The 58,313-nt window shown below is 35.7% G+C and overlaps 1 protein-coding gene across 1 annotated transcript; it reads right to left on the reverse strand.

The window, feature by feature from the left end:
• Nucleotides 1-2,201: 2,201 nt before the first annotated feature.
• Nucleotides 2,202-58,077, reverse strand: LOC136027310 (RAD50-interacting protein 1-like). The gene is made up of 12 exons (XM_065704429.1): nt 57,932-58,077; nt 46,636-46,868; nt 45,113-45,286; nt 41,637-41,777; nt 38,587-38,836; nt 30,970-31,186; nt 27,095-27,269; nt 17,123-17,288; nt 15,045-15,298; nt 8,793-8,958; nt 4,709-4,842; nt 2,202-2,590 (listed from the first exon to the last, which is right to left on the reverse strand). Exons 1-12 carry the CDS (start codon nt 58,037-58,039, stop codon nt 2,377-2,379), a joined length of 2,232 nt encoding a protein of 743 aa, XP_065560501.1. The 5' UTR covers nt 58,040-58,077; the 3' UTR covers nt 2,202-2,376.
• Between the last annotated feature and the right edge of the window lie 236 nt (nt 58,078-58,313).

Below are 58,313 nucleotides of genomic sequence, written 5' to 3' on the forward strand. Positions count from 1 at the left end.
AATTCTGTTTATTTCAAGTGTAAATTATCATACGACTTTATTTCTGGTCATTTAGAATTTTTTGACAAACAAACTTTTTGGAAGCATTCTACAAATTAAAATAATGAAAACAAGACAAACAATCATGATTATATTACCCACCAGCACCAAAAATCAAACATCTAAACAAATTCACAAGATTTAATATTCAGATTATCCACTAAGGGTTCATTCCTAATTACCATTACATAGGAAACAGACCTAAATGCAATTTTTTTAAACACTCTTAAATAGAAAATATCACCCATGATTCTATATATGGTTAAAATGGTTCCAGCCTTTGAGTCAAGTATGAAGTAGAAAAAATATTGTCAGGAGTAATAACCATTGGACAGGGTGCTGATCATGGTTAGAGCAATAGCTGCAACAAAGTAATGAGCGAAACAGGGGCTAAAGTTGCCTTAATCAAAAAAAGTCCTAAGGAGCCTGTCTCGTGATAAATATTTTCTATTCAATTTGATCTTGGTGATAGTAATTTTCATTCAAATCCAACAGAAGAATAGTTTGTAAATATGAAAAGAAACTTTTGAGAATTTCAAAAGAGCCTGAAACCCCTCAAAATGACGAAGTTCAAACAACAGTAGATTATTGAAATCACCCTTGTCGAAAACCCCATACTGGAAAATTACAAACCCCCTAATTGAACAGCAAAGAAAATCATTTTTTATATAAGCTATACTGTGTGTTGTGTATATACAACAAAATATATTTAAAACATCTTCTCGTTTGATTATAACTTTGAACCATAAATAAATTACCAAGACTTCTAGGGATAAGTATCATTAAGTATTACACAATCGGTCTACTTTTGTTAGTTCTTTCCTGTAATGTTAATTAATATAATTATTTTCGTTTTGTTTTTCATTGTCTCGATGTTATGGCAATTAAGAACAGATGACACACAAAAATGTACAAATAGCAAATTCAAACACTAGAAAATTTAGAAAAGTGCATATGGACCAAAAAAAAAAGTATTATGCTAGAACAAAAATCCCTACATGAAGAATATGACAAAGGAGAGAAAAATAGGAAATCACAAAAGAAAACACATCATCAGGGAGATTCACTCTAAAAACTAGTGGGTCACTATGTACAAAAAACATTGGTAGCAAATTAATTTTCCACTTAAACGGAAAAGAAGAAGAAAAATTACACACATTTTCCATAAATCACATGATTTCAATTCTTTTTGGTGAAATTCTTTTTAGATTATAAACTTATTAAAATTTGGAAGTTCTTTTTGAGCAAATAAAATTATTTATTTTAGTAGTAATATCTTGTTTTTATATTATTGTAATTTTGAAGTATTTTAAATATCTAAAAATTAGAAAAGTTGTGGTTGGTTGATAAGAATGCCGTCACGCTCTACCTGAGAGGGCACATGTACAACTAGTTTACGAGTAATATGATTCCTTTAGTGGAGTTTGACTTAATCCGATTCAAGCAGAGATGACACCTCGAGTGGAGGATGTTTTGTAGGCAGTAGTGGAGACAGACGATACTTTCGACAAAAATGCCAAACTATCCCTAGCTCAAAGACAAACTTATGCACTCTATAAAAGCCAAAAGCCAAATTTTTAATTTTAAAAGAACTTCTTAAGTTGTTGAGCAGTATCTGTTACTATGAAAAGCTTCAAAACCTTGTGACAATGTTTTGTTATAAGAACACAATCTAATTGAATCACAAATTCTTTTAAAAGCCTAGTTGAAGAAAAGACAGTGAATGGTCTCTACCATTGAAAATAAAATCCAACATTTTTGAGGCAAGGTCATATCTAGGGGGGGGGGGGAGACAAGAGGTTTGACCCCCCCCCCCCAAAAAAAAAAATGTTTTTCTGACTCGTAAAAACTTAACAAAACCGAATACAAACAAATTTTTCATGCGTATTTAAAGTTTTTATACCCCCCCCCCCCCAAAAAAAAAAAAATCAATTTGTATACCCCCCCCTAAAAAAAAAAACATCCTGGATACGGCCCTGACTCCAGGGACTCAAGAGAGCTGTCTTCCTTTTTTGATGAAGTTGGACAAAGATCTAAAATTTTCCGAAGTTGAAAGAGCTAAAGGTAGTCCAGAACCTCGGATCTCTCTTCGTCTACACTAATTAGACGACTAAAATAATGCGTTAAACAAACCTCTTTTGTCTACAAATAAATAGACAAAATCAAAGAGAAAATTTCGTTTTAATTCCATAAAAGCGGTCGATTACTTTAATCAATAAAAAAAGAATCTATAAACCAGGCAGTTCACGTTGTGAGAGCGTAAAGCTAATAAAATATAGCCTTTTGAATCCCTCAACAAGTAGCCCTAGAACTGAGTACAATATGCAGACAAAAAAATCAGAGTGACGTAGTCAACCTTCTGTCAAAGACAAACAGAGCATCCTGAACAGAGAGATTATAAATTCCGTGCTCCCTCAAGGCTTTCATCTTCTCACTTGTCTCCGCGTAGCTAAGACGGAAAGAAACTCCAGCATCATCACGTGTAAGGAGTTCTTTCAACAAAAATGCATCGCCAACAGGCATCTTTAGGATAAGACACGATTCTTGTATTCTGAAAAAAAAGAAAAAGTGAACAGATTTTAAACCCACTTGCCTTATGACACGGAAAAGGAGGAAAATTCAAAAATAAATACTCTAAAAGAGTAGAGAGCTTATTTACACCTATCATATATAAAAATAAAAGTAAGTTACAGAAGCAGTTATCATATAAAGAAGCAGCAAGTTGTTGGATTTTAAATTATTTACGTTTTTGTTTAGCGGTTTTTTGATTCCAAAGTCAGAATGTCAATTTATTGTTCAATTTTGTCACTATTTGTTACACACTCTACGTTTTCTTTAAGAAGTCAAAATCGTAACAAACCCCATGGGTACACGTTTTCAGATGATTGCACAGCGAGAATAAATCTTTTTTTGCTACTATTACCTTAGCATATTTTCCTTACAGACATAGGCGAACAGGGCCATGTGTCAATGTAGTTATTTTACCCCCTTAAAGAGGTTGATGATAAAGAAAATGCTCCTCAGAAGGAGCTAGGTTAGCGCAGTCCAGCACTAGCACAGGACCAGCGTTAATATTTAACCTAAGAAACATTACAGAAGTAATCTCTAGCTAAATGTGTTTTGCAATAAAATAAATTTAGACATTATTTTTTGTTGTAGTTGGTGTTTTTCAAACATTTGCAATAGTAACAAGAATATTAGATTTGTAGTCCAAGGCGTTTGTATTTATATTTTTCGTGGGATATGATGCTTAAAACTATGCTGGTTTTTGACTAACAGGTAATCTGCAAGAAGAATAAAGAGGAAAAAGAGATTTCATTTTTTTAAATGAGTAGTAATTATTAAGGAGAGTAAATATTATTATATACACGAAAGAAAAAAAAAACAATCAAGAAGAGAAAGACTAAACAAATTTTGAGACCAACTCCGTACACCGTAAACAAAAGGATTCAAACCGCAAACAAAGTTTGCAAATGAACACAGCCATAAGGTTTAGATGTTCGGTTTCCATTTAGTAAAAATTCGGTAAGTTCGTTAAATTTCTTTATCGTGCATCGAATGGAAGGCAGTATGATTAGTAACTATGTAAACTGTGACTTTAAGAAAACAGAGTTCGCAAGGGTATCATACTGGGTATCATCAATTGGAGTATGATATAATAAGGATTCCAATAGTTGTCTCTTTTTATCAATCATTATTATAATAACATATCTGTGATCACTTTCTACGGAACTTAGCAACTTCAAACTGAGATTTCCCAGTGATTTGTTTTGGTGTTTGCATCGAATATGTTTTAATTTTGTACCGCTGGACTTTGAGCATACAAAAGAAAACATCCACATAAAAAATAGCTATTTTTAATATAAATCGCTTGCTTGTATTAAAACTAATAATACAATTATCAGGTTTCCAAATTCGTAGCCATTTTGAAGTGAAATGAATAGACCTTAAAAATATGATTGGACCCAGTGAATAACTCCTGAAATTAAATAAACAGTAGAAAATAAATAATGTTTACCTTCAGGGGGTCCAGATATACACTTTGAAAATATTTGTTTATCACCCAACATTCAAAACCTTCCCAGGATGTAGGGGCGGGAGGGTAAACGACCCTTAAAAAAAATTAAAAAAAAATTATGTCCCATTATCATGTGTGCTTATTTGTATAAAAAGCTACTAGTAAAACTGATAAACAATTCTATTTAGAAATTAGTAGGATTGAACAATTCGTTTTCTTATAATGTGTCTTAGGCCAAACAAAGATTACTTGAAACACAAAGCGTGAAATAGTATTCCTTCTAATGCAGTCAACCTCTACTTGTCTTTGGGGATACGTAATTCTCCCCCTCCCCCTCCTGGTTGATGCTAGTTAAGAAATAGGCTGACCATGCCCTGCGTGCTTCTTGTTATATTCCGCTAAATTGTTCACTAACATCTTGTATGTGTTATAATGCATATATTGATTAATATATAAACAATATATTTCGTTTTCTTAAAGAGTAAAAGATGTTTTTATTTCATCTTTCCACAAAAGAGAAATAAGAACGACAAAGTGTAAATACACTGCAAAAGAGATGACAATACAGTGAAAAGAATTCAAAGAAGCTAAGAAAGAACATGGCACTTTAGACCCAATTCCATTACCCAGAGATAATAATCAGAGACTTACTTTGAAAATATTAAAGATGAACGAATTGAATATTGTCCAAATATTGGTAACAGTCCATTTTTTATGTCATATTCTAGCTGCTCAGCACCTCCCTCATTAAATCTATTTTCTAAGATGATTTCTTCGAAGAAAAACTATAAATAATATAATAAAAAATGAAGGTAAAACTGGGGTCAGGTTATTGACCAGATCATACAGCTAAATGAAAATAAAATATTACATAACTTCAAATGAAATCACCCATTTTTTCGTTTCGAGGTCTTCGGCTTAACTGCCTTAATTCGCCATTCAGGTTTAAAAAACAAACAGTCAAACTAATAAGAAAATACAGTTTATCAGTTACTTCTGCGGTCTTCACATAAAGAGCGCAAAATCCAGGAACATTTTCAGAAATTTCTCAGCCTATCTTAGCAACAGCCACGGATATGGTGTTTATTGAATTTATTATCAATCAGTTCATTACACTTTACTAGTTAAAAAAAACTATAAGCAGAGAGTGCTTGTCGTTACAAAAAACAATTGTACACACGAACAACGGCACTAAAATAAAAGAAACATAAGGGATGCTTCAACAAATCTAGTAAAATGCATCAAAGTACTAAACTAAACACACTAGTGCATCTACAATACATCTCTTAAGAGAGAGCAGACTTTAAGCACGAAACAGGTCACCTGGCAAGAGATTCCACAACTGGTGAGTCTCATTGAAAAACATTAAAAACTCATGCTCGTATTTATAACTTTGGCGGGTAAATTTTATACATTGAAAACTTACACCTTATGCCTTGAAAACTAAAAAAAGTTGAATTTGGGTTTACATCGGCAATACTACTACTACTAATAACTCACTGCAGCAACAAGCCGCCTGAGGCCAACACAGCTACGCACGCTCCTGCTCCAACCTAATCTATTCAAGGCCTCCCTCCTTACACCCTTTCAGGAAGTTACCATTTCCTTTAAATCTTTATTTATGACATCATTCCAACCCAGACAAGAACGACCTATTTCCCGTGTAGCCCCAGACGGTTGGCCAAAAAGGACAATCTTCGGCAATCTGTCATCCTTCATCCGCAGAACGTGGCCTAGCTATCTCAACCTTTCTTTCATTATCGTCCTAGAAAGCGGGATTGAACCACACTTTTCGTACAACCTACTGTTCGAAATACGGTCAGTCAGCCGGGTACCCAGAACATTCCGTAGGCAATTTCTAAGGAAAATATTTAGTAAATTTTCATCTGCTTTTCGGAGCGCCCATGCTTCAGAGCCATATTTGATCACTGTCATCACTATAACTTCCAATATTCTAATTGTGGTTTGTAGACTTATCTTTCTATTCTTCCAAACTTTTTTTAACTGTGAAAAAAACACCCTGAGCCTTAGCTATTCTACTTTTAACATCTTCACTGCTCCCACCGTCCATATTAATAATACTAAAAAGGTAAGTGAAGCTGCCAATCTGATCAATCTTTTCGTTAGCCAACGTCACCTTTTCATCTTCACTTATTCCTAGCCTTAGTGACTTTCATCTAATGAAATGAATCTAAAGAGGGATAGAACACAACACTGCTTAACTCCTGATTTAATACAAAAACCAGTTGCTAACCTCATTTCCTGCCTTAATCGCAGCAGTATTATTCTCGTACATAACACAAATCACTTTAATATATTTTCCTGGTGTACCATATAAGGATAAGACCTTTGCTAACGCTCTTCTATCAACAGAATCGAAAGCTTGCTCATAATCGATAAAACTGAGGATAAAATTGACGATCGTCAATACCATCGATAATATGGTAATAAGAATGTCAGACCTACTCTTTCTCAATACAAAGCTTGGAATCTCTAGTGCCTCAATCTGTCTGTGATATAATAAATGATTAAGGTAAGGGAAAAATTTAGCTGAGCCGTCTTTGAACTTTTTCATCCAGGAATCATTTTGACTTATTTAACAGGTACGACTCTGAGAAATGTTGCTCTACCAATGATCCGACCAAAATCTTGCACGTCCTCTTGAAATTTCCAAAATTGACTTTCTTAAACGTTCTTTTTACTCTGCATAGTTGTTGATTTGCATTTCTAGATAAAAATCGGTGAATGCTTCATAGAATTTTATTAGCTTATAAAAATAAACTTTTAAATCTTGAGCAATGTCAAACGAAAGTATTTCTGAATCTTCAATGTAGAATGAGTAACACAAGTTTTATCAACATTCAAACACATAGAGTTCTCACATGACCACTGCAAGACTGCATCAACATCATAATGTAGAAGCCATCGATTCGAATCACTTTCAGCTTTTGCACAAAGTTTCACTTCGCCCACAAAAAAGCTAATAATCGAGGAAAGGGGCAAAATAAAATACCGAGGCAACTACCAAGCAGAGCACCACTGAGTGCCTCAACCTTCGAGATGGTAGGTGAACAAACAAAAACAGGTGAAACATTTTTTTCAAATAATATGTTATCCGAAACACAAATCGTGGTCTGAGCTTGGCACCCAGGAATTCATAAATATACAGTTATTTTGTCAAAAGCTTTGGAATAATTTAAAATAGTCACAATCAAATAAGACCAAGCAATCTGCCGTTTTTTGGGAAATCAACTACAACTTCCGTAAGCTACATAATAAAAAAATGTTCTTTTACGAGCATCGTGTTGGGGGAAGGGAAGGGCGAAGAAAATTAGATTAAAAATAATCCTGTGTGCGTGAGACCAACTTGCGAACGATTGAACTGTTAGAAATCGTTTGATAATTAACCATATCTGATGCAGATTCGTTATTACGAGGGGGTTCTACAATTGATTCTCTCTACACAACCAGGCATTTACCGTCCTTTAAGCAGCAATTGTAAAGTTTACAATTGACGCACGAGAACATAATATTGGAAAACCAAGAACATCACGGTTTCATTTAAATCTAAATTCCGCAAAAACTCGTATATATGCTCTACAGCCACATCTCCACCATCAAATTCCAGATCCCGATAAACATCGAAGACAAGCAGGGGTTTATTGTACAGAGTAGGGGGCACAAATACAGAAGCATGAACAACGTTAAAAACATCTACTTTCTCTTTGACATCGTGAAAACCTCTGCCAGTTATACTGAAGCTGTAATTTGCTGACACAATTTACTAGCATACTTCCAACATCTTTTTGAATAGTACGGACTAAAGAATAATTGATGTCTCAGTATTTTTATAGATTATTTGAAACAGCTTATTGGCTTCGTTACGGGTCTATTAAGTACTTTAAAATCTTCTTCCGTGGAGTAACTATAGAAACGAGAACACGTCACAAACAAACTTATATTGCCAAATTAAAAAAAAATTATGAATCAAATATAACTCAGAGTATAATTTTGTAGTTACAGCTCACTTTTGTTAGCGGAGAAGTATAATACTAATAATAATATTTGAAAAGCTATTAAGCCACATGAAAACTTTGTGACAACACAGAACTAATGCTGAATAAAATAACACACAAAAAAAAACAAAGAGATGAATAACACATAACAAAATATAGTGAATTTTGAATGAAATGAAATCATTTGTTAATTAAAAAAAAAATTAAGTTACCACAGCTGACTATATACTTTGGATACGTGGAAGTTAAGACATATGGGAGTATATAACCATTACCGCTGTTTGTATGAACTTCACTTATATTTGAGAGGGGGAGGGCTATCCCTTAAATATTTAGTTACATACACACATATTTTGATATTTAGGTCATTTGAGCAAACCATAAATAGAGTCACAAAAAGGAAACGGTTCTTCTATGATTATAATTTCCTTATGATTGCCTCAGTTTTGTTTCATATTTTATTTTCTATTTTATTTTCAGACTGACGATTCGATCCAAAAATATTCACATCAACGTTTGTTAAGTAATGAAGAAAATAAGTCGATTCTTTTCTAATCAAAATCAAAGCCCCTTCACACCACTTTATACGCTTTCTGATTGGTAAGGACCTCAAACAACTATTTTGCGCGGAAACATTACGACCATTATGGACTGATAGTTTTCACTAGTAAGAATTTCAAATGCATACAACTCATTCAAAATAAAATCTAAATAGCTACCTTATTTACACGAGACCCAACGGACTTCCAGACATCTAAAAACACTTTTTGAGACAATCGCTGGTGAGCTCGTTGTAAGCTTCCCTGAAGCGCTTGCAGCATTTTGCACAAATTTGGTGTTAAACAAGGTTGAATATAATCCTTCATTGAAAACATCATTTGCCATCTACAAATTAAAGTAACCACAATAAAATCAATTAAACTAACTAACACCAGGTGTGGCTATCAGTGCTACTAGGAGCAGGGGCGTAATTTGCTATGGGGCAAGGGGCAACTACCCCTCCCAGGTCTTAGCTTACCACCACCACCTCCTTCCCCCACAGCTGAAATTCATTTCTTTTGAAATCTTGTCAAAACCAAGATAAATCAAAGCATTAACAGAAACATATCAGTGTTTTTTAATTTATTTTTATCTTTATAGTACTATAAAGTAACTTTACAGTTCTTTTATAGTGCTAAATAGTACCTTTAAGGTACCAAATGGCTCGTTTTTTAGTTATTACTGTCATTTTCACTTGATTTAGGAAAATTGGCTTCAAATTCACCCCCTCCCTCCAGGATTTTGATGAAATTACGCCACTGACTAGAAGAGAAGTTTGAAATAGTCCAGAAAATTCTGTCACCCATATCAGCAAGTTTCAAAAAATTGTATGTGATAGATTATGAGATTTTTTAAAAGAAGATTATCACTTGTCTATGTTTCATACATAAATTTTGCAACACTTTCAAAGAAAAATTTAGTTTGTCTTGGCAAAGATCAGTTTATGCTGTAGATCTATAGCTTGCCTTTGGTCACGTAAACTAATTATGAAATTAATGTAATCAGCAGGGATGGCAATGAAAAGGGTGATTAACGGTGATTGCCAGGATGACCTATAAAGCAATTTTAGTAGTCTCTATGATGATGCTGAATTCGAAGCGGACAAACGTAGCTTTCTTTGTCCCCAAAACTAAAACTTTTTATACTGGGTTAAAAAAGACCATCAAAATTTCTGCATTAGTCGACACTTCTTGGGCAATGATTTTTCAAAACATTTTTTTTTTTTTGAAACGCCAAGAGCCCCACTAAAACTTTAAAAACGTGATAATGAACTATTTTATAAAAAGAAGGGAAAAAGCTTCAGGACCGTAATATGCATAGAAAAGAGCAAAAAACTTAAGAACAGGGGAGAATTTCAGTTGAAATTCAGGTAATTTTATTACAAATTCTATTTATAAAAGGTTATTTTTCGTACAATGAACTATTCGCAACTAAGAATCTCGAAGAATTTATAGAATAGAATATGTTTATTCATTCGACTATATTAAAGGGAAATTTAAGTAGAAAACGTATTGCTTTAATTATTGCAAATAAATAATAGCCTCAATTTATCAGTTCAAGAAAAGTTAAAAAGAGTTAAAATTATCAAGTTTAAAAAACTTTTTTTTTATTTAATCTCGACAAGGAATAATCACCAAAACAAGTTTTTTATTAATAAACGATTCTTAGGAATTACTTTATCTAGGTTAAACCTATTTGCAATATAGGGGACCTGGTACCTGAAAGAAAATTTATTCATTAAGTATGTGTGTTTTACTATTCGTTGCTGTTTTTTTTGTTTTTTGTTTTTTTTTTGTTCTTTCTTCTTTAAATACATAGAAATACATTACGTTTTAGACCAAAGACCCTTGGGATAGGGTTTTTGAATACTTTAGATCTAAATAGCATCATGAATAAATCAAAAAACAATACTTGTCAGCTAAAGTGTTGAAGCAAAATTCGAAGGATGTGCTGGCCAATTTTCCAAAATCAAACGCTAAAAAGCGCCGATTTTCCAGCCGAAATATCTATTTTTTTCATGTATTTAGAGGTTTCTGACAAAATCATCCTCAGGAAAAGAGCGGAGATTTTCTCGAATAATAGTAGCTTACATACAGCCAACCCTGGGCCAGCTAAAAAAATTTGTGAATCCAACTGTTTAACTTACTTTACTACTCAGATACGAAGATTTTTGCAGATTCTCAACAAAAACTTTAAAATAGATCATTCTAAAAAAATAACAAGCAGTAAAATCTAAATACTTGCAATTTTTCCATTTTTTGTAAAAAAAAAAAATGTTGAACATTTTTTTATTTTTTCATGACAAATGCTATGTTCTCAAATCATTCGAAAATACAATTCATACAATTCGAAAAGTTTAACCATCGCGATCAATGTCCTTATGATTTTAACACACAGATTTAAAATTATAAACTAATGTTAAAATAAGCGGGCGTTTAAAAAAAAGATAAAACAGATAAATAGAAAATAATATGTCAAGAACCAAAAACTCCTCATTCACTCTTCATAATGATTGCACGTAGTAAAAAAATATTCAAAACATTTCAATCAAAATATATTTTTGATTAATCTGAATTTCCACTGGAAAATTAATGATTCCTAGGATATGAAATTAACATGTCTAAGGAGTTTGACCGAGAAAATCTACAAACATGAATTTGAACTTTGTATAAGCACAGTAAGATTGACCAGAGGAAGTATTTCGGGTCATGGTTGTTAACGTTTAAGCAAGCTCGAGGGGCTAGTAATATATTGTACTTTATTTAAAGCGTTTATAGCTTGTATAACCTCTATGGGAATAGAAGATCGAGAAGAAGAGTTTTAAGATGGGGGTAGTGGGCACGGCTAGACTTAAATTATGCTGATGATTTGAGTGTCCTACATGAAAATGTTAGAAAACTGAATGATTTTTCGAAACTTTTGAGCGCTCAAGGCGCAATAATAGACTTGAAAATTAATGTTAAAAAGACAAAGTCACTAAGACTGGGAATAAATGAAGCTGAAGAGGTGATGATAGGTAACGAGAAGATTGATCAATGGGAAAGCTTCACTCACCTAGGTGGTATTACTAGTTCAGATGGTGGATGCGTTAAAGATGTTAAAAGTAGAATAGCCAAGGCTCAAGGTCTTTTTTACAGTTGAAAACAGTTTGGAAGGATAGGAAGATAAGTCTGTGAGACAAAATTACAATATTGGAAGTTACAGTGATGGCACTGGTCAAGAATGGTTTCCAAACGTGGGCGCTACAAGAGACACAGATGGACTTTGGATTATTTTTTCAGAGAAATTATCTACATATTAATTTAGGTGCCTGTTTGACTGACCGTATTTCAAACAGTAAGCTGTAAGAAAAATGTGGTTCTATCCCACTTCCTAGGACTATAATTAGGAAAAGATTGGGATGGTAAGGACACGTTCTGCGGATGACAGATTGCCAAAGGCGTTGTCTTATGCCAGTCATCCAGGGCCAGGCGAAAAGCAGGTCATTTATGAATTGGATGAAAGGAGGTCGTAAGGAAGGATTACAGGGAAATTGGAACTTATTGAGAGGGCTTAAAGAGGGAGGCTTAACTAGATAGGGATGTAGGAGGAGCGTGTGTAGCGATGTTGGCCTCCGGCGACTTGGTGCTGCAGTGAGTTCGTAGCAGTAGCAGTAACTTTTTCAACGTTTTTTTTTGTGAAAGAGAAGCTCAAGACAGGAATTAGGATACAGGTGTTGAAGCTGGGGAGGGGAAGATAATAAGAACTTTCTTGAGTTATAGCTTATTCGAAATATATTGATAGTTCCAAAGCGTGATGATCACATCTGCCTAAAACACAGGCAGAGCTTGGGCTCCATCCCAGACAAAACAAATATTTTGGATTTTTAACAATTTGCTTTTGTGGCAAGAAATGGTGAGAATATGTTAAGGGGGTTAAGAAAAAACTGTTTCAAGAGGGGAACCTGGTAGTAGAGGAATCAGAGATGTAATATCAAAACCGTATAATTATAAACCATTTTAAATATTCTCGAGCAACGACGGATAGTTTCAGCTTGTTTATCGGTATTCATCTTTTCAGTATTTAAAATAAAAATGTAAACACCACTATTCTTCCTAAAAAATCAAAAATAACTTTGAAAATATAATTAGCAGAGTTCTTTTCTCTCCCTTTGATAATAATAAATAACTATTGTCTGAAATCCAACTCTATAGCTATATGTTTCGTTCCTTTCCTTCGCGTATAAAAAAAACAAGAAAAAAACAAAAGAAATCCAAAATCAGATCCATTTTTATTAATGAAAATATGGACATACTAATTGAAATATTAACTGTGAATTAACTCTTTAGTGAACTTTTTAATACATCGGATAATCTACTATCCGTCTCAGTTTCATGCTGAAAATTTTAACGTTCATACTCTTCAAAAACATAATTGGGAATATTGTAAAATATCTATTACCTTTTTAATTATAAACAATTCTTGAAACTGCAAATTTTTAATAAATTTAACTTCTGTTTGCTGTTTAACATTTGATAGTCTTTCAATTTCTATGGGTAGTTTGTTGAAGCAGACCTACTCGTCTATTGAAATAATTAAAAGATAAAATAGGAAGACTTGCAGACTTTAATGGTAACAACATCTATTTGTGATTTAAAACATTGTCACAATGTTCAAAATATAATAATGTCTCAAGAGAGAAAAGGCAGACTTGAAAGCTTGAATGATGATAATGCTTGTACTCGGAATTTAAAATTAATTGAGTAGATTTTTACCCTTATAAATGCTGATCAACAAAAACGTTACTGTTTTGATCAACAAAAACGTTACAAAACGTTAACAAGACCATATGGTAGCTGAATTGCAAGTTTCTTAAAAATACTGCTGATTTTAGACTTGTCAAAAACTTAAATACAAATATAAAACCTTTAAGTTGGTACTACATGTGAAATTATGCTTAATTCTCAGTTACATTTATTTGAGAATAGAGAAATGGAGCATGGAAATGATTGGACAGATATTGATAAAAAGGAATTCAAATATGGTAGATCCAAGTAGATTTATTTTAAAACAATAAAACATATTCCTCGACGAAACGACAATTTAGAAAACTGTTGACGAAGCAAGATATACTGATTTTAGAGGGTTAAATGATAATTACTTAGTAAATGCATTTTTCTATAAAAGGCAGTTACCAAATTTGTTGCAACACATCGAGAAACATTTAAAAAACTACTGTTGATGATGTTGTACAGAATATTTTGTTGCAGAGCTTACTGACCATAGAAAAACGAATGCACTTTGGTACAACAGACTTAGATTCTAGGATCTTTCTTAGTAACAACCCTCTTGGCATAAATGTAAAATAGCACGAGCTGACGGATCACCTATGCTTCCTACAGATGAAGCTAGTTGAAAAAAAAGATGGGTTTATACGAAGATGATAAAACAATCGAGCCCATTGTACTAATTTAAACATTATAGCAACAAATTGATAGAACTTTCTGATGGTTTCACTGAAAGTGCAGCTAAAAACAAGTTTTATTATACAGATATCATACTATGAGTAGATCCGTCAAAAGTAGAATGTGATTTTGTACATACTTATTCAGCCTGAACTCAATAAGTGAACTATGACAGTTCACCATCAAAATCTTTTCACCAAATCTTTTGTTATATAGAGTTGTTCGGTAGAGCAGACTAAGAAAAAAGATTATTTTTACGCTTATTTAGTTTTAAGGGCGGGGATGGGGTATAATAGATAGGTTTTGCTTAGTTTTCCATTTAATTTTCAGCAATAGATTGGAGCTTCACCAGAATAGAGGGGAGAAAGGAGGAAAATTGAGATATATTTTTGTTCTCATTCTGTTCCTTTCTTTGTTTCCACTCTTGACTCTCCCCAGCCCGCTACGTCGTTTATTTATTACTTATTTATTTATTTTTATTTATTTATTTACTACTTATTCATATTATTTATTTATTTCTTTAAATTATCCTTAGAAAGAGTTTAACGAAACAGTTTTGACTTAGATTTTTCTGTGCTTGATTGAATTCGCAGAGTTTCTGGCTGTTTTATTTTATTACGTTTAATGTTTGTTAATTAACCGCATATCAGTTACGTATTTAAAAATTTTTATCGGTTAAGCAAGCACTTTATTCTGGAAAGAGAATTGGAGGAGGATTAAAATCTGCAAAAAAATGAAGAGAAATTATTTTGATATAGCAAACTTCGTCAAACTAATAAAAGTCATGAGTTTTTTAGTTTGTTTTTTTTTACCTGGAAGCCCAAATTGGGCTTTTATGGCTTGCAACACTTGCTTTCTGAGTAAAATCTGAATTTACTCAAACTCATTACAACCCGCCATAACAAGAAAAAATAGCTTCAACGACAAAACTTCGTTAAAAAGAGAAAGAAAAAAGGAAATCACAGAATTGAAAAGTGAACAAATTACCTATTTTTCCGGTAATAAGCGCTTCGATCCTTGACATCTCTTAGAATTGTATCAACAATCAAATTTACCATGTCTTTCTCAAATTTTTCAAACAGCTCAATGATTGAGTCGAAAACCGTACCCTCAGCTAATTGATCCAAGCTTTTAGATACAACTTTTAGAGCAGGTAATGTAACGTCAGGCTCTTCGCCAGATTTTAGCTCTAAGTTTGCTCCATCAGGTTCTTGTCGGGAAGAATTAGGTCGAAGAATCAACTATAAAAAGGCTCAAATTAAATAAGTCTACGAAAATTTTTACCCTTTCATAGCTTCCTATGAAGTAGCGCACTATAATTTAAGAATGGACACGAGCCCTAAGCAAAAGGTTCTAGCCTAAGCATAAAAAGTTTAAAAGCAATTATAATAGTTTAAAACGTTTAAAAAAAATTAAAAACAGCCATAGTTCTAACTATGGTGATTTATTAAGAAAACTACTTTGAAAAATCTACAATTGTGCGATTCTCTAGAAAAAAACGAAACTAAATTTTTTCAACATTGTTTTTGACGCTCTATGATTATTCCTAAGAGCTTTACAAAATCTTTGATACTTGCTTTATCAAGCCATTTTTTCAGTGTCTTAAGTAATAAGACAATACCAAGTCCTGAAGTAAGGGGACCAACATGTTTCGAAATTAAAATAAATAAGTGACCAGCAAACTTAAAGCGATTTTAGTAAGTTACTTATAATAATATTGAAAATAATTAGGGAAAATAAAGGGCATAATTTAGCTCTAGGGACAGACCTACACGAAATACAAATACAATTAGAGTTATCCCCATTCAGAAGGACACAATACTCCTGATGAGACAGAAAGCTGTCAAGCATTCTTACAATGAACTTCCATGTGTCACGTTTTTTAGCTTCTGGAAATACAAATGAGATATCCAGATTGTCGAAGGCTTTTAAATATCAAATAAAATAGCAGCCGCAAAAGGTCCGTTAATCTCTAAATATTACAAAGTAGTATCTAAGACAAGGACAAGATAAAGGACTATATTCTGGTCCGAAGTCAAAGTGATCTGAGAAACATTAGCTTGTACATCTTGGCAATGAAGATCATAAAGAAAGCTGCCAAAACTTCGGAGAGAGCTGGTATTTTAGGGGTGTTTGTTAAGGCTGATATGCTAGGGTGTTAATTTTAAACATCAAAGAAATAAAAGCCCACTTTTAAAATTGTATGGAATGGTGCCGTGAGTGGTCAATTCAAGGGCAGATCATTAAATCTTATTCCTTTATTCATAAAATTGACTGAGATCTTTAGGGGATACTAAGATTTCCGATACATGTCCCTTGCATCGTAATCAAGAATTAATGAAGTGGAGGAAGATTGCGAGATATGGATGCAAAATAATTATCAACAAGATTTACGATGCTAAGACAACGTGTCACATTAGGTCAAAAATAAAAACCTAAAATTCGTCCAGTGAGCCTTTAAAGCGTTCGTTTGCCCCCTACTACAAAATCCTGGAGCTTAATACTGTCTTATCCCGCTCTGATCAGGATTGTTAAAACTGAGTGAGTCCGGGCAAATCTGTTTTGAAATTATACTATATTTGCGCTACTAGGGCAAGGTAAAGTATTGCGGCAAAGGCTCCATTCCTCCAGCTTTTTTTTGTGCGACGAGTGCGACGGTAGCCCACTTTTCAGCAGTCAGTATCCAACATTTTTTTTCCGGCATATAAAGCAACAATGGGAAGTCATTTCCCACTTATAATAATTAAAAAAAGTAAAAGAAGACACATTAGATTAGGCATTTTCGAAGCACTAATACTCCAAAATTTTGCAATTATAACTGCACCACAGCTTGAAAATGTCTTTAAATAATATATGGGTGTTCTGATCTTATGTGTGCTATTAAACGAGAGAAAAAAGTTTCATTTTTTCAGTTTAATTTTACTCTTTTCCAGTATGAATTACGTTGAGTTTCTTACTGTGCTCAGTCGCGCTGAATTCTCTGTATGGGCGCACAGAGAGTCTGTCTTTTTTTTGTTCTTTTTAAAAATTGAAAAGTTACGTTATTTTATATTGGATTCTCGTACCGTTGTATCTTCCCAATCTTCTAAAATCAGGGTGACATAATGTAATGTATTTAATACACCACAGAAACTTTCTCCAAGTGGCTGATCTTCAAACTCATTCTTCATTTGTAGCATCCGTATTCGAAAGTCTTCAATCAGTTCTAACTGCAAATCAAGAAACTGCAATCTAGAAACGAAATTTTATCAATTGCGTTACACAGTCTGCAAACTTCAATAAAAAAAAAAAAAAAAAAAAAAAAAAAAAAAAAAAAAAAAAAAAAAAAAAAAAAAAAAAAAAAAAAAAAAAACCTCAAAGAAAATTTGTTTCCTAAGAGCTGTTACGAAATAAAATCTCTTTTTTGTTTGATTTAGGCAATGCAACTAAAGAAGACAATTTGAATTTTTGTTCAAATAGACCATTAAGCCTGGGTTTTGCTTCCTATCTTCCTTAGATTTCCCCACAAGATATTTGAAAATTTTTCACAAAAATAAGGAGTCCAAGCGGTGAGTTTTCACCAGTATATTCGACATAAAAATTCGAATTTGCACACGAAAAGCTTATTTATTTTCATAAAAATGATGAAAAAAAAGATAACTTGTTTCCTTTAGGTATCTTTTTTTCGGAATTTAACTGCAGTTTCACTTATTAAGGGGACATGAAGGGGGAGCATATAAAAGGGGGAATTCTGAACCTCCAGTTAAGGAGGTTCGACCACGGCGATTATAAGATTCTGTATCCCGACCACGGCGATTATAAGATTCTGTATCACGCTTATTTCGATTAGTACCCATGTCGGAAGGTACAAAAATGTCAAGGGTGGATCCCAGGGTAGTCGACCATGCTGAAAATGAATATCGTAGGGCGCATGTTCGTCGTTGGGGCGTTTCTGAGATATAAGCGAAAAGCACCAAATTTTGCCTATAATGGGGTTAGACGATTCTAATTTTTTTTTTACAGATAAGATTGGTCAAGTCGAGCGTCCTCTTCAATCAATCAAAAGAAAAGACTTGGGGCCACACGAATATGATTTTTGCTTATAAACAAAAAATGAAAAAATGGTCCACTTAAAAAAATTCCGAATTTTGTCATCAAACTTTTAATAGAAAAGCTAAAAACTCAAAATTTTTTGAAAATAGAGTATTTTTTATATATATTAAAGAAGAAAGTCCGTTTAATTCCAAAAACATTAAGCTAAGAAAAAAAGTTTAAATTATTGTGCCTGAGGGATCTGCAGTTTTTTTTAGCGAGTGTACCCGATAATAAAATTTTTTTTAGTAACCGGCTACCTAGCGGGAAGTTTTTTTTTTTCTTCAAGTGACAGCAATGCAATTAATCATTCCTGGACAGATGGAAACTCATTGACCCTGAAGGTATGATGTAATACTGTCAAAGTAGAGGTAAACACCAGCTAACTAGTGTTATTTTGGCAGATAAACAGTTATTTATGGGACATGGTCGGTTTGTAAGAACTATGGCTCAAAACATCGATTTCCATATCTCAAGGTAGAAATAGCAAGATTTTACAGATTCTCCTAGATGCTCCACTGGTAGATGTAGATTTTGGTATATGTGACGATACGGTGGTCACGCAAGATCTCTTCATTTATCAGCTAGAACAGGGAGTGAAAAGTAAATACCCGGAGGACTTCAAAAACGTAATCCTACGAATGGGAGGCTTTCATCTCCTGCTCAACTATCTCAAGGTAGTTGGTAAGATCATGGACAGCTCCGGACTCAAAGAGATTATAGTGCAGGCAAAGCTGCTACTTCCTGGTACTTGCGAAAAGGTATTCCAAGGGAAAGGCTACTATCAAGCTATCAATGCTTACTGCATACCGTACGAGGTCTTGCTAGCTCTCTAATGGGAGTCCTTGGAAGAATATTACTCCAAAGCACAAGAAGACTTATCCCATCTAGACCAGCTGGGTAGTGCCATTGAGTTGTTTAGGACTTCATTGGCAAACGGCACTGATGCGCGAACTGCATTTCAGGAAGAAAACGATACCTTAATCACTTTGGATCCCATAATGAATGCCTTCGACACCCTGTGAAATGCGTCGCCCACGTTTGCTTTCTGGCGGCAGTTCTTGGAAATACTTGAAGTAGCGATGCGATTCATTCATGCTGAACGAGACTGTGACTGGGAGTCTCATTTGACAGAAACTGCTCGGATGTTGCCATACTTGGCGGCGGCTGACCATCCTCAGTATACAAGATGTCATACAGTACTTATCAGACATGCTAAGTTTACCACAAACCTTTCCTGATGTACAAAGGAAGTTAATGAAAGAGTACTTCGCAGTGAAGAGAGCGCACACGAGGTTCAAGGCCACCTAGTCTGATCAGATACTGGAATGTACAGTGAACAAGGATACAAAGACGACGGCAAGAATAATAGCAGAAAAAATAGATGAGAGACAGACTGAAGCTTGGATTCTTACCTTACCGATTTCCACTGCCATCAGCAAAGGTTTCCTGCAAGAAGTCAACGTATCCACAGAGACATTGAAACATCACGAAGACAATCAGTCGACAACGACGCGATTATAATTTTCGCAAGATAGAGCTCGGGACTTTTTCATTACATGTGGCAATCCCTTCAGCAGAGTAGACTTCGACCTAGTGAATATTGTGACGCCAGAAGTTGTGGACGATGGATAGATTGTTTCTTATATTACTTGCGTAGCCACAAAAGGAAAAGAGGTGGTTAAGGACTTTTTGTGAAACGGGAAAGAAGGTGTGAAAAAGGTTGCACTCCGAACTTTCCCTTCAGAGAGGAAAACTCAGAAAGTGAAGGGTGTCCCTAGAACTGATTTCTAAGCTCTGAAGTAACAGCCTTGAAGAGAATCATTATGCTCAGTTGAGCTAGGGTGAACAAAAGAAGAAAGCAGTCACAAAAATCCTCAAAAAAGAGATTCTTCCTTTCCTTCCATCCATTTTAAACATCTTCTGCAACAATCAACCAAGACATCATCTGGCTGGAAAATGAGGACGGGGAACAAAGCCATACTGTTTCATTGGCTAAGAAAAAAAAGGACGACTTGCAGCTTGGTGCAAGATACTATGTCCAAGATACGGTCATATCGGCCTACCAGGTTTGAAACAGTCAAATCCTTCGCGGAAAGATTGCTTCTAATGTTGCTGAATGATCCTCTAGTGGGTATTTCTAAAGTCCACATTGTCGAAAATCGGTACTACGGGCTGTTTGGGAAGCTCACGGACACCAAAGAGTCGGTCTCTTTGAAATCAGCATGCAGACTCCGACAAGGGAAAGGGAAAAACCGCCAGATTTCCGCTCTGAGCACAATTGAAGAACGGAATGCCGTACTTGCAAGCTCAGTGTCTAAAAGCCGGCTCCTCGAAATTTTGTATGAAACCTGAGAGCAGAAGGGTGAATAGCTTCCGAACGCACTCATCTTTTTTCTCTCAGGTGGGTTCAAGGAGAGATCCAAAGTGTCTCTGGCCAAGGGCGGCTGCAGTCCAACTTTACCAGAGCACTGTGACTTCGAGGAATGCTTGCCCTCCAGCCACGAAGAGGCTGACCAACGCCGTATGACACATGCTAAGTACTCTAACCGTTACGCTTGTAGTATTATTTTGCATGCCAACGACACAGAAATGGCAGTAGCCTGTGTTCACTTTGTGAAGAACTTCAAGCTAACTTTTCTTGAAGTTCCTGACTTACATTATCCCAGTAAACGAGCTGGCGGATGGATTCCGCTTGTCCAAAGAGGAGTAGATTATGTTACCGTACGTGCACTGTCTGTCAGGGTGTGACACAACGAACTTTTTCTTCGGCGTCGGGAAAGCTTATTTCTTAAACACCGTGGCGTCTCCAAATTTTGCCTTAAAAATGGTCTTTGTGACGGAGCAGATCAAGAATGCTGAAGGGAAGCTCTCAGTTGACACGTTTAGAAAAGTTTGCGACCTATCAAAATCCCTGGTCATTGGAATGTACGGCAAACAGGCCAGATTCAATTCACTGTTCAGTGTAAGGGCTTAGATTTGGTGCCAGAAACAAGACGCGAGAAGACTGCCACCTTTTGACGACACTTTCGAGCCATACATACGAAGAGCCATAATGGCTACATGGATAATCTTGTCGTCAGTACGGGCTCGGTCGAGCATTCCAAATCCACTCCTCCATGGATGGAAGATGGCTGAAGGGGGAGTAGATGCGGTCGGCTCAAGCTGTAAAGAAGTATCAAGCCTGGAAGCTTACTGCAGATGCAAAAGTGGAAGATGCAGGAAAGACTGTAGCTGCTCAAAAATGAAAGGATGCCGCAGCTTATGCTCCTGCCACGGAACGAGGAGGGCGTGCAGGGAGTCTGACCTTGCCCGATCTGAATTCTCGGATGAAGAAAATGAGGAATATTTTTGAAAGTTTTATTTAATACCTTTTACTTTTATTTACAACAAGTCCCTAATCAGTTACTATTACCCAGTTTTACGTGCAGGCCGAGTAAGACAATTCCAGTGCTCCGACTGATTTCATCTGTGAAGCAGAATTCTTTCATGTAGAAAAAATCACAGACCTATTAAGAATAAAAATAGTTTATATTTTTTCAGCTCAAATTGTACAGAATTAATGAACTTTCTTTTCTAATATGAAAAAAAAGCTTTGTTATCGTGATATTTCGAGTTTTTAGCCTTCCTTTGAGATATTTGTCTCATTTTACATCACTTATTTTGAAACTGCAGTAAATAGAGAAAAAAGAGTATTTTTTTTCAATTTAAAAATCATATTCTTGTAGATCTAGATCTCTTCTTTCGATTGATATAACATTACATCGGATTCCTCAACCCAATAACTCGCAAAAAAAATCCTAAATCGTCACACTTAGTTATAGGCTAAATTTGGCGTTTTTGGCATATATCTTAGAAACGCCCCAACGACGAGCAACGCCCTACGATATTCGTTTTCAGCATGGTCGACTACCCTAGGATCCATCCTCAGCATTTTTGTACCTTCCGGCATGGGTGGGTGCATGATAGAGAATCTGGCGCTCTGACTAAATGAGATGCATGTTAATCTTGCAAAAAAGTGAAGTTTCCGTTTTTTAAGGATGTGTAGTGTTGTAAATTTACCATAAAATAAAAAATCGGTAAGTAAAATTGGTAAAATGAGGTAAAAATGGTGAAAAAAGATAAAATTGGTAAAATACGGTACTGTCTAGGAAATAAACAGTAAAATCGGTGCTTTGGCGTCGCCCTGTAGCTACAAGACCATTTGAACATTCTTTTTTAAGCATCACTTACAGCTTTCAATGAAAATTTTTCAATTATTCTGATTTTCCTGGGCAAAAGCTAATGCCCCTTCATCTAGAGTTTATCAATTTAACTAACTTTCTAGTTTATCCCTCTGGTAATCTTGTGCCTAATAAATAATTAAAATTTATAAGTAATTTCTAATTCACTGTGCCTAATAAATTTATTCAGTAAATGAATTAAATTTACCTTTATTTGCGAGTAAAATCATATTAATCATTTTTTCTATATTTAAACATAAGAAATGTTACCCTAACAGTCTTACATATTTGAATAACCGTCTTCAGTCACATTCCTCATATCACAGTGGTTCCCAACCTTTTTCGGTCCGCGTACCCCTAGTCAAGGCCCAAAAAGTTTGCGTACCCCTTTCTTGAGAATCGTTGTTTTACTTTTTTCTTAACTAAAATCAGATTTTCAAAAGCACGAGATTTATTGTCCAATATGACGGTGCTTAAATGTACGTACAAAATCAATGAGAAACTTGAGGCTGCTTTTTTGCTAAAATATTATCAAATCTTGGCTCGATGTCACTAACGGCAATTATAAGGTCATTTTGTACACTCAGTCTGTTTCTGTGTTTGGTTTTGATCAATGACATTGCCGAAAATGACACTTCACAAAGGTAAGTGGATCCGAATGGTAACAAAGCAGACATGGCGATTTCACTTAGTTCCTTGTATTCTCCTTTCACCTCCAGCCAAAACTGGGAAACAGTTACATTTTGGAATTTCAGTTCTAAGGCGCGATCACTGGCAAGTTCGATCAGATTCGCTGTAAGCTTGTCACTAAGACCGGAGCTTGAGGTCACGTCTTCAACAAATGGATTTTGGATCCAATCCTGCGTTCTATCTTGGTTCATAATCGATGGGAAATATGACACAAGTTCATCTCGCAAATTTGTCAGATGCTCCCGAATACAATCACAGATTGTGTTGAGGTTATCAATTTCACTATCGTCCGCAAACTTGTCAAGGGTCGGGAAGACACTAACGCTGTTTCTTTGAACCTTTTTAAGCCAGAACTCCAATTTCTTGATGAAAGCACACATCTTCGAATTCAGGGAAAGTTCGTCCGTCCGGAAACCTTGCATTGACAGATTCAAGTCATTCAGTTTGTCGAAAATATCCGCAAGATAGGCCAGCCTGCAGACCCAGTCCTGGTTTTCAAAAAGTGAACTGAATGCAGATTTTTGCTCCAGAAGAAACATATGAACTTCTTGTCGAAGCTCGAAAAGTCTGTTTGAAATCTTCCCACGAGACAACCAGCGAACTTCTGTGTGCAGAAGTAAATGTTGATGTTCTGAACCCATCTCTTGGCACAGCAACTTGAACATTCTTGAGTTCAGTGGTCGGGCTTTGATGAAGTTGATCACTTTTACAGCCTCGTTGAGGGTCTCGTGCAGATGTGCGTTCATCCTTTTCGATGCAAGAGCTTGCCTGTGAATGATGCAGTGCAACCACTTCACCTTTGGATTTTTCTTCCTTATCCAGGCCATGAGCCCATTATTCTTCCCTGTTAGGGCGGCAGCTCCATCACTGCAAACTGATAGACACCAGTCCCACAAGATGCCCCCTTCTGCGAAGAATTTGTCAATCACCTTGAATAGTTCTTCTCCTGTTGTTCTTGACTGTAGGTTTTGACAAAACAGAATATTTTCTCTTATGTCAGAACAATCTTGATATCGAACAAAGACGATCACCTGGGCTTCACCTGACACATCCGTGCTTTCGTCAAGCTGTAACGCAAACATCTTCGTCAACTTTATTTGCTCAATAACCTGCATGACAATATCGCTTGCAATGTCTTCTATCCTTCTTGAAATGGTATTGTTCGACACAGGTATAGACTGAAGGGCAGTAGCAGTTTTCGTGTCAAACATTATTTCACTGACTTTCACTAGTGCTGGTAATATCAGACATTCGGCGATGGTGTGCGGTTTTTTCTGTTTCGCAACTAAATATGAAACAGCATACGAAGCCCGGAGAGCCTTTGAAGAAACTGATGCCACTTTTGCAATTTCCAAACAGTTACTAGCGAATGCTTCTTGTTTACGCTTGAAAAACTCTATGGGCTTACCGACATGAGAAGGGTGCACAGTACTGAGATGCCGGTTCATATGCGCAGGTTTCATGGAACTGTTGGCCAAGACTTGACCACAAAGAACGCACTGTGCATTCACTGGATCAGACTTTGTCGCACTAAATCCGAGCCCTAGGTATTCTGACAAATATCGACGCACTTTGACCGATGATTCGTCATATTTCTTCTTCTTAGGTGCAGGTTCAGAGTTTTGGGTACCATCATTCGGCTTCTTGTTATTCCTGATCAGGAATCTATCCATCTTTGTTTGCAACCACAATTCACGAACTTCGTGTTTCAACAGATGACAAGATACTGAACCCGCTGAGTTTAAATCGAGACCTTACGGCTATGGAGAAAAATTAGCGGGTTACTGAAAGGGAAAGTTTTGAAAATGAGTCTGAAATTACGTACAATGGGTTATGTTATCTGATTTTGAGGGAAATGTTGGAACTGAGTCAGAAACAAGTTTTAAAGATGTAGACTAAATTAATTTTGGGACCTTCGCGTACCCCCTGCGAGGGTTTCGCGTACCCCCTGGGGTACGCGTACCACCGGTTGGGAACCACTGTACATATCATATAAATGTTACTTTTCATTTATTTATAGAAGTATAGAACATAATTAAAAACAGGTTTTTAACACTTTGATTAACTATGCACTGGGTCATTTGAGCGGAACATTCATTCACTTTCAGTAATTAAGACTGTCTTCAACAGGATTTGCTTGCCAATCTAACTCCTCTCGCTCAGAATTAGATTCTGATTCAAGTGACTGTGCCTGTTTCGAAGGCCCCCCCAAACAAAAGTCCAGGATATGGCCCTGATAATTATATATCAATTTCTACCTCCACCCTCCCATCATCTCTTCTTCAGAGCTAATTCTGTATTTATCTGAAGATCCTTTCAAAACAACTGCTGACACGCAAGGGCCGCTAAACTAGAATAAGAATTTCTTCTAAACACTGTGGTCAGTAACAACTCATTAAGTAGCAATTGGTTGGAAAGCCGGCTAAATCTTAGAAAATGGTACTGAAACTTTCAATTTCGAATTGACTGAGCCCTTTCCAAAAGCTTATTCGACCACCCCTTCCACATGAAGTGCCTCTGGAAAAAAAATTAATGAACGAATATTAACATATTGAACCCTTATGGGTCTTTACTATATCTAATGCAACACGATTGCCCCAGACTTAAATGGGAGAGTAGAAATTTCAATTTCCCTTCTAATGAAAATCTGGAATTTTCCAAGAGAAAGACAGCGGGCAGTTTTCCACAGGGGAGGGGGGATATTCCGTGGGGATATTTTCCAGGGTGGGGGTGTGGGGTAAATGCTGGCTTCCAGGAAAAAGATAGGATTATTACAAGATTTCTCTGAGGTGTGAAATTTAAAATAAATACGAGGATATTGATTCTGCTTTGGCCTTTCCCATTGTTGAAAATCCAGATCCTGTAGTTCTTTTGGATGAGGCAACTTTAATATTTGAAGCGAATGGCTTCCCACATTCTTTTAGGAAGATAATTGAAAGAAAGAAAAATCCATAACTGATTTTGCTTCAAGTCAAGATACTGGAGATATTCCTATAAACACAATGTACAATAACTTAAATTAAAGGATTTAAATAGCGTTTTTATTCAATTTAATTTTATATCATCAGACCACACTTTTAATGAAAATCAGGTCGGTAGACAAGCAAAGTCAATTACTAAGTAGAGAATTCTTGCCCAATCTAACTGGTGAATACTTTTTTTTTATTCTGGCTTGGTTTTTTGGTTTGTTTGATTCAATATTTCTTCTGCTTAGTTAGAGTTGATTCGAAAGGTTAGTCTTTCTTTCTTTTTAGCGCTGAAGACGACTGGGCGGAAGTTCCTGACAAGATATCTACCTCTATCATTTTCGCTTCGTTTTTGTCTGCTGGCTGACATTACCCTCATTTTTCTCGGCAATTTAGTTTTACTATTTTTGTTCTTGTTTGTCATATGCCAATCCTGCTTGTATCCCTTTCTGTCTTTTCACAGAACTAATGTAATTTTACTTCAGCTCATACTTTCATTATCTGTAACCGTACAGCTCATCGTTCTGATAACAAGAGACCTTAGTCAAACAGACTACCTTTTGAACCAGGGAACACAGCTATACACAACACAAAATCATAATCAATCCTTTTTCTGTCAGCCTCTTCGCGCTTTTGTGCTCTGAAAATTGCAAGCCGTCGTAAAAGATACTAGTAAAATATATAAAATACCGACAAAATACGTAAATTTCGTAAAATAAGTAAAATACCAATTTTCCAGGGGTCCGTAAAATTACAGTAAAATACACAATTTTAACGTGACCAATTTTGCCAGTTACAGCACTAAGGATGGGGGCTCAAAAGTTCTTGTTTCGAGGATTTGAGGCAAGACAAATCGTCCTTATTTAATTTTACTAATTTATTAGTTTTTTTAATAATTTTATTTACTAATTTATTAATTTTACTGATTTTTTCGACTTTACCACAATTTCATATTGGGTTTTGCAGAAATTTCGACGGAAAATCCAACCAATAAAATTATTTGGCTGACCTCGATAATCATGTCAATTACTGTTTCCTGTAGGGAGGGAAGAGGTACAAGATAGCAACAGGATTACAAAACTGTTACCTGTGCTCAACCTGTGGCAAAACATTGTATCGATCAGTCATCGCCAAAAGAGTTTTTGCAAATTTTTCTGCAACTTCTGTGACGTAAAGCACCGTAACACCATCGAATTCTACACCGCTGGTAGAAAGCCAGGCAGTATCAGAGCTGAGCATGGCGTCCATCTTCTCTATAGCATCTAAAGATGTATCCTTTAGTCAACAGTTTAAATACACAAATTAGACAATTAATATAGTTTCGGCCGTTAAACTCCACACCTAAACTCAAACATAAAAGATGAAAAAGTGAAACTAAATATGTTGTCTTCTTAAAAAGCTCATTTGCACCCTATTTAAGATCTTTTCAGGTTAAGGTTGACTTCAAGACCTCAGCTCATTCTGTAATAAATATCAGGGAAATTTTTCTTCAAGATCAGCGAATATCAATATTTAGTAAATTTTTTTTTTCCTTTGAACTGAACCATAAATCTCACATCCTCAAATAGAACTATTTTCATCTAGGGCTATATAAACGACTTAAGGCTCCTCCCTCGTCATACCACAAAAAAGACATTCCTAAAATTAAAAAGGGAATAAACTTATCCAGCCAGATGATATTGTATGTAAATATACAACCAAGATCATAAAGACCTTCATCGCAACTGACAGCACCATGGTGCTATCAGTAACTGATAACTCCTTAATAATTCAATTTCTGTGTTTTTAAAGAGAATCTCTACCCAATGTATTCAAGAACATACTTCAAATCCTTCCATCGTCATGTTTCCGCCAAAGGTAAAGGTAAGCACGTCGAGGATCATACGTCCCAAGGAAAACTCTGAGAAACATTCGTTAAAATACATTATAATCTAATAAAAAACACCCAATATAAAAAAACACATAATATCAAATACGTAATATACATGCTCTTCTGTATTAGTTCATCACACGTAGAATATATAGCTCGCAATTAGTTATAACCGACGTCATTATTATAGAATTTCCATGTTTCTAATATCCCCGTTTCTAACATTGAAGAACCTGTGAGAGCCGTTTAGAAAATATAACTGTACCTTATCCTTTAAAAATCCAAGTTTGTTAAAGTTTTGTAAAGTCTGCATTGGCTAATTGTTGAGCCTCAGATATTCATTCTCAATCCTATAAGCCTGTTTCAGACCTATTAGACTAGTTTCACCCATGGTCCCGACTTATTCTACAATTTATACGCGTACAGAAAGATATTGGAAATGTTTGTACACCTTGTTATTAAACAACCCCAAAAGTTGTTCGTAATGTTAAAATGTTGATCAGATGAAAGGCATTATTATTTAGGCTATCTTGAATTAATATGGATTTATCCGGTCGAGTGTTGCCGTTGATCAAATCTATTTTGGGTCAATAACATCTCTGAATCCAAAACACACTAAATTTCCAAAAAAAAAATTAACTTGGGTTATTTCAGACCCCGGAGTGTCTCAAATGGTTTTAAGAATCATAGCCGTAATGATAGTGTTGAACTTAGCTGTTTTTATTTTAGTAGCCTCCCCCATAAGTATTCTTCCCCCCCCCCAAGGTCTGGCTGTGCACATCTGTGGTACCCACCAAGCTATATATATATATACCCCAATAGAAATCCATATACATGTACAATTCATACTACTGGTACTTTTGGTACAAATAGGCAAACACGTTAATCGTAGAGTCTAGGTTATGAAGCTAAGAACTATGTGAAATCGCAATCCCCATAGGAGTATTAGAAAACGCACGCTAAAATGGCGCTTATGTTATTTTTAGCTGGTCAGTTTATCCTTATTCATTTTACAAAGAAAAACAAAGAAACTTTAATAATCTTTCAAACGTTCCTTACACAAAAAGCTGGGACAAGTCCAATGTTTAAAAAACATTCCCTACTCCTCTAAATGAACAAAATTAGCAGCAAGCTTGTTAAATACATGCTTTGTAAAAAAAAAATTCGAATTCACATTCAAAAATGAAAAAAAAATATGGTGTATTCTTAAAAATGGTGATACAAATAGTAACAACTAGCAAAAACTAAGTAGTTGCACATAGGCACAACCGTGGTCAGAGTGAGAAAAACTATTCTTGGTAATCATTATTCCTTGGGATTTCTTTGAATCCTATGGGGGGGGGGGTCAAAACCTTTGTTACCATCCGAAGAACTTACTGACTGTAACTTAATAGCCGAAATATCCTTAATATCCAAAGAACTTACTGACTGTAACTTAATAACAAACGAATCTAGAACGTCTAAGGATCTTTTATCTTATCTTGTCAGTGTAGATGAATATTAGTGTAAAGCCTCTTATGTTCGAATGTCTCAAAATTATTATTGATGGTACCTTGGTTCTCCACGAGTCAAATCAATAGTTCTAGAGAAAGTGCCAGAGTTATCAATAAGAACAATTGTGACACCACTTTTAATTCGACGACCTCCAGAATGAATTTGATTCATAAGATAAAATGGCTCATTTTCCTCGCTATAATCTTTCTCCCATATTTAGTTAATCTGTCATTGAAAAAGGCGTTATCACGCATGCACTAAATGAAGTAAAGGCAATTTTTTATTCAAAGATGACGATAACACTAATTCTGTAAACTTCTGCAAATACCAGTCTTACAAACTTGTTTCTCTTTCGTCCGCATTTAGAATTTCTTCGTAAAAGCTATACATGGCCTTATGGGATTATCTAAAAAAGAATATTAGTCCATGGTTTTAAAATTTTCCTCTATTACTATGCCTTTAACTAAGTATGTTTCGGCATCTCTGCTTAATTCTTCCTTAAAGTAATCTAAATACATTGTAAAAACGGACGAAAACCTATTGAGTACTTAAAGCATCGGAAAATTTATAGTGTCCAAAATGGCTCATTGGTTAGATTCGAGGGAAAAATGTTAGAGTAACTAGATTTATTTACCGAAAGTTCCCAAACTAATATTTTCTACTTAGTTTCAAGTCGCAAATGCATCACACGTACTATAGCTCCTTCTACCGGATCTATCTACCTCACACTCTTCATTCACCCTACTTTTTTCAAAGCTCCACTCTTCACTACCTTCTATCAAGTTCTTACTTCCTAGTTCTTTTCTTCTCAACTCTGTCCACAGCATCTTGGACTTCCTGTTATTCTTTTACCCCCATTTGGATTACCAAAAAATTCAATTTTTGTTCGTCTATCATTCTTCCCTGTAGAACACAACTTAAACATCTTTTTTTAACTTTTTTTTTTAATCATGGTCTTAGAAAGCCAGATCAAACTACTTTTTTCGCACGATTTATCCTTTGATGCCTGGTCATTCAAATGAGCATCAAAGGCTATTTCAAATTTACCATTTCTCTCCGACCACTAGAATTAGAAATCGGCCAACTGTCACCGACTACTTTTCCACACCGTCGTCTATTCTCCTTGAGACAAGCACATTTCCTTGATAGCCTCTTTGCCCCGACAAGAATAAGAAAGAATATAAAAGCTAACATCTTTCTCTCTTTACAGGCACTTATCTAATACAGATTCCAAAGTCAGAATTTTAGCATTTCAGGGCCTATGGATTCATCTCAACTTATCTCAAAGTACCAGACCCGTCAGGTAGCATCTTTTAATGTCAATCTATATTTGTGTTGCTTTTAAGAACAGGATACCTGAGTAAAACAACTTTCTTTTTTAGAAGTATCTTATCCCTCTGGAATTATTCTTTGATGTTCTAATGCATTCTCGTACTTCTATTTGGGCAGAAAAAAAGCTTTTTTGGGTGTCTCAAATCCCTCTACAGGCATCCTTTGATCCCCACTGGAAATTCTAGTTTATACCTACGGTACCAATTCATATTTATACTAAGCCCATCCGGTATCTTAAGATGAAAAGAAATTAAAATAATATTTACATTTTTTCTCAGTGCGTAGCCATTTTTCTAACGTGCGTTCACCTGTCAATGTTTCATGGACTGAGGGTTGATTGTGAACACTGACTCTTAGTTCTCTCTCAAATGCAAGAATTTCATCGATACAATGACCAAAAAGGTAGTCATCCTCATATAAAAGGGGGAGGTCATGATTTAGCTTAACCACAACTAAACCACACAAAGCTCTTGTGAATTCTTCCTAAAATTAACACATAAAATAAATAATTTCTTTGTTTTGTTTAGTAGCATAAAAAACATACGCTGGCACTGGATTGTCAATGAAATGTTAAATGCAAATTATTGCAATAATACACTGAAAATAATCTCAAGAATTAAAATCACGCAAACAGTAAGATACCAATACAAGACAAGTAACAATCAGTCAAATTTATAGCTAACAGACTGAACTTTTGTAGAACAAATAGCCGGGTAAACTATCTGATACAGCGCTTCACTCGTAAATCTATCACTATATCAGGGTAAATATACCAGCAAGTTTCAAATGGCAGACATTGGGAGCACTGCTTCCACTTTTTTAAAATTTGATTCTCCCTATTTTCATACCAATTTTCCCTAAAACTTCTTGATTTAATGTCTGATTTCTCCTTATTTTTCTCCCTAGAAATAATAGATATTTTGCCCCAGAATTTACATGAAAAATACAATGCAACATCAAATTATTACTTTTTACTTCAGATAATGATAATATATAACATCTTTTACACTAACAAGAATATATTAAAAAGAAGTTCAAAGAAATGTCACCTACAGGACTTAATGGCATGTAAAGTTTGCCCCCGTCTTCAAAACAGCGACAGCTTTCAGTATTCTGACAATTGACGAAGTTTTATCTTCGTTTCCGCCCAGTAATTGACTCGACAAAGTGAGACTAGGGTGACATTCTCGAGACTACTACGGATCTTTGTTTTCAGAATGGCGAACAAGCACTCCACTGGAGCATTGCTAAAAGGCAGCAAGAAGACCAGCGATATGCACTTCCGCAGTTCTGGGTACTTGATGCTGCTACAGCGAATCCTCAGATCAAGTATTTTCTTCCAGTACTGTTCCACTGAGAGTTCTTCAATTTGGGTATCCAAATGTAGCTTACGTAAATTTCGTCTTTAGACTCGAACCGGTTTTTGATCTGCTTTATCAGTACTATGTATTATTTTCGACAAGACTGGTAAAAGAGATCAGTGTTATCACATAGCTCTTCAGCATCTTTGGAGTTCTTTCATGGAATAGGTTGCCGCTATTCCCATATATATGTCTCATTTAAAGGCAAATACTGACTTGAATGATAAGGATCTAGTTTAGTATACAAATTAAAATTGCAAATATAGTCCAGTTCCAAGAAAATTAGATACAATATTATCCACAAACTTCCTGGCACTTGCCTTTAAAGAGTAAAAAATATATATTTATGAAATAATTTTAGAATTCAAGTTAAATATTTCGAAATTTTAATGAAGTGTTTGATTTTAGAGTTTGATTAGAATTTTTAGATAATAATAGTTAGCTTCAGAATTTGCTCAGTAATTTTAAGTTTATATATTAGGTGAGATTTAAATGTAATTGAATATCTAGAATGTATGGGATTTATGATTGAATCTAATTTTAGGGAATATAGAAAAAATATAGGATGTTGTATGATTTAAAAAAAAAATCATATAGTTTAGATTTGAAATCTTTGAGAGTTAGATAATTGAGTTTAGATTTGAAGTCTTGAGTTTGAAGAGTTGTATGTGAATTACTGGAATTTGCTTTAAATATTGAGGGAGTACGATTCGCCTGGATTGTGTAATGTTTGTTTTTTGGGAAATTTTTTGAGTATTGTTGTAACTACCCAATAACACAAGGCCCAGCAAAAGCAAAATATGATGGAATGTGATGTACTAAAAAAACTGGTGTTATAAAAAAATGGTGTTTTTTATGTAAATGTAGCGAAAAGTGTTGTAAAGTATTTTAAGAAAAGTGAAAGTATTTTACAGTTCAAAAATGTATATGTACTGTAAATTTGTATTTTAATGTTATATGTTATAGGCGTAATGAATGGGAGCAGCCCCTTGCCGCCGTGTATAGAGAATATGAATTCTCTACACACTAGAATGTGAGGTAGCTAGAATGTGAATTCTAAAATTGTTTAATCGTAAATTAACGGATGAGGAATCGTATGAATGGGGATTGTTTTTAGGGAAAAAGTAGATAAAATGTATTAGGCAAAAAAAATAGGAATGTGAGGAGTTAGAAAGGTAGAAAGCTATGAAATGCCGAGGAAGAGGTAAGGTAGATAGGTAGTAAAGTAAAGGAAATAATAGTGAAACAGTGATGAATTAGATGACAATTAACCCGGCAGTCTTAGAGTAAACAACAAGAAAGAAATGTGATTGATTTTTTACTTTGTTTTAAGGAGTACGAAAATTACATTCAGGACATTTCAGTATAGACCAAAGAGCTCTGGATAAAAGAAAGAAAAGAAGAAGAATTTGAAAGATGAATTAGAAAAGGATTTTTTATATTTTTTAATATTATAGTCTCTTTTTGATTTTAAAAAACGACAGAGCCTCCGCGTATAGAGGGCACCAGTGACTCTAAGCACTTACTAAAACAATTACACTAGGAGCGGAAGGAATCAAAGGTAAAACCTTTTGTTTATGAACTACCTTTTTAAAGTAGTCCTGTTTCATATACACTATTGATTCAGAGTTCAAAGTAAAAGATCTGGTTTGGATGGGATATCTATGAACTGTGAGAAAAGCCAGTCTATTTTAGTGTGTCTAAATTTATATAACTGTATTATTGGATTAGTGTATCTGATTTGATCTGAATTGGAGAAATTCATTTCTCATCAACTATATTTTGTTAAAGGGGGGAGGCCACAAATCTTCCTTGCGGGTAAGTCCCGTTCGATGCTATTTCAAATGAATTGCTAATTCATAATCCTCCTCAAGCGGATTTATAATAAAATAAGAGCAAAGAGGCAAAAGCTCGGATTGAAAAAATGTATAGAAATCGTTGAAGAGGCCAAAGGAGCAGTCCACAACTTCAAGGTATGACTTTGTTTTGTGCTGTCACTCACTTTGTAATGCTAAAAAGATAGGGGCATTGGCTTTAGTTTGGTCGTCAAGCGTGGTTTCTAGGAGATACTGAATAAGAGCAACCCAAGTCACTAAGGCTAGGAATAAGTGAAGATGAATAGGTGACATTAGGTAACGAAAAGATTGATAAGGTTGTTGGTAGTATTATTAGTAAAGATGGTGGGAGCAGTGAAGATGTTAAAAGTAGAATAGCTAAAGCTCAGGGTGTTTTTTCACAGTAAAAAAAAGTTTGGAAGAATAGAAAGATAAGTCTACAAACCAAGATTAGAATATTGGAAGCTACAGTGATGACAGTGGTCAAATATGGCTCTGAAGCATGGGCACTCCGAAAAGCAGATGAAAATTTACTAGATGTTTTCCAGAGAAATCGCCTACGGATTGTTCTGGGTAACCGGCTGACTGACCGTATTTCAAACAGTAGGTTGTGCGAAAAGTGTGGTTCAATCCCGCTTTCTGTGGCTATAATGAAAGAAAGGTTGAGATAGCTAGGCCACGTGCTACGGATGAAGGATGACAGATTACCGAAGATTGTCCTTTTTGGCCAACCGTCTGGGGCTACACGGAAAGCAGGTCGTCCTTGTCTGGGTTGGGGGGATGTCATAAATAAAGATTTAAAGGAAATGGGAACTTCCTGGGAGGGTGTAAAGAGGGAGGCTTTAAATAGATTAGGTTGGAGGAGGAGCGTGCGTAGCTGTGTTGGCCTCAGGCGGCTTGGTGCTGCAGTGAGTTATTAGTAGTAGTAGTAGTAGTAGTAGTAGTTTCTCGATGGACCTCTTTACGCAAACCTGAAAGGATAACCAACGCGTCTGTTCTGGTACAAGAATTTGGCGCTTTAAATCGAAAAAGCTCCTGAGTGTCTGTATGTTTATCTCACCTGGAGACGTTTCTAGAAAAGAGACTATAAATATTTCACGCTTCTACTGTCTTGAGGAGTGACAAGCCTGAATAGGATGAATGGATACGTAAAGATGAACCTCTTTACGCAGGCCTGAAAGGATTACCAACGGGTCTGTCCTGGTGCAAGAATTTGGTGTTTAGAATCGAAAAAGCTCCTGAGTGTCTGCATCTTTATCTCACCTGGAGACGCTTCTGGAAAAGAGGCTATAAATATTTTGAGCTTCTACTGTCTTGAGGAGTGACAAGCATTGGATGAATATAAGTGAATAAGATGGAAAAAAAGTTTCACACTCAAGATACGAGGGACCGTGGCTTTTATAAATGTCAAAGCAGATCAATTGCCACCAAACATAGCGTTATTTGCATCTTCACGAATTTCAAGCATATTTTGCCAGGAAATCAAGTTTTTTTTTTCGATAACTTGTTTGATGCTGTTAATAAGACCCTTAGCCGATTCATAAATACGCTTGACTATGTCCAATACTTCGACGGGAAGTCTAGATGTTTTTTTGCTAAAAAACACTATCATGATCGCTAACTGCTTAAGAACGTACAATAAGTGGTTTCGTCAATTATCAAAGACAAAAAAACGATGCTGAGCAATTCGACTAGCAAGTTCTGCTTTTTGTTTACCCAAATTGACCCCTGCCACGGCTTGGTCTTTGGAAATAATTTTCTCGGGAAAAGGATAATACTGTCTGCAAGATGTAATGGACGATTATTTTTGCCAAAAATACACAGATGCGCTGTTCAATTTCTTTGAGATGACAGCCTACAGTCAGATTTTTTCAATGCTGCCTTTCCCAGACTTCGTCTCAATTTCATTACTTGCTTTTATATGTAGATTGTTTAACTGTGATTCCCCCCCCCCACATACTTCAAATAGAACTTACAGTAGGACAAGTCTTTTTTTTTTTACTTGCCTGTTTTTTACTTTAACCTGACACCCTTTTCTCTATCCAATTTTTAACCTTGGTATCTGAAGCCAATTGATCAGAAACTCTTACTCGTATATTTTCTTTGGGAATTTCGTCCTGAACTCTGTTTTCTTTATTGAGGTGGCCAGGAGTCGAAAGTCAGAAACATCGTCATGTTCATCAGCCTATTGTCTTTTGGGATTAGATACAACCTGAAGATTCTCCTCATAGTCTAAATTACATAAAAATGTTATTTTTTTACTTTACCCCCCCCCCTTCTTCCTAATAGCCTTGATTCACCATTGTATTGCCTACGGACTGTTCTGGGTATCTGGCTGGCTGACCGTATCTCAAACAGTAGGCTGTACGAAAACTGTGGTTCAATCCCGTTTTCTAGGAATATATAAGAGAATGGTTGAGATGACTAGGGCGCGTTTTGTGGATGAAGGATGACAGATTGCTGAGGATCGTTCTTTGGCTAACCGTCTAGCGCTAAACAAAAAGTAGGTTGTCCCCAGTTGGGGTGGGAGGATGTCAAAGGTTTAATGGAAATGGGAGCTTCCTGGGAGGGTGTAAAGAGGGAAGGTTTTGAATAGATTGGGATTGAGAAGCAGCGTGCGTAGCTGTCCTGGCCTCAGGCGGCTTGGCGCTGCGGTGAGGTTAGTAGTAGTAGTGTTTTGTGTAAACATTCAACATTACAAATCAATAAATATTTTACAGAAAAAAAACTGTTATTTAACATTAGTTGCACTTGATGATTCTTACACACTGTACCATGGAAAACTAATGTGCCATGGATCCTTAGTAAATATCCTGTCAAATTTTGAAGGTGCTGTTTAGCCAGAACGGATAAATTTTGAACGTTGTAATAAATTAAGAGAATGACAGTTTTTCTTCTTTCATCTTATGTTTCCCTGACTGGTCTGTGTAATAGCACAATAATCTTTTACGAATCAAAAACGTATTAATAACAATAATAATAATTTATTTTTGCTTTCTTTCGATGCATTATAAAAATGCACTAGAGGAGTATAAAAAGAGAAAGAAAGAACAAAGAAAAAACAAAAAAGGAATAGCAAATAAAAGAAAGAAGAAACACACAAGAAAAAAATGTGAATAATTAGCAATTATACACTAAAGCGACCTACATATCTAATGATGAGAGATAAGCAAGCAGAAACTTAAATTAATATTAAGACCCAGAGACTATCAGTCAACCCAGCTGTATATAATAGATGATTATGCGAACGTCTGATATTTTCTTACGCCAGTCTTCAAAACGTTCCGATTATTCCTCCATCTTCACACATATATCAAAAGCATAGTATTTTTTTTTTTTTTTTTTTACTAATATTTGTACACCGAAACAACAGAGGATACCAATAAAATGCCTAGCATACCGGTAAAATTGGACCCTAATTTGTTTTTAATCAGTAATAGAGAACCGATTCTAAAAACAGAATTATAAAACAACATACGGTAGAACATGGGGCCGTAAAGCCTTTCTAACGTATATTTGTCCAATTATCTTTAAATTTTTGCCAGGAGACCATATGTTTTACAGATCTTCTTTTTTAACTCATTAATAACAAGAATGGACGTTGCACTTATCGATGAACCAAAGGGAGGAGCCAAACAATTCAAAGAGTCAGATCTAGGAGCAGTAATCGAAGGGACTCAGATTGTGCCTTTTTCATTTGAGTTTTTAATCATAAACTCAGCCTTTGACGGTTCAATAGAAAGGCCAATCTAGCCTGAAGAGCCTCAACAACTCTTTCCATTGAGGACAAGTTTTCAGCGAGAGAGAGCTTTTCATCTGCATAGGACAGGTGACTAATATCAATACGGCTATCAGTAATATAGAATGGAATATTTCTTGTCACTATTCCAAGTACGTTATTGAAAATTAATGGGCTTAAGACTGTGCCATGGTTTACCCCCACGCTTTAGAGGAATAAGATTTGCCAATCCATCACGATAATGGATCTGATCTATTGAATTCTGGTACCAGTTACAAAGGCAGGCGCAAATAAAACCACTAGTACTACTATTTAATAAAGCAACTAATGATTGTGAATGTAAAATGGAGTCCAAAGTTTTAGATGTGTCAACTGCGCATACGTACAGGCTCTTTTTCAACATCTTATGTCGTTTCATTATAGACAAAAACACAGAATGCGCATCTTTTACTCCTAATCTTAGTACTATCTAAGTAATCTTACTTACTTACTATGTTTTTGTTTGTTTTTTAAGAAGAAAGAGTTTATTAATCAACAAAAAATATAACAAAACCTGAAGCAAAGCTTTTACTTTGCAGTGTCTAAATATTTGTCAGGTATATTTACCAGCTGTGCTTCTGTATTTTCATGTACCTCCCTTGTTCTGTTATTGCAGAAGAGAAAAAGACCAAGAGCCACTCAACTAAAGGAGGGATCATACGGCCAGATAGACAGAAAAAAAAACAGTGACACAATTAGCATAGTTGCTGCCCGGATCGAATTCAGAAATCATTATCCCCTATCCAAGTTCAAAGACCAACCTACGCCCCTCACTCCACGGTTCCGATCCAACCTCGAAATAATATTTTATTGCTGAAAATGTTCGGAAATATATTTTCAAACTACATCAACAGAGCTGAGTATTCTTTCTAAAGTTATTTCATTTTTTCAATCAAGCGAAAAATTTACCTTGGAATCTATGTTGATACTATCAAAAACGGGTTGTACCCATTCACTTAAAAACGGACATGGACTCTTGCACCAATCTAAAACTTGAGTAAGGTATAGCTCTGGTCGACTCAAGTCGTTTGTCTGTCGGTTGCTGCTAAAATGATACTCAAAGCGCTTTTTTAGTGGTTTTGTCAAATGCCTCATTGGCAAACTCAAACCAGAAATAGAAGACGGCATTTCCCAAATGCACTCTGAATCAGGATCCACCCTGAAAAACAAAAAAAAAGGAGTAACAATCCTTAGATCTGAATCAATAACTATTTTCCAAACGATACTTAAATTACTCCATTACTGACAAAAACAAGAGCTAAGAGCTCATATGGCACTTGTCACGAGGCAAGAAGAGCTAAGAGCCAAGAGATCATACGGTATGAGCTCTAACAAAATTCTATGAATCAACAGATTGATTTAAAAGGAAAATAAGAGGCTTAATGCCGGTCAGGATTTAAAATAATAGCTCTGAGTCACGATGTCCTTCTAAATATCAAAATTCATTAAGATCCGATCGCCCAGTCGTAAGTTATAAATACCTAATTTTTCCTCTCCCTTTAGCCCCCCAGATGGTCGAATCTGGGAAAACAATTTTATCAAGTCAATTTGTGCAACTCCCTGACACGCTTACCAATTTTCATCGTCCTAGCACGTCCAGAAGCGCCAAACTCGCCAAATCACTGAACCCCTCCCCCCAACTCCCCCAAAGAGAGCGAATCCAGTACGGTTCCGTCAATCACGCATCAAGGACATTTGCTTATTCTATCCACCAAGCTTCAACCCGATTCCTCCACTCCAAGTGGTTTCCAAGATTTCCCCCTCCAACTCCCCCCAGTGTCAAAAGATCTGGTCGGGATTTGAAATAAGAGCTCTGAGACATGAATTCCTACTAAATATCAAATTTCATTCAGATCCGATCACCTATTCGTAAGATAAAAACACCCCAATTTTCACGTTTTCCAAGAATTCCGGTTTCCCCCTCCAACTCCCCCAATGTCAGAGGATCTGGTCGGAATTTAAAATTAGAGCTTTAAAGCACAAGACCCTTCTAAATATCAAATATCATTAAGATCCGGTCACATTTTCGTAAGTTACAAATACCTCAATTTTCAAAATTACCCTCCCCCCCACTCCACCAAAGAGAGCAGATCCGGTCCGGTTATGTCAGTAACGTATTTTAGACAGGTTTTTATTCTTCCCATCCAGTTTCATCCCGATCTCACCGCTTTAAGTATTTTCTAAGATTTCCGCTGCCCCCACAACTACCCCCCCCCAATTACGCTGGATCCGGTTGAGATTTGAAATAAGAGATCTGAGTTATGAGGTCCTTCTAAATATGAAGTTTCATGAAGATCCGATCACTCCTTCGTAAGTTAAAAATACGTCATTTTTTCTAATTTTTCAGAATTAACCCCCCCCCCCAATAGAGCGGATCCGTTCCAATTATAAATCACGTATCTAAGACTTCTGCTTTTTTTCCCACCAAGTTTCATCCCGATCCCTCCAATCTAAGCGTTTTCCATGATTTTAGGTTCCCCACCCCAAACTCTCCCCAATGTCACCAGATCCGGTCGGAATTTAAAATAAGAGCTTTGAGACACGATATCCTTCTAGATATCAAATTTCATTGAGATCCGATCACCCATTCGTCAGTTAAAAATACGTCATTTTTTTCTAATTTTTCAGAATTAACCCCCCCCCCAACTACCCCAAAGACAGCGGATCCGTTCCGGTTATGTCAATCATGTATCAAGGACTTGTGCTCATTTTTCCAATCAAGTTTCATCCCGATCCCTCCGCTCTAAGTGTTTTCCAAGTTTTAGGTTTCCCCCTCCCAACTCCCCCCAATGTCACCAGATCTGATCGGGATTTAAAATAAGAGCTCTGAGACACGATATCTTTCTAAATATCAAATTTCATTGAGATCCGATCACCCGTTCGTAAGTTAAAAATACCTCATTTTTTCTAATTTTTCAGAATTAACCCCCCCCCCCAACTACTCCAAAGAGAGCGGATCCGTTCCGGTTATGTCAATCATGTATCTAGGACTTGTGCTTATTTTTCCCACCAACTTTCATCCCGATCCCTCCACTCTAAGTGTTTTCCAAGATTTTAAGTTCCCCCTCCCAACTCCCTCCCCCCCAATGTCACCATATCCGGTCGGGATTTAAAATAACAGCTCTTAGACACAGTATCCTTCGAAACATCAAATTTCATTAAGATCTGATCAACCGTTCGTAAGTTAAAAATACTTTAATTTTTAACTTCAATTTTTATTGGGGGAGTGGGACCCCCCACTCCCCCCAAGATGGTCAAATCGGGAAAACGACTATTTTTAATTTAATCTGGTCCGGTCCCTGATACGCCTGCCAAATTCAACGTCCTAGCTTACCTGGAAGGGCCTAAAGTGGCAAAACCGGGACCGACAGACAGACAGACCGACAGAATTTGCGATTGCTATATGTCACTTGGTTAATACCAAGTGCCATAAAAAATCAGAAATGAACTGTCCTTTTGTTGATTGCAGCAATCAAACATATTAGGACTTGCACAATAAAATTAGTTTACATGAAGACAATTAAAAATCAAGAATATTCAGATTTTTCTCAAAGACAAAACAGCATTCTGAATAGTTTATTATCATTACAATCTAGATTCAGCTGCTTTTAAATTCAAAAGAATATTCTAGGTATGTAACAGCCCAATGGCTTGGGGACAAACTTTCAACATCAAAACGTTTACCCTTGCACAACGTAAGAAATATTTAGAAAGACGAATGATTTGAATGAGAAAAGAGGTGGACTATCGTTTGGAAATGAATTCACCGTAAATGATTTTTACGCTAAATTGTACGTATTCTGACCTTAAAAACGGTTTCAACAACGAAAAATATAAATTAATTTATACAAATTAGTAGTATTGATGACGCTCAAAAGCAATGTTGAATACCACCTCTTAGCCCTCCTTTAAGACTGCAATTCAGCATCTGGTGGTAATAGTTTATGAAAATTCCTTACTCATTGTTTAGCAGAGCAAGAATCTTCAAAAGACTTTGAAATTTCTTGTAATCATCATCCGTAGTCCTTTTCACGTTCTCTAGAGACTGATTTGTTGAAATGAACGGCCACCCAATTTCTACTAATACATCTTCAACTGACCTGCGAAAGTTAAATGCAGTTAAGATATATAAGAGAAGTCCTGCTGTTATATTATAAGAATGAAGAATAAAAGAAATTCAAAATTACTTTTATTTTTTTTTTTACATTACTAATTAAACAATATTGATACAGGGGCTGAAGATCTTAACTTTGAATCCAGCCGAGCAACATATTCAAATATATTCAAATAAATATTCAAATACATATAACATATATAAAATATTCATATACATATTTGAATATAACATATTCCTGAACATATTCAATACATATTGAATATGTATTGAACATATCCAATGCATATTTGAATATGACATATTCCTGAACATATGCAAATATATAAATAAAAAAGCTATGCATAGTTCTTGCTAATGGGTAATAAGGATGGTTTTCACTTGTTCTTGAGCAAGCTGAAGTGGAGTTCTACAGTCTATGTCAGAGATAAATATCTGAAGTTGTTCCATCAATGCTTAATTTTTGTAAGCAGTGCTTGTACTTTCGAGTGGAAAACTCTATTCAAGCAGTCAAGCAAGCAGTGGTCGGTTTCAAACTATAGATAAGAATTTATGTTCGTTTTCTATGTTTGCAGACTGACGTGAAGGAAGGGTATTTCGAGAGCCTTCTAAGTTTTAGGAATTCTCTGATTGCTATGGAAATGGGGGGGGGGTCCCTTTGCTTTTTTCTTAGTAGTGATGTTAGAAGGTTGTCCCATGGTATAAGAATCAATTTTTGTACTAAGATACAATTTTCGCTTTGACACTGATCGATTTTTTTGATGAGACAATGGAAGTACATTGCAACGATTTTTAGTACAAAAATTCGGCTATGAAGATATCTTGTTTTAAAAATTGTCAAGGCCTAAATTTTTTTTGCTGTTATATAATCCTGAAAATAATGCATAATGACTGCTCAAAACGAGCTAGAATCTGATTCATTGGAAAAACAAATTGGTGGCAAAAAGAAACAGTTTTTCCGCCCATCCATCACTCCCCCTTGACCCTTCCATCCCTAGTCTCTGCCAGAAAGGTAGGATTATCACACTTTTTGACCTAAAATCATCCAAAAATTTTCAACTTTTATGACTGTAGACCATTGGCACCTCCTTCCCCCACACCTGACCTATTGCTAACCTTTTGTCAGAAAGGTAGACATATTTCACCTTGTTTGAACTCGAATTTGGCAAAGAATTACTACCTATATAACTGGAGGGTCAACTTGGGCCACTGGCCTTTCGAAGACCCAAACCTACACAAAAAAAAACACCTTGCCACCAGTCTCTTAGTAAAAAGGTAGTTATGGTGCACCTTCTTTTGCCTTTAGCAGAAAGGCAGGCATGCTGCACCTGGTTTGAAGTGTAATCATGCAAGGATTCTCAATCTATGTTATCGTAGCCATAAAGTATGATCTTGGCCCCTACAATACCCTCCCTCCGCTTCACCCAACACCGACTTTTAAGCGGAAGATTGGCGTATGACGCCTTGTTTGAATCGGCATTATGCGAAAAATTTTTATTTTTGATTCATATAGTCAGAAAACCAAAGTAGGCAAGACACCTTCCAATGCCATCCTGCCCCTCCCACCGCCAACTTTTAGTAAAAAGGATGGCATATTCTACCTTGTTTGAGTGGATCTACCGTGTTTGGAAGGATTTCAATCTGCATAATTAGAGAGCCAAACTGGATCAGTTTTAATTTGTAAGATCAGAGGACCAAGGTGAACCCATTTCTTCTACAATATTCTTGCCCCTCCCAACTCCGACATTTTACCAGAAAGATATGTGACCTCTTCTTCGAATCAAAAACGTTCAATGATTCTCAATCTGTTGATTTGAAGCAGAGTATGCCAAAAGCTCAACCAAAAATACATCTTCTATTATCAGTTTTTTTTAACAAAAAGGTAGACATTATGCAAGTTTTTTTCAAGTGTCATCATGCATGGGGATCCAATCTGTATAAATAAAAAAAAAAATCTGTTTTTAAAATTTAAGCTGGTAAGTAGCCTCGGGCAATGGTATAGGATGATGAGCATTTTCAGACCAACTGTTCAGACAAACCAGAATTCATGGCGCAAGTACCATTGGTCCATGGGACAAAAGACTTAGTACGTTCAGAGGCTTGGTTACCTTCTATAGCCTCCAATCTACTTGAGATTAAAGGGACAGAGTGGATGTATTTCCAGAGGCACCCAGCCCCTCTGAGTCCCATGTTCCTTCTACACTAAAGCATCAAATTCACATTGATTTTGGCAGGAGGGTACCTATGGCAAAGGAGACATTAATCAAAAAATATTAGATCGTTGAAGTGTAAAGCCTAGACCTAAGCAGACTTTGAATTTCTGCTGTTCAGGAATCTCTCCAATATCAAAGAGTAATTTGTTAGCGAGAATCATATGCCTTGTTGCTTTTCAGAGAAAAAAGGTTAAATAAATAGAATCAGATTACATGGGAATCAGTTCAGTTTTTTATTCCAATATTTTTCAGAGTAACAAAATGTATCTTCATGGAAATGATTACAAAAAGATTATGAATAATAATCTAACGCCCTGAAATGGTTTGGTGATCATTTGTGAAGTGTCTATAATTATCAATTTATTAGTGATGGATAGATAAATATTATATATTGAGGCAAAGTTACATAGCCTTAGCTTGTACATGCTGCAGTTTTAGAAATAACAATACAGGTTTTGTTAGGTTTTTATTCTTTTGGGTAAGGTAATAAAGTATTTACTTTTGTATATGGTGCATTTTAAAACTAGCAGCATTGATTAGATGTCAGGAAATAGAGAATAAAATTGGCTTTAAGAATGAAGCACGTTTTGAGTTCATATTCAAGGTGTCATTATTTGTTTTCTACTTTTTTAAGAAGAAATTCATCTTGAGACGCATCATTTTTACAAGATTTGGTGGGGTAAAATTCACAGTGCTCAACTGAAAGCAAGGAAACAAATCGAGAAATTGTCCCTGCAACAATTTCACTCTGGACAAATTCCCAAAGTTGTTACCGGTATTCAACTCACCATAGCAACATAATCCGATTTCTGTTCGTTTTAAGTTTTAATCAATAATTAACTTTATTTATTAATTATTATTTCAATTATTAGTTTATTATTAACTGTAATTTTTGTTTGTCTTAGCTTTGACTTATTCTTATTAAAGTAGTTACATTTCTGTTATACTTTACTTTAATATCTGTCCATTTTGGACCTAACTTTTCATTTACAGTAATTAATGTTTGTTTTAAGTTGGGTTCATTATATGACTCATTTCTGCTCGACTAATCTTTTAATAACACTCTTTACTTTTAAAACCATAATAAAATTAATTAACAAAAATTAACCTTTTTACAGAGAGGTAAATAGTTTTTGCCCATTCTTGCTTCAACCTTTGGAAATAATTGTGCAAATTTCCACATTGAGTCCCATGCATCTGAGAACAGGTTTCTTGTAATTTTTTGAATTTAACAGCAATCCTCTCATAGTCCTTCAAATGCAATGCATCTTTTAAGTCATGACTAGAAGAAAACAATTAAAAATAAATTAGTTTAATTATTGAAGAAGCAATGCCACAAAACAATATTTTACATCAGTTGAGTCAGCTAGAACACAAAGTTTTATTTATAATTACATTGTTTTTCTTGATTTTTGAAGTTTCAAGTAGAGTGAATCAAAACCTATAAAAAAACTAGCAACGTTAAAAATTCAGCTTTGTATTCAAGAAAATAAAGCAGCCAACACTGCCAGGTATTTTCAAGAAAATATTGTACAATGTCAATACTTTTTCAACTGTAGATACTGCTACTGCTACTGACATATGCCTAATGCAAACAGCTTTGGCCAATTTCTGATAGAAGTTTAGTTGTTTTAGGAGAGGAGGCTTCTTTGGACTAGTCTCAGGGGGTGGAGTTGGGAGTAGCTTTTCTGTTAGTTGAAGTTAGCTTTAAGGAATATACAAAACATAATAAATTTAACAGATAAATAAACAAAATAAAATTTTGGCAAAAAAAACATAGTATATGCAGCAGAAAACTAGAGGAAAATTCAGGAAGGCTTTCTAAAGGACTTTGTAGAAAATATGGTAGGAACTGTGGTTTTAAGTAGTCTAAATCACAAAAAAAAGTTTTACTCCCAGCTCAAGATGGTACCATGTTTTCTTACATAGCAAAAATATATTTTACCAAAAAAAAGAGAGAAGAAAGAAATATCTATTGCAATCAATTGAGCATCTAGAGGAATAATTTTAGGGTCCTGTGTTTTAAGAACGTAGAAAGTGGAACCAAAATTCATTTAAATACACTCAGATTTTGATTAGTTCTAAAGAGCTGCTATTTAGAGCAAAAACGGAAAATTGGCAACCATAAGGTTTAAAGCCTTTCTAGATAAATGAGGGCTTTTACTTAATTACACCTTATTTTTCTATTCTCAATTACTGCTGGTAAAACTACACTTTTTTAGTTGAAATTCTCCCTTTTATCATCATAGCTTGCATTAGACTGAAAAAGCTGACTTGCAAAGCTAATTTAATCCAAGCAGAGAAAAAGGAATTTTGAACCTTCCCCAAGGAATGTCAACATTGGCCAGATTTCAAGAGATTCACAGTCTGTCTTAATGTGTAACTGTTATTAATACATTTCATTTCACCTCTAAGCAGAAGGACAGTGTGGTGAAAGGTGTTATATACTTTTCAAGGTAATAGATGAAAAGTGCAACCTTAAGAAATATTTAAACATGACCCAATAACTTTTTATAGAATCAGTAGAGGGCTGTAATTTTTTATTGTCAGCTAGAAAATCATCAAGAATTTAATGCTTTAGAAGTATTCTATAAAAGAAAAACCTAAAGAAACAAAGGATAACCATCTTACTTGATACATTTTCCAAGTTCTAAAAGTTGGTAGTAATTGATTTTGTTCTGAGCTGAAATAACTTGATCAATAAGAGGAAAGAGCTCACAAAAAAGTGGTTCACTATCCTTTGCAAATCCTTCAATCAAAACGGACAGTTTTTCAGCATCAATTAAAAGCTGGTTCACTTTTTCTTGAGATTCCTTGAGTTTGGCAAATATTGAGTCACTTTTTGAAAGGGTCCAATAATCAATCTGAAATTGCATAGAATATCAAATTGCCCACCAACTAAATAACACAAACAAATTATCCAAGAACATACATAAAAATGTATAATATGTAGATACAAATAAGTCAACTAAACTCAGAATGAGAGGACTCTTACAAAGACACACAAAACACAACAGAGTTGATATGGGTCCCATGAATTTTTTCAGAATGTAGAAGGATTCAAGCTATCCCTGAAATCCAGACTCAAAACTATTTCAACATATTAAAAACAAAGGGCATTTTTGAAACTTTTGAAGACAAGTTGCTGTGCTTCTAAGAGTCCATGTGTGAAATTTTTTGTCAACTAGTCATACTCTCATATGCTTATTCACATCACAGATTGTAGAGAGGCTGGCAACGCTTAGGATAGAAACCATGTCAGTGGGTCCAGCTCAAACAGTGCATGACACTATTTGATGTATTGTACTTTATACCAAAACAATACAACACTATTCAGCAATATGAGGATGCTATTTTTTTTTCTGGTTTCAGCCATTAAGAATTTGTCTCCTAAAAAGGCTTGTTTGAACAAACTGGTTTCTTCTGTTTAAAATATCTGCTTAAGGCAGTATTCTAACTGGTTTTGTTTATTTTTTAGTACGTAATCTGCTCTTTATTTTGTAATAATGAAAAAAGAAGTGGACAATATGCAAATTTGAGAACCTCTCAAACCTAAAGTAGGTACAGGAACACAAAAGTTTACAAAGTAAATCATGTATTACAGTAGAAAAAAAATTCAAGGCTTAAGTCTTTCTTGAACAGTTTCTTTAAGTTTTAATTAACTTCTACTGTTAGCTACCATTGCCAATGGTAGGCTATTTCATGGTTTTGGTGATTAAACACAATAGTAGAATTCAAACTTGTCTAGGTGATAGATAAAAGACATGAGATTTATTTAAAATATAGTATGATATATTCTCCCAATTTGATTAGGATGGATATTATTGAACTCATTTAAAAAAATCTGTTACTTTTTAGCTATCACCTAAACTACTTTGGACTTCACTAATGTGTTTAACCACCAAACACTTCAAATGTTATTTTTGTTCATGAATTAACAATGGAATAGTCTTTTGGTGGAGGACAGCAGAAATTGATTAGATATTTCCCAATTGGGGGGGGGGATATATCCAAATGTTTGCTTCACATTTTTTGTTCTTTTCGTTCCCGAAGGTCTCTTGGACAAAACACAGAAGTCACCCCCCCCCCCTGGTATGCAGACATGACAAGGTGAATTAGTTGAAATAAGAACAAGATAAAATGAACGTTTTCTGGCTGAGAATAAATCTGATAATGAATATTCAGCTGACATGAAAACGCTCTATTGAAACCTCCAGCTGGTATTGAATCATTTTTGTCCTCATTTTACTTGGAGCTTCAACTGTTTTTGGACTGAATGTATGCTTAGAGGGACTATTGCATGATAAGATAGCTCACTGAGCATAACTGAATTCTCATTATCTTCGAACAATCAGCCTCTTCTATCAGCAGAAAGACAGGAGATACTAGATATTAGGCATATTCAAAATGCTTGCCTAAAGCAGTTAAAAAAGCAAAATAGGTAAACATTTTGCAGTTCATATAATTGACTTACAAATAAAGCGAACATACCACTCAATGCCCTTTTTTATGTTCCTTATAAATATCATAGTTGCTTCTATTGTAAATTCAAAACCTTACCCAACCTGACCTAACTATAAATAATTTTGGCACTGAGAAAATGTAGTATTATTGTGTTGAAAACAACCAAAAACAAATAAATTAACTGAAAATTTGGCATCAAAGAAGAAGAAAATGGCATAAACAGCAAAATAAAATTTGTTTATCTTGCTTAATTGTGGAAAATCAGTACTTGTGAATTAAATAACATTAAAAAAATGGATATATACTGAAACAGTAAATTTGAGACTAATGTTTTAAAGTTTGAGACCAATGTTTTAAGCCTTTCTTTTATCCCATATTTTGGTCATTTTCAAGAGCTCAAAAAGTGCTTAAATTTGAATTTGCAATAGAAGCAATTATTGTATTCACGAAGAACATAAAAAAGGCATCAAGTGGTATGTTCACTTTATTGGTAAGTTAATTATATGAACTGCAAAATATTTACCAAAAACAATCTTATTTATTAATGTTTTTCACTAGCATCCATATGAATATTGAACCTTTAAATTTAGAGTTTCTGGCTTCCTTTTCTTCCTTTTTCATAGTACTGTGCTTTTATCTATTTTGTGAACAGTGGATGATTAGCCTAAATGATTATCATTTTTATAATTCCTAAAAGCACTTCACTTTTCTTTGCCCTCCACCCCCTAATGTGCATGTATATAGCCAAAATTATATATTTTCCATGCATTTTACCATACATAACTATTGTCTTTAAACAGGCTAGATTAAATGGTAAAGAAGCATCATTGATGAAATCAAGAAATGGAAAAATACATGGAAAGTACATAATTTCTGGTATATATTTGCAAAGTAATGAGTGAGTCCTCGCCAGCCATTCAGTGTGATGAATGTGATAAATGGCTCTGTGCAACATGTCCAGGAATGAGTACAGCCGAATACAACATTTTCTGCAAAATGAATGAAAGACTTGGAAGTATTTGGACATGCCCATTATGTAAAACAGGTTCCAGTAAACCTGATGTTATATAAACCTGATGTATAGTGAAAAGCACTCTCGACTCCCATTGTAGTGAAATGCGTGACATGTTTGCTGGTTTCAGATCTGATATGCAGACCTCTTTGGACACTGTGAGGGCTCAGGTGGAAACGCTTGAGACGGCTATACAATAGAAGGTTTCCATAGATGATGTGCAGAAACTTGTGGAAAATTCTATAACCACCCATCTCAAAACAGACGTCCGCAAAATAGTGAGACAAGAGCAAGACAGAAACAAAAGACGACTTAATCTGATTGCCTATGGCATTCCTCTGCAAACCAACGATGCTCAGTTCATCTCAACTTACTTAAAAGATGAATTCTCAATTAATGTTGGGGCTATTACTAACTTGAAACGTCTACCTAATGGTAAGAATACAAGTACTCTAGACAGACCCAACCCAATCCTTTTTTCTATAAATGACTACAAAATAAAAATGGAAATATTGAAGGCCTCAAGAGTGAGGAGGGGGAGTATCTCCTTCTTTGCTGATGCATCCAATATAGACCGCCAGAGAAGGAAAGAACTAGTTGAAGAGATAAAGAAGTATGCAGCAGCTGGAGAAAAAAACCTTGTCATCCATGATGGTGCCATTGTGTCAAAAAACGTGATCCCCTGGGGGGAGGGAGTCCTTCCCCCCTCTCTCTCGATGGTTCACTAGACTTACCCATATCCCTTGTAAATAGTGCATCAAGCCAAGCCAGAAAGACTTATATAAGTTCAACCTTTGTTTCCGCGGCTTCGGTTTTGAGCTCTGTCTCTTCATCAAGTGTTGCATCTGATTCGTCTGAAACCAACTACGTCACTACTAGCTTGGGTGACAAAAATCCATATCAGAGTTACAAAGCCGGAACTAGCAACAGCCCAGCCGGCCAAAGAAAACAGACGCAACTACGAATATTATATACAAACATTGATTCTTTAGTGCCAAAACTTTCAGAACTAAAAGCGTTACTTTATGAAAAGGATGTAGATGTTTTCTGTGTTTGTGAGGTGTGTCCTAAGAACTCGTTGACCAAATTGGATGATGCACATATTCAAATCCCTGGATACTTACTCTTGAGCAACCTAGATAGTAACCTGTGTTGAAGAGGAGTGGCTATCTACACTAGGCTTGGAATTAAGGGAGATAAAATTGATTTTTCTATTTCTCAACCTACTAATGCTTGGGGGGAACATGTATTAGTTAGACTTCTAATTGGATTCAAAACTGTGAATATTGGTGTGCTTTACCGTAGCCCATCAGCTCCAAACCAACTAGTATCTCACCAAGCGGTTTCTAACCTAATACAGATGTTATGTAATCTAAATTCATCACTTGTGCTTTATGGTGATTTTAATATGCCAGAAGTTCGTTGGTTTGAAGGTATTGGGTACTCACCCCCTAATAGCCCCTCCTACACAACCACCCAAACCCTTGCTGACAACTTCCTAACTCAGATAATAATGCAACCGACTAGATTTAGACATTCACAACAATCATCATTACTAGACCTCCTTATTACAAATGATCCTGAGAGGACTACTTCCACTTGTTACCTTCCAGCTATTGGTGCAAGTGACCACATATGCATAATGAATGACATTAATATTAACCATAGCTGTGATGGTAAACTTAAGAGAAATTTTACCAATTACACTTTGATCTGTGAAGAACTAGCTAATATAAATTGGGATGAGGGATTATCAGATGAGACAGACATTGAATCTAGTTGGAATCGTTTCAAGTCTACTTTACTAGGTGCATGACTCTTCCATACCTTCCCAGGAATATTAAGAAAATTATCAGAGAGAAAAATAGAGCATGGAATAAATATCTAAAATGCAAGTGTGACAACCATCACAACAAATACACCATGCTCCAAAACAAGCTGAGAAACATGAAAAGAAAAGTTATCCAAGACCATGAATAATCTATTGTAAATGACTCAAAGAAAAACCCCAAAAAATTATGGCGTTATGTTACAGCCAACAACCCTTCCCGTCAACTCACCAACAGGCTAAAAAAATCAGATGGCTCCAGGACTACTACTACTACTACTACTAATAACTCACTGCAGCACCAAGCTGCCTGAGGCCAACACAGCTGCGCACGCTCCTCCTCCAACCGAATCTATTTAAAGCCTCCCTCTTTACACCCTCCCAGGAAGTTCGCATTTCCTTTAAATCTTTATTTATGACATTCTCCCAACCCAAACAAGGACGACCTGCTTTCCATGTAGCCCCAGACGGTTGGCAAAAAAGGACAATCTTCGGTAATCTGTAACACCTGCTACCTTAATGGCACCAGTATGCTCCTTAAGACGAAGTCCATCAAAATGATCCATATAAAGGGGGATAGAACACAACCCTGCTTAACTCCTGATTTAATACAAAACCAGTTGCTAACCTCATTTCCTACCTTAACGGCAGCAGTATTATTCTCGTACATAGCACAAATCACTTTAATGTATTTTTCAGGTATACCATATAACAACAAGACCTTTGTTAACGCTGTTCTATCAACAGAATCGAAAGCTTGCTCATAATCGATTAAACTGAGGACCAAAGGTGTTTGACAATGAAGGGACTTCTCAATTATTAACCTAAGAGTGAAAACATGGTCGACACATCCTCTACCTTTTCTAAAACCGCATTGTTCTTCCCTTAAAACTTTGTCTACAGCATGTATCAGTCTAAAAAGTATCATATTACTCAGTAATTTGCTACCTACAGAGACCAGACTAATGCCTCGATAATTACGACACTCACTCTTGTCACCTTTCTTATACAGTGGTTTAATTAAGGTTTTCCTAAAATCATTGGGTACTTCCCCTTTTTCAAACATCATGTTCATAATCTTCAGTAGCTTATTCCTAACCTCAGAGCCACCATATTTAAGAAACTCATTAATCATACTATCAGCACCTGGGGCCTTATTATTTTTTAATCCTTTTAGTACTGTTGCTAATTCTTCCTCACTAAACAAATCTTCCTTCACATCCAAGGTATCACAAACTTTTTCATTTTCATCTACATCTTTTCCTGCAACTGTATCTTGGTTTAGCACATTCTCAAAATGTTCCACCCATCTTTCTTTAACTTTTTCCTTATCACTAATTGTGGCCCCATTTCTATCTTTACTGGGACTAGTCCAGATTGGCTACTCCCTTTCAATTTACTAACATGCCAGTATAATATTTTACTATTATGCTGTCTAGCCGCATCTTCCAGATCCTCAGCAATTTTATCCATCGCCTCCACTTCACATCTCCTTAGTTCATATTTTAATGCTTTCTCCACTTTCTTTACATTCCTTTTGTTTTCATACGACCTATCACTCAGAAAATTCTTATACAAACCCCTTCTACTCTCTATTAAACCTAAAGCTTTTTCACTAATATTCCTAGTTGCAGTCTTAGCACTCTTCCCTAGGACACCATCAGCAACTTCACAAATTGTTTTTCTGAAATTATTCCATCCATCTTCCATATTGTCAAATTTTAAACTCTCAAGTTTAGTACTCAACTGTTCCTGGAATTTTTTTCTCAAATTTTCATCCTGAAGTCTACCAACATCATAACTTTTTGGGAGGGAGTTACCCTTCCGAAATTTCAGCTTTAAATTAACCTTAGACACTACTAGATGGTGATCTTTACTTTTAACATCAATAACAGCACTCCTATACACCCTAGTATCTTGTATTGATCCTGTTAGTCTTCTGTTTACAATAACATAATCAATAAGGTTTGCTGTCTTACCATCACGTGAATACCATGTCAACTTATGGGTCATTTTGTGACCAAACACTGTATTGGTTATAACTAGGTTGTTATACCTACAAAATTACAAAAGCCTATAGCCATTACTGTTTTCTTTTCCTACACCAAATTTACCTAGGCTAGGATACCATCTATCCCTATTTCTGCCAACCTGGGCATTAAAATCTCCTAGCGAAAACACCATATTTCTACCTGGTACCCTGTCTATTTGCTCCTGTAACTGTAAGTAAAATTCATCTGAGTCACTAGTATCTCCATCAGTTGGTTCAATGGGGGCATATGCTACTATAACTGATACCCTAAACTTTTTAGTCATAAAATGAGCAATTAGTATTCTATTATTAATACCTTCCCAGCCTAAACAAGACTTAGCAGCTTCCTTATTCATCATGAGCCCTACTCCCTGTCTATGTACCCCATCCTTACTGCCTGAGTAAACAAATTCTATGTCACCTAATTTCATGCTTCCTATCCCTGGGATATGAGTTTCTGAAACTCCTAATAAATCCAGTTCAAACCGTCTGAATTCGTCAGTCAAAATGTTGATGCGATATTCATTTTTTAACATCGTAACATTCCAAGTTCCAATTTTCAGGTTCTTTAAATCTTTGAAATTATTTTGGCCTCAAGAAAAGCAGTGATCCCGGATACCAGTGCAGGATGGGGACCAACATATCTTCTCAAGTCTACACCGAAGCGCTTAAGCCGGCTTAGAACTGGACAGCAAGAAGTCCCTGGGACCTCCAGTAAATTGGAGGCTTTGTGCAATCCTGGGCCCATCTTGGTCACAGCATGGTTTTCAGCACTTGGCAATGCTCTTCTATCAACAAGAGTCGAAATCCTGCACAGACAGTCCCAAGCTTATTACCTCTGACTCATTATATATTCATGCCTACAAATATTATGCTACTATGGGGAGGCAGCCCATAGTAGATAAATTAGCTAGGAAGAGGTTTTTCAGCCCGAAAACGCCCATCAAAACAAACCAAGCCCAGAAAAATATCCAATAATCAGAATCCCATGCGAGTGCTGTGTTGTTTACTAGGCTATAATTTCCTTGATGGGCGCCACTCCTCAAGTGGGAAAAATTGACCGCAAGTTTCCCAGTCTTGCAGGTACCCTGAAAGGGTCGAGGCAGCCCTTTACAGAGGCCGTTGTCTATAAATCTGGATCTTATGCCCTGCTGCAGTTGCCCTCCTATAGAGGATCCTCCCATGATGGTGTTCTGCTTCACCATGCAATTTAACCCATTACTGGGAGAAGGTTTGTAACTCATCTGACGTGTTAACACGGCAGTGGGCCATGTTGAGTGTACATTTGAGGGGCCTTCTTCCTCCTCCACCTGTAATTATGACCCCCAGCGGAGGGTTTCCCAGTTTCTATTATGGACCCCACTGGGACAAGGTCCTACTTGGTCTAAGCCTCCTATGGAGCTACTCTACCTATCTGTAGGGCATTCCCCTATCTTTTGTCCTCTACCAAAACCTAGCATGATTATCTAATAATTAACTAACTAATGCAACTAATAAATAGTTGCAGTAAATTGCAACTTTACTTTAATTTAGACATAAAGTAAAGGACAAAAATAACAGATACAAGCTCTGTTGTCCTCTGCTAAAACCTAGCATGCAAACTAATAATTAATTAACTATTGCAGCTAATTAATATTGTGATAAAGTACAACTTTCCTTTTAATTTATACCATAAAATAAAGAAAACACAAAAAAGCTCTATTGTCCTCTTCCACAACCTAGCATGTTAACTAATAATTAACTAATAAATAACCCATTTGGCCTGATTGCAACACCTCACAAGCCACACCTTATAGAAAACACCTTTAAGAATTTAAATTAAGAAGGAAACTTATTAGAAACTCTGCTGGTACTGCCAAAGTAGACCTAAGCAGCCAATTTCGCCAGTTTGAAACATCTCACAAGCCAGAGCCCTATAGAAAACACCTTTGAGAATTTAAATGAATAAGAAGACTTATTAAAAACTCTGCTAATACTGCAAAGGTAGACCTAAGTAGCCAATTTAGCCTGTTTGAAACATCTCACAAGCCAAAAGCCACCTGGCATTACACTCCCAACCATACCTCCTGTAACAGTACATAACCCAATGTCTCCTGTAATTATTACTCAAGAAGATATATTTAAAATACTAAGAAGTTTAAACTCCAACAAAGCTGCTGGACCGGATAATCTCCACCCTTGGTCTTTGATGGAATCTGCTGCTCACATTCCCTCCCCCTTGCCAGAATGTTCAACATATCCCTGGCAAAAAAGTCAGTACCAAATAACTGGAGAACAACAAATATTATACCAATTTTTAAGAAAGGTGACAAGGATAACCCAGGAAATTATCAACCAGTAAGCCTAACCTCAGCCATTTGCAAGATCATGGAAGGTATCATTAACCATGCTCTAACAAATTATTTAGAAGAAAATACACTTATTAGCAATAGACAACATGGATTTCGCAGGGGCAGGTCAATCAACACCAACTTTATTCAGTCATATGATCATGCAACTAAAATTTTGGATATGGGTAAACTGGTAGACATTATCTTACTTGACCAAGCCAAAGCCTTTGACAAAGTTGAACACTCATACCTGATGCTAAAGCTTAAAGCTTACCAGGTGCATGAGGATGTGATTGATTGAATTGGAGCATTCCTAAATAGTAGATCTCAATGTGTCATGATCTACACTGATAATGGCAATCTAGTTTTCTCCTCCACTTCCCTGGTTATAAGCAGCATCCCATAAGGAACCATCCTTGGGCTAATGTTGTTCAGCATATATATTAATGACTGTACAACTTATCTATGCAACCTTTTAACATTATATGCTGATGACTGTAAGCTCATTGGGCCAGCTGAAACTGAAGAAGAAAGAGCTGGACCATTCAGCTGGACCTTAACAGGCTATCCTCCTGGTCATCAACTTGGGCCCTACAATTCAATGCAACTAAATGCAAGGTACTGCACTTAGGGCACAATAACCCCCACCATCCCTACCATATAGGGTGTAATCAGTTGGAAGCAGTTGCCAAGGAGAGAGACTTAGGTGTCATTGTGGACAAAGATTTAAAATTCCACAGCCACACTCAGGCTCAGGTTGCAAAAGCTAATCAAGCTCTTGGACTCATTAAGCACTCTTTTGGGTAAAATTCTAGTTAATTGACTTCTTGTTATCTCTGAAAGGTTTAGGTTAGGAAACTGAAACTTTTAGTGATGGGTCTATGGGCTAAAATATGTCCTGGGAAGGTATTTTGAAGTACCTACCTCCACTCCTTCTCCCTCTAGAGGGCCCTGACCTTTGATGACCTTTAAAAATATGTGTGTTATAAAAGTGAAACGTTGCACAATAGATGTTCTGCTTAATTGAAGTACAACAAAATTGTTTTCAGCTTCATAACTTTGCTCAATTCCATTTTATAAGGTTTGAAAGATATGCAAATACATTTCCCAAATTTAGGAAAAAGAACATTGATATGGCTCAAAATTCTTCTCAAATAACAGGAACTGCAATTTCAGAACTAAAGAAGGAGAAAAAGCAACTAGTAACTGAAAATTAAGGTAAAATTTTGTTTTGTCAAAATTTCAATAGGTATAGACTTGTCATGTAGGCAAATTTCAGGGCCCTCTAGAGGAAGAAGGAGTAGAGGTGGGTACATTAAAATACCTTCCCAGTATATACTTTAGCCTGTAGACCCATCCCTGAAAGTTTCATTTTCCTAACTTAAACCCTTTCCAAGATAGCGAGAAGTCAATCAACTAGAATTTTACCCTCTTTTGTAACCAGAAAGTCATGTGTGGTTACAAAACTTTATAAATCCCATGTCTGTCCCCACCTTGAGTTTGGCCTTCCCCAAAATAAAATGGACACAAAAGCCCTTGAAAGTGTCCAAAGGAGAGTAACCAAACTGGTCTGTGGCTTAAATAATGTCCTTTACCAGGATCACCTAGGATCTCTAAGACTTCCAACCCTCACATATCAAAGAGATAGAGGAGATGTGACCATGGCATGTAAAATTTTCAAATCTGGTAACCTGAACCAGATCTTCACCCCCTCCCTGGCTAAAAATACAAGAGGTCACAGTCTAAAGCTTCACCTGCCTGGATGTCAGAGTAGGGAACAACATGGCTAAGTTTTCCATTTGGGTGGTCCCCCTCTGGAATAGCCTATCCAAGTCTACCATCCAAGCTGAGACTCCCCACTCCTTCAAGGCTGGAGTCAACAGGGACTGGGAGAGGGCTGAGTGGAGGCTGGACTGGGAAGCTGAGCCAACATAATTGCATCACTCACCACCAGTAAGAACTACAGGAGGATCTACCACCTTATCTTGCTGGCAAATGCGATTTAAGGTTTAAGGTAATGTAACTAGCCTATTTTAGAATAATTTAAAGACATTTTAAAAGTTTAATGGTTTAATTCTGAGGAAGAAAAATTGTGAAGTAGGACTGAACTTTAATAGGAAATTATTTAAAATTTCTTTAAAAAGTGTACAAAAGAGCAAGGAAACATGATAAGCCAATCTGATTAGCCTACCAGGCATATACTTGGGCTGCAAATCTCCCCTAATTCATAGTAGCCTATACAGTAAGTCACTCTAATCTACCTTTTTTTCTAAACTCGAAATGGATGCAGTTAAAACTGAAATCTGACTCTCAAGCTTTCCCAAGTTCTTTATTTCTGAACCAACTATCCTGTCAATATTTGTCAGCATTTTTATTTTTCAAATTTCACTGCCTAACTGGCGCAAACTATTTTTCGCTCACTATTTTTGGTCAGTGTCAAGTAATTAGTTTATTTTGTGATAAGTGATCCTCTAACAACAGAATCAAAAAACGTCTATTTTGTTGTTATTGTATCAGTACATAACTTCTATTCAGTTATTTCTAGTATTAATTAAAAAAATTTCTACAAAAAATATTTTCCAAGAAAAGTAAAGAGCTTCATAAAGCCAAGAACGAGCGGAAATAAAGTCAAATAATCTTCCA

This window comes from Artemia franciscana, chromosome 5, assembly GCF_032884065.1.
Source record: "Artemia franciscana chromosome 5, ASM3288406v1, whole genome shotgun sequence".
NCBI classification, from domain to species: domain Eukaryota; kingdom Metazoa; phylum Arthropoda; class Branchiopoda; order Anostraca; family Artemiidae; genus Artemia; species Artemia franciscana.

What these genes read in the sequence shown, in the direction of transcription:
- LOC136027310 (XM_065704429.1), bottom strand. Translation starts at nt 58,039, where the DNA reads ATGCTGACAAATATTGACAGGATAGTTGGTTCAGAAATAAAGAACTTG. An exon ending in GTATCAACATAGATTCCAAG is followed by an intron (nt 31,187 to 38,586) that starts GTAAATTTTTCG and finishes TGTTAATTTTAG; the next exon opens with GAAGAATTCACAAGAGCTTT. An exon ending in TTGGGTCTCGTGTAAATAAG is followed by an intron (nt 4,843 to 8,792) that starts GTAGCTATTTAG and finishes TATTATTTATAG; the next exon opens with TTTTTCTTCGAAGAAATCAT.